Source organism: Eurosta solidaginis, chromosome X (genome assembly GCF_040869045.1).
Source record: "Eurosta solidaginis isolate ZX-2024a chromosome X, ASM4086904v1, whole genome shotgun sequence".
In the NCBI taxonomy this organism is placed as follows: Eukaryota; Metazoa; Arthropoda; class Insecta; order Diptera; family Tephritidae; genus Eurosta; species Eurosta solidaginis.
Genome location: NC_090324.1, coordinates 206,161,528 through 206,233,616, shown reverse-complemented (window position 1 = coordinate 206,233,616; position 72,089 = coordinate 206,161,528). Strand labels below are relative to the sequence as shown.

At 39.5% G+C, this 72,089-nt stretch overlaps 2 pseudogenes; both read right to left on the bottom strand.

Annotated features, from left to right (window-relative positions):
- Positions 1-48,160: 48,160 nt before the first annotated feature.
- LOC137234765 (very-long-chain enoyl-CoA reductase pseudogene) lies at positions 48,161-52,426 on the bottom strand (annotated as a pseudogene).
- Positions 52,427-57,590: 5,164 nt separating this feature from the next.
- LOC137234449 (uncharacterized) lies at positions 57,591-59,513 on the bottom strand (annotated as a pseudogene).
- Positions 59,514-72,089: the final 12,576 nt, after the last annotated feature.

Here is a 72,089-nt window from a genome sequence, read left to right as displayed (position 1 = left end):
AAAAATCTTCTCCTCACTATTAGGAATAAACACCATACAGAGTGTATGTGCGTACATGGTGATCAAAAGGAATATAAACAAAAAGGCAACTCTAAGAGACCAATTGTACAGCGAACAACGGGACATTCATATGGCTTAGCAGCTAAAGGCATCTGCCTTTGCACTGATATGAATGTTGGAGACTCGAGTTCAACGCTCAGCTCCCGAAAAGCTAGCTGATGAAGAAGTGAAATTCAGAAACATGTCCTAGTAACCATCGCCGTTTGTAAACTTACAATTTTTCTCTAATATCAATAACAAAAATCATTGTATAAAGCAATATGAGCAAAGCTCGCTAATTAAATACATATGATCATATTGATATAATAGTAACAACGGAAGTATTAAAAGCAAATACTGTAAAAATCCGAACAAATGTTACTAAACTTTAAAAAGCACGCCTAAAACTCATATCCACACTATTAGGAATAAACTACATACAGAGTGTGTGAACCTACATGGTGATCAAAAGGAATATAAACAAACAGGCAACTCTTAGATACCAATTGTACAGCGAACAACGGGACATTCATATGGCTTAGCAGCTAAAGGCATCTGCGCTGATATGCATGTTGGAGATTCGAGTTCAACGCTCAGCTGCCGAAAAGCTAGCTGATGAAGAAGTGAAATTCAGAAACATGTCCTAGTAACCATCGCCGTTTGTAAACTTACAATTTTTCTCTAATATCAATAACAAAAACCTTTGTATAAAGCAATATGAGAAAAGCTTGCTAATTAAATACATATGATCATATTGATATAATACTAACAGCGTAAGTATTAAAAACAAATACTATAAAAGTCCGAACAAATGTTACTAAGCTTTTAAAAGCGCGCCTAAAAATCATATCCACACTATTAGGAATAAACTACGTACAGAGTGTATGTACCTACATGGTGATCAAAAGGAATATAAACAAAAAGGCAACTCTTAGAGACCAATTGTACAGCAAACAACGGGACATTCATACGGCTTAGAAGCTAAATGCATCTGCCTTTGCACTGATATGAATGTTATACTTGTTACTAAGTTTTCAAAAGCGCACCTAAAAATCATATCCACACTAGTAGGAATAAACTACATACAGAGTGTATGTGCCTACATGGTGAACAAAAGGAATATAAACAAAAAGGCAATTGTACAGCGAACAACGCGACATTCATGTGGCTTAGCAGCTAAAGGCATCTGCGCTGATATGCATGTTGGAGATTCGAGTTCAACGCTCAGCTGCCGAAAAGCTAGCTGATGAAGAAGTGAAATTCAGAAACATGTCCTAGTAACCATCGCCGTTTGTAAACTTACAATTTTTCTCTAATATCAATAACAAAAACCTTTGTATAAAGCAATATGAGAAAAGCTTGCTAATTAAATACATATGATCATATTGATATAATAGTAACAGCGGAAGTATTAAAAGCAAATACTGTAAAAATCCGAACAAATGTTACTAAGCTTTCATAAGCGCGCCTAAAAATCATATCCACACTATTCGGAATAATCTACGTACAGAGTGTATATGCCTAAATGGTGATCAGAAGGAATATAAACAAAAAGGCAACTCTTAGAGACCAATTGTACAGCGAACAACGGGACATTCATATGGCTTAGCAGCTAAAGGCATCTGCCTTTGCAATGATATGAATATTGGAGATTCGAGTTTAACGCTCAGCTACCGAAAAGCTAGCTGATGAAGAAGTGAAATTCAGAAGCATGTCCTAGTAACCATCGCCGTTTGTAAACTTACAATTTTTCTCTAATATCAATTACAAAAACCATTGTATAAAGCAATATGAGAAAAGCTCGCTAATTAAATACATATGATCATATTGATATAATAGTAACAGCGGAAGTACTAACAACAAATACTGTAAAAATCCGAACAAATGTTACTAAGCTTTCAAAAGCGCGCCTAAAAAGCATATCCACACTATTAGGAATAAACTACATACAGATTGTATGTGCCTACATGGTGATCAAAAGGAATACAAACAAAAAGGCAACTCTAAGGGACCAATTGTACAGCGAACAACGGGACATTCATATGGCTTAGCAGTGAAATTCAGAAATATGTCCTAGTAACCATCGCCGTTTGTAAACTTACAATTTTTCTATAATATCAATAACAAAACCCATTGTATAAAGCAATATGAGCAAAGCTCGCTATCTAAATACATTGAACATATTGATATATTAGTAACAGCGGAAGTATTAAAAACAAATACTGTAAAAATCCGAACAAATGTTACTAAGCTTTCTAAAGCGCGCCTAAAAATAATATCCACACCATTAGGAATAAACTACATACAGAGTATATGTGCCTACATGGTGATCAAAAGGAATATAAACAAAAAGGCAACTCTTAGAGACCAATTGTACAGCGAACAACGGGACATTCATATGGCTTAGCAGCTAAAGGCATCTGCCTTTGCACTGATATGAATGTTGGATATTCGAGTTCAACGTTCAGCTCCCGAAAAGCTAGCTGATGAAGAAGTGAAATTCAGAAACATGTCCTAGTAACCATCGCCGTTTGTAAACATACAATTTTTCTCCAATATTAATAACAAAAACCATTGTATAAAGCAATATGAGCAAAGCTCGCTAATTAAATACATATGATCATATTGATATAATAGTAACAACGGAAGTATTAAAAACAAATACTGTAAAATCCGAACAAATGTTACTAAGCTTTCAAAAGCGCGCCCAAAAATCATATCCACACTATTAGGAATAAATTAAATACAGATTGTATGTGCCTACATGGTGATCAAAATGAATATAAACAAAAAGGCAACTCTTAGAGAGCGAACAACGGGACATTCGTATGGCTTAGCAGCTAAAGGCAACTGCCTTTGCACTGACATGAATGTTGGAAATTCGAGTCCAACACTCAGCTCCCGAAAAGCTAGCTGATGAAGAAGTGAAATTCAGAAAGATGTCCTAGTAACCATCGCCGTTTGTAAACTTACAATTTTTCTCTAATATCAATAACTAAAACCATTGTATAAAGCAATATGAGCAAAGCTTGCTAATTAAATACATATGATCATATTGATATAATAGTAACAGTGGAAGTATTAAAAACAAATACTGTAAAAATCCGAACAAATTTTACTACGCTTTCAAAAGAGCGCCTAAAAATCATATCCACACTATTAGGAATAAACTACACACAGAGTGTATGTGCCTACATGGTGATCAAAAGGAATATAAACAAAAAGGCAACTCTTAGAGACCAATTGTACAGCGAACAACGGGACATTCATATGGCTTAGCAGCTAAAGGCATCTGCCTTTGCACTGACATGAATGTTGGAGATTCGAGTTCAACGCTCAGCTCCCGAAAAGCTAGCTGATGAAGAAATGAAATTCAGAAAGATGTACTAGTAACCATCGCCGTTTGTAAACTTAAAATTTTTCTCTAATATCAATTACTAAAACCATTGTATAAAGCAATATGGGCAAAGCTCGCTAATTAAATACATATGATCATATTGATATAATAGTAACAGCGGAAGTATTAAAAACAAATACTGTAAAAATCCGAACAAATGTTACTAAGCTTTTAAAAGCGCGCCTAAAAATCATATGCACACCACTAGGAAAAAACTACATACAGAGTGTATGTGCCTACATGGTGATCAAAAGGAACATAAACAAAAAGGCAACTCTTAGAGACAAATTGTACAGCGAACAACGGGACATTAATATAGCTTAGAAGCTAAAGGCATCTCCTTTTGCACTTATATGAATGTTGGAGATTCGAGTTCAACGCTAAGCGCGCCTAAAAATCATATCCACACTATTAGGAATAAACTACATACAGAGTGTATGTACCTACATGGTGATCAAAAAGAATATAAACAAAAAGGCAACTCTTAGAGACCAATTGTACAGCGAACAATGGGACATTCATATGGCTTAGCAGCTAAAGGCATCTGCCTTTGCACTGATATGAATGTTAGAGATGCGAGTCCAACGTTCAGCTGCTGAAAAGCTAGCTGATGAAGAAGTGAAATTCAGAAACATGTCCTAGTAACCATCGCCGTTTGTAAACTTACAATTTTTCTCTAATATCAATAACAAAAACCATTGTGTAAAGCAATATGAACAAAGATCGCTAATTAAATACATATGATCATATTGATATAATAGTAACAGCGGAAGTATTAAAAACAAATACTGTAAAAATCGGAACAAATGTTACTATGCTTTTAAAAGCGCGTTTAAAAATCATATCCACACTATTGGGAATAAACTACATACAGAGTGTATGTACCTACATGGTGATCAAAACGAATATAAACAAAAAGGCAGCTCTTAGAGACCAATTGTACAGTGAACAATGGGACATTCGTATGGCTTAGCAGCTAAAGGCATCTGCCTTTGCACTGATATGAATGGTGGAGATTCGAGTTCAACGCTCAGCTCCCGAAAAGCTAGCTGATGAATTGAAATTCAGAAACATGTCCTAGTAACCATCACCGTTTGTAAACTTACAATTTTTCTCTAATATCAATATCAAAAACCATTGTATAAAGCAATATGAGCAAAGTTCGCTAATTAAATACTTATGAACATATTGATATAATAGTAACAACGGAAGTATTAAAAACAAATACTGTAAAAATCGGAACAAATGTTACTATGCTTTCAAAAGCGCGTCTAAAAATCATATCCACACTATTGGGAAAAAACTACTGTGCCTACATGGTGATCAAAAGGAATATAAACAAAAAGGCAACTCTTAGAGACCAATTGTACAGCGAACAACGGGATATTCATATGGCTTAGCAGCTAAAGGCATCTGCCTCTGCACTGATATGAATGTTAGAGATTCGAGTCCAACGTTCAGCTGCCGAAAAGCTAGCTGATGAAGAAGTGAAATTCAGAAACATGTCCTAGTAACCATCGCCGTTTGTAAACTTACAATTTTTCTCTAATATCAATGACAAAAACCATTGTGTTAAGCAATATGAACAAAGATCGCTAATTAAATACATATGATCATATTGATATAATAGTAACAGCGGAAGTATTAAAAACAAATACTGCAAAAATCGGAACAAATGTTACTATGCTTTCAAAAGCGCGTTTAAAAATCATATCCACACTATTAGGAATAAACTACATACAGAGAGTATGTACCTACATGGTGATCAAAAGGAATAAAACAAAAAGGCAACTCTTAGAGACCAATTGTACAGCGAACAATGGGACATTCATATGGCTTAGCAGCTAAAGGCATCTGCGTTTGCACTGATATGAATGGTGGAGATTCGAGTTCAGCGCTCAGCTCCCGAAAAGCTAGCTGAAGAAGAAGTGAAATTCAGAAACATGTCCTAGTAACCATCGCCGTTTGTAAACTTACAATATTTCTCTAATATCAATAACAAAAACCATTGTATAAAGCAATATGAGCAAAGTTCGCTAATTAAATACATATGATCATATTGATATAATAGTAACAACGGAAGTATTAAAAACAAATACTGTAAAAATCCGAACAAATGTTACTAAACTTTAAAAAGCGCGCCTAAAACTCATATCCACACTGTTAGGAATAAAACAGGAATATAAACAAAAAGGCAACTCTTAGAGACCAATTGTACAGCGAACAACGGGACATTCATATGGCTTAGCAGCTAAAGGCATCTGCCTTTGCACTGATATGAATGGTGGAGATTCGAGTTCAACGCTCAGCCCCCGAAAAGCTAGCTGATGAAGAATTGAAATTCAGAAACATGTGTTACGTGGCTGACTGTTTGGGTGGTGAGGAGCGGCGTCAAGCAGGTATGCTTGCGGGCCCAGGCTAGCTCGTCGTCTTGGGCGGGGTATTGCACCACCGACCTCACCCGCAGCCACATGAACAAAAAGAGGGTTCATACCTGCATGTGTATAGGAAGGAGAGAAAAAGCTGAAAAAGATAGAAATAAACGTGAGGGGCAGAGTTAAGAGGGGAAAAAGATGGAGGCCTGTCCTGTCAGGTGGAGTCTACCCTCCCTCTGCAGTGCAACTTGCACTGCACCGTGGGTACTGTGCTGACTCCTGTTTACCTTACTGTGCCCCCAAACCTGACACTGGTCTGTCCCCTGCCACTCAGTCATTTTCCCTAAACACTCACCTTCACCTAACCTTTCCGCGCACAAGCGCAGCACCAACACCGACTTAAAACTTTAGCCCTGCATTATGAAAGCATCTAAAATTTTTCATCCAAACATAATTCTTATAATTTATTTACAACGTTTAGGCTTACAAATTACCAACTAACACCCTGCTAATGGTTCAGTAATTCAAAAAAAAATTCTTAAACTCCGAGTTTAATATACAATCTTTTGACAAGGATTTCCAACAATTTACTAGAAGTAACAATAAAAAAATTGTTCAAATTTAATGCTAATTTTTATTACTAATGAATATTAAAAATTCATGAGAGTGCAAGAGGAACTAGATACATTTCAAATTCAATTCAATAAGAAAAATACCTACGACTAATAGACAAAGTTTCTGGCCTAAAAAAAAAAAAATTTAAACTTTTAGGGCCACCCTAATGCGATATTATTAATAGGAGCTAATCCTAAATTCTAAAGATACAAATTCAAATAAAATAAAATAAGAGGGCCAACAAAAAAAATTCAAATACCCTAGTCCCTGACCTACCGCAACCGCTCAAATAAACATAAGATCAATTATGTACACAGCAAAAGTAGGTCAACAAGGAAAAGAATTTATGTGTATATGAAAACAAATGGTATGTATGTAAGTGCAAATGTACGTTTGTGACGTTTTTCATGCATGCACATATGTTCGTTGCAATCTGTTTTTATTTTTCTGCTTTGCTAATTCCTGTTCTATTTTTGCAAGAGCAGGAATCTGTACTAACACATGTACATACAACTAAACAGGTGTATATTGATGAATTTTTATATTTCACTCAAAACACTCACCAAGTTACTCTCCTTATCCAACGGCGCCGCTGCAGTTGAGTAGCTTTGCTGAAAACGCTGAAAAGAGATACTCCTAGCATGCATACAATTCTACAGGCCACGCCCACGTTGGCCACCCGTACTCACTCAGCCAAGATCACTCGCTAGCAATCTTTTAGTAATGAGTGCTTTAGTAGTATCAAATCTACCAGCGTGAACATCAAGTGCGAGATAAAAAAAAATGTGTCTTCTACCCAAAAAAATGCCTTTGGTGCGGAAGGCACGCTAAAATTACTAATCTCGGGTTTCTGAGGCTAAAAGAAGTTATATTGGGAATGATATTGCCAATAACCCTAAAGAGTAAGTGTAAAACAAAAATATCTAAAAAAAATATATATATAAAATGGCAAACATTTTAAAGTTCCAATTTGGTGCTACCAGAGGTAGCAAAAACCATGTGTAAAAGAAAAATGTGTATATGATAGAAGACGGAGACATGAAAATACACGAAAAATTTAAATGTCAAACTGAAGTGGAAAAATTAATGAAATGACGAGACGAAACGAAAAAAAGTTATGGAGGAAAAAGTGCCACCATTAACTCCTGCAATATGGAGTTAAAGTAACAATCAGACGTTATATGCGCGAAAAGGAAATGCTTGACCCCGGAGATATGATGCCCCTTTTGCCCGTTCCCTGTAAAAATTATGACCCTTATACCAATATTTAAATAAACTTAATAATATATCCAAAATATACGAATTTCAAAATACAGCTAGATGTGTTGTCTACAAAGCTCACCCCTCCGCCGGTGTTTGTTGTTGTGTTTTTTTTTCTTTTTTGTGGTGTGTGGTGTAGTGACTGTTGTTGTTGCGGCCCAGTGCCGCCGGTGAAAATTGCGATACTCACAGTTGCCAATTTCTTGTGGTTGTTGTTGAGGTGTGCGCATGCAACAAATTAAATACAATGTAGTGTTTGTGGGTGTTTGTAGTACTTGTTGTTGGGCGGTGTATCGCCAATAAAAAATAGGCAATGGCTGTGGTTGTTGCTGGTGTAGCCCGACCAACAAAAAAATGTTGTCAAAATGGTGTATCGAAGGTGTTGTTGTTGGGTGTTTTGCCGTCGACTGAGAGGCCAAAAGGGTAGTGTTGTTGTAGTTGTTGTTGTGGTGACAATATATTGCCGATACCAAAACGTGTGGCCGCAGGTGGGAGTTGTTATTGCCAGTGGAAAAGGTGACGCAGTTGTTGTTGGCGTTGCGCCGCTGATGACCAAATAAGCGAATAACGATTCGTTGCTGGTGGAAGCAAATGGTGTGCCGTTGAAAAGAAATGCGTGTTGCGTTGTTGAGCGTTATGCCACCAATACAAAGCAAAATTCTGTTGTGGTTGTTGCGGCCGTATATTGCCAATAAAAAAAGGGCTGTAGTGGTTTATGTTGTGGAGTGCGCTACCAATTAAAACATAGTGTAGTGCGTGGTTGTTGTTGTTGCCGAGCGGTATGTAGTTAAAATTGACGTGCCCAGTGGTGCTTTCCAAAAGTGCCCTAGTAATATACAAAAAACGTTATTCTTCAAGAATTCCTAGTGTGCAAAACTGGTGATGTTGAGTCTATATCTTTGTCTGCATTATTAATATACACACTGACACACATATGTCTGTATGTGGGCGTGTATACATGCATGCAAGTTTGCTCTTGGCTTGCTTGGAAAATTGGCTATATAGCAGCCAGCTTCCCAGTGGGCATGCCAAGTTGGAGGAAAACAAAAAAGAAATCCAAGGGCAATTAAATCCATCAGACTTACCTGGTTTTAGCAGTGGCGATAGCCTTTGTGGTCTAATTTATTTTTGCTGCAACGGTCAGGATCGGGAGCTAGCTGGCAAACCCGATTTGCCTGGTTCTAGCGGTCGCGAGACACTTTTCGCCGCGCACTACACAATTAAAAAGAAGCTACTTGGTTACGGCGGCCACCGTGGTGTGATGGTAGCGTGCTCCGCATATCACACCGTATGCCCTGGGTTCAACTCCCGGGCAAAGCAACATCAAAATTTTAGAAATAAGATTTTTCAATTAGAAGAAAATTTTTCTAAGCGGGGTCGCCCCTCGGCAGTGTCTGGCAAGCGCTCCGATTGTATTTCTGCCATGAAAAGCTCTCAGTGAAAACTCATCTGCCTTGCAGATGCCGTTCGGAGTCGGCATAAAACATGTAGGTCCCGTCCGGCCAATTTGTAGGGAAAAATCAAGAGGAGCACGACGCAAATTGGAAGAGAAGCTCGGCCTTAGATCTCTTCGGAGGTTATCGCGCCTTACATTTATTTTTTTTTATTTTACTTGGTTACAAAATTTAGCAAACCGGCTAGTACTTCGTTTTGAGGCGCGCACTAAAAACCTGGATTATTTAAAGATTTTAACAATTTTTTTTTTCTTTGTGTTAACCACTTTCCTTTACACTCACTGGCACCGATAAAATAATACTTTGGCCCGTTGCCTAACGTTGTGCCCTTTTATAACTACCGCCGTGGTAAGGAACGTTACATAGAAACGGAAAATTTTTACCATTACATGTCAACCTTTCTTTTCGGCTTTCCCGTATTTTCCATCTATACAATCATGCACTCATACATTCATACGCTTACCGCTTCACACAACGAACACCTACACAGATACAATTGGTTCGTGCCTTGACCGCTCACACTGATGCATTCACACGCTCATAGCCTTGCACAAATACACCTCCACGTACATAACACAGAACAAAACAAACACATAGGTGTATGGCATTCATCGATGCTGCTAAGTTATTAGCAGCATGGTGACATTTTATTTATTATCCCAGCATGATGCCAAGCGCAACATCTTACTTCCGCTGCAACATTGTGTTCATTATCGGTACAATGTTGTCAATGTTAATGTTATTATGTTAATGTTATGTTGATGGCAACATTGCGGCTAAGGCACGGACCTGGACACAAAACACATAAACACATAGACGCATATACACTCTGCCACTCAGTTAGGCCAGTATGGGGACAGGCTGTCGTTACACATGTCCTAGTAACCATCGCCCTTTGTAAACTTACAATTTTTCTCTAATATCAATAAAAAAAACCATTGTGTAAAGCAATATGAGCAAAGCTCGCTAATTAAATACATATGATCATATTGATATAATAGTAACAGCGGAAGTATTACAAACAAATACTGTAAAAATCCGAACAAATGTTACTAAATTTTCAAAAGCGCGTCTAAAAATCTTATCAACACTATTAGGAATAAAATACATACAGAATGTATGTGCCTACATGGTGGTCAAAAGGAATATAAACAAAAAGGAAACTCTTAGAGACCAATTGTACAGCGAACAACGGGTAATTCATATGGCTTAGAAGCTAAAGGCATCTGCCTTTGCACTGATATGAATGTTATACATGTTACTAAGCTTTCAAAAGCGCGCCTAAAAATCATATCCACACTATTAGGAATAAACTACATACAGAGTGTATGTGCCTACATGGTGATCAAAAGGAATATAAACAAAAAGGCAATTGTACAGCGAACAACGGGACATTCATGTGGCTTAGCAGCTAAAGGCATCTGCGCTGATATGAATGTTGGAGATCCGAGTTCAACGCTCAGCTCCCGAAAAGCTAGCTGATGAAGAAGTGAAATTCAGAAACATGTCCTAGTAACCATCGCCGTTTGTAAACTTACAATTTTTCTATAATATCAATAACAAAAACCATTGTATAAAGCAATAGGAGCAAAGCTCCTTATCTAAATATATTGAACATATTGATATATTAGTAACAGCGGAAGTATTAAAAACAAATACTGTAAAAATCCGAACAAATGTTACTAAGCTTTCAAAAGCGCGCCTAAAAATAATATCCACACCATTAGGAATAAACTACATACAGAGTATATGTGCCTACATGGTGATCAAAAGGAATATAAACAAAAAGGCAACTCTTAGAGACCAATTGTACAGCGAACAACGGGACATTCATATGGCTTAGCAGCTAAAGGCATCTGCCTTTGCACTGATATGAATGTTGGATATTCGAGTTCAACGCTCAGCTCCCGAAAAGCTAGCTGATGAAGAAGTGAAATTCAGAAACATGTCCTAGTAACCATCGCCGTTTGTAAACATACAATTTTTCTCCAATATTAATAACAAAATCCATTGTATAAAGCAATATGAGCAAAGCTCGCTAATTAAATACATATGATCATATTGATATAATAGTAACAACGGAAGTATAAAAAACAAATACTGTAAAAATCCGAACAAATGTTACTAAGCTTTCAAAAGCGCGCCCAAAAATCATATCCACAATATTAGGAATAAACTACATACAGAGTGTATATGCCTAAATGGTGATCAGAAGGAATATAAACAAAAAGGCAACTCTTAGAGACCAATTGTACAGCGAACAACGGGACATTCATATGGCTTAGCAGCTAAAGGCATCTGCCTTTGTACTGATATGAATGTTAGTGATTCGAATCCAACGCTCAGTTCCCGAAAAGCTAGCTGATGAAGAAGTGAAATTCTGAAAGATGTCCTAGTAACCATCGCCATTTGTAAACTTACAATCTTTCTCTAATATCAATAACTAAAACCATTGTATAAAGCAATATGAGCAAAGCTTGCTAATTAAATACATATGATCATATTGATATAATAGTAACAGCGGAAGTATTAAAAACAAATACTGTCCAAATCCGAACAAGTGTTACTAAGCTTTCAAATGCGCGCCCAAAAATCATATCCACACTATTAGGAATATAAACAAAAAGGCAACCCTTAGAGACCAGTTGTACAGCATTCATCGGGCCATTCATATGGCTTAGCAGCTAAAGGCATCTGCCCTTGCACTGATATGAATGTTGGAGATTCGAGTTCAACGCTCAACTCTTAGAGGCCAATTGTACAGCGAACAACGGGACATTCATATGGCTTAGCAGCTAAAGGCATCTGCCTTTGTACTGATATGAATGTTAGAGATTCGAGTCCAACGCTCAGTTCCCGAAAAGCTAGCTGATGAAGAAGTGAAATTCAGAAATATGTCCTAGTAACCATCGCCGTTTGTAAACTTACAATTCTTCTCTAATATCAATAACAAAAACCATTGTATAAAGCAATAGGAGCAAAGCTCGCTAATTAAATACATATGATCATATTGATATAATAGTAACAACACAAGTATTAAAAACAAATACTGTAAAAATCCGAACAAATGTTACTAAGCTTGCAAAAGCGCGCCTAAAAATCATATCCACACTATTAGGACTAAACTACATACAGAGTGTATGTGCCTACATGGTAATCAAAAGGAATATAAACAAAAAGGCAATTGTACAGCGAACAACGCGACATTCATGTGGCTTAGCAGCTAAAGGCATCTGCGCTGATATGAATGTTGGAGATTCGAGTTCAACGCTCAGTTCCCGAAAAGCTAGCTGATGAAGAAGTGAAATTCAGAAATATGTCCTAGTAACCATCGTCGTTTGTAAACTTACAATTTTTTTCTAATATCAATAACAAAAACCTTTGTATAAAGCAATATGAGAAAAGCTCGCTAATTAAATACATATGATCATATTGATATAATACTAACAGCGGAAGTATTAAAAACAAATACTGTAAAAATCCGAACAAATGTTACTAAGCTTTTAAAAGCGCGCCTAAAAATCATATCCACGCTATTAGGAATAAACTACGTACAGAGTGTATGTACCTACATGGTGATCAAAAGGAATATAAACAAAAAGGCAACTCTTAGAGACCAATTGTACAGCAAACAACGGGACATTCATATGGCTTAGAAGCTAAAGGCATCTGCCTTTGCACTGATATGAATGTTATACATGTTACTAAGTTTTCAAAAGCGCGCCTAAAAATCATATCCACACTATTAGGAATAAACTACATACAGAGTGTATGTGCCTACATGGTGATCAAAAGGAATATAAACAAAAAAGCAACTCTTAGAGACCAATTGTACAGCGAACAACGGGACATTCATATGGCTTAGCAGCTAAAGGCATCTGCCTTTGCACTGATATGAATGTTGGAGATTCGAGTTCAACGCTCTGCTCCCGAAAAGCTAGCTGATGAAGAAGTGAAATTCAGAAACATATCCTAGTACCCATCGCCGTTTGTAAACTTACAATTTTTCTCTAATATCAATAACAAAAACCATTGTATAAAGCAATATGAGCAAAAGCTCGCTAATTAAATACATATGATCATATTGATATAATAGTAACAGCGGAAGTATTAAAAGCAAATACTGTAAAAATCCGAACAAATGTTACTAAGCTTTCATAAGCGCGCCTAAAAATCATATCCACACTATTCGGAATAATCTACATACAGAGTGTGTGTGCCTACATGGTGATCAAAAGGAATATAAACAAAAAGGCAACTCTTAGAGACCAATTGTACAGCGAACAACGGGACATTCATATGGCTATGCAGCTAAAGGCATCTGCCTTTGCACTGATATGAATGTTGGAGATTCGAGTTCAACGCTCAGCTCCCGAAAAGCTAGCTGATGAAGAAGTGAAATTCAGAAACATGTCCTAGTAGCCATCGCCGTTTGTAAACTTACAATTTTTCTCTAATATAAATAACAAAAACCATTGTGTAAAGCAATATGAGCAAAGCTGGCTAATTAAGCTGATATAATAGTAACAGCGGAAGTATTAAAAACAAATACTGTAAAAATCCGAACAAATGTTACTAAGTTTTGAAAAGCGCGCTTAAAAATCATATCCACACCATTAGGAATAAATTAAATACAGATTGTATGTGCCTACATGGTGATCAAAATGAATATAAACAAAAAGGCAACTCTTAGAGAGCGAACAACGGGACATTCGTATGGCTTAGCAGCTAAAGGCAACTGCCTTTGCACTGACATGAATGTTGGAAATTCGAGTCCAACACTCAGCTCCCGAAAAGCTAGCTGATGAAGAAGTGAAATTCAGAAAGATGTCCTAGTAACCATCGCCGTTTGTAAACTTACAATTTTTCTCTAATATCAATAACTAAAACCATTGTATAAAGCAATATGAGCAAAGCTTGCTAATTAAATATATATGATCATATTGATATAATAGTAACAGTGGAAGTATTAAAAACAAATACTGTAAAAATCCGAACAAATTTTACTACGCTTTCAAAAGAGCGCCTAAAAATCATATCCACACTATTAGGAATAAACTACACACAGAGTGTATGTGCCTACATGGTGATCAAAAGGAATATAAACAAAATGGCAACTCTTAGAGACCAATTGTACAGCGAACCACGGGACATTCATATGGCTTCGCAGCTAAAGGCATCTGCCTTTGCACTGACATGAATGTTGGAGATTCGAGTTCAACGCTCAGCTTCCGAAAAGCGAGCTGATGAAGAAATGAAATTCAGAAAGATGTCCTAGTAACCATCGCCGTTTGTAAACTTACAATTTTTCTCTAATATCAATTACTAAAACCATTGTATAAAGCAATATGAGCAAAGCTCGCTAATTAAATACATATGATCATATTGATATAATAGTAACAGCGGAAGTATTAAAAACAAATACTGTAAAAATCCGAACAAATGTTACTAAGCTTTTAAAAGCGCGCCTAAAAAAGCGCCTTCAAAAGAACGCCTAAAAATCATATCCACACTATTAGGAATAAACTACACACAGAGTGTATGTGCCTACATGGTGATCAAAAGGAATATAAACAAAAAGGCAACTCTTACAGACCAATTGTACAGCGAACAACGGGACATTCATATGGCTTCGCAGCTAAAGGCTTCTGTCTTTGCACTGACATGAATGTTGGAGATTCGAGTTCAACGCTCAGCTTCCGAAAAGCGAGCTGATGAAGAAATGAAATTCAGAAAGATGACCTAGTAACCATCGCCGTTTGTAAACTTACAATTTTTCTCTAATATCAATTACTAAAACCATTGTACAAAGCAATATGAGCAAAGCTCGCTAATTAAATACATATGATCATATTGATATAATAGTAACAGCGGAAGTATTAAAAACAAATACTTTAAAAATCCGAACAAATGTTACTAAGCTTTTAAAAGCTCGCCTAAAAATCATATCCACACCACTAGGAAAAAACTACATACAGAGTGTATGTGCCTACATGGTGATCAAAAGGAACATAAACAAAAAGGCAACTCTTAGAGACAAATTGTACAGCGAACAACGGGACATTCATATAGCTTAGAAGCTAAAGGCATCTCCTTTTGCACTGATATGAATGTTGGAGATTCGAGTTCAACGCTAAGCGCGCCTAAAAATCATATCCACACTATTAGGAATAAACTACATACAGAGTGTATGTACCTACATGGTGATCAAAAGGAATATAAACAAAAAGGCAACTCTTAGAGACCAATTTTACAGCGAACAATGGGACATTCTTATGGCTTAGCAGCTAAAGGCATCTGCTTTTGCACTGATATGAATGGTGGAGATTCGAGTTCAACGCTCAGCTCCCGAAAAGCTAGCTGATGAAGAAGTGAAATTCAGAAACATGTCCTAGTAACCATCGCCGTTTGTAAACTTACAATATTTCTCTAATATCAATAGCAAAAACAATTCTATAAAGCATTATGAGCAAAGTTCGCTAATTAAATACATATGATCATATTGATATAATAGTAACAACGGAAGTATTAAAAACAAATACTGTAAAAATCCGAACAAATGTTACTAAGCTTTCAAAAGCGCGCCTAAAACTCATATCCACACTATTAGGAATAAACTACATACAGAGTGTATGTGCCTACATGGTGATCAAAAGGAATATAAACAAAAAGGCAACTCTTAGAGACCAATTGTACAGCGAACAACGGGACATTCATATGGCTTAGCAGCTAAAAGGCCTTTGCACTAATATGAATGTTGGAGACTCGAGTTCAACGCTCAGCTGCTGAAAAGCTAGCTGATGAAGAAGTGAAATTCAGAAACATGTCCTAGTAACCATCGCCGTTTGTAAACTTACAATTTTTCTCTAATATCAATAACAAAAATCATTGTGTAAAGCAATATGAACAAAGATCGCTAATTAAATACATATGATCATATTGATATAATAGTAACAGCGGAAGTATTAAAACCAAATACTGTAAAAATCCGAACAAATGTTACTAAACTTTAAAAAGCGCGCCTAAAACTCATATCCACACTATTAGGAATAAACTACATACAGAGTGTATGTGCCTACATGGTGATCAAAAGGAATATAAACAAAAAGGCAACCCTTAGAGACCAATTGTACAGCGAACAACGGGACATTCATATGGCTTAGCAGCTAAAGGCATCTGCCTTTGCACTGATATGAATATTGGAGATTCGAGTTCAACGCTCAGCTCCCGAAAAGCTAGCTGATGAAGAAGTGAAATTCAGAAACATGTCCTAGTAACCATCGCCGTTTGTAAACTTACAATTTTTCTCTAATATCAATAACATAAACCATTGTATAAAGCAATAGGAGCAAAGCTCGCTAATTAAATACATATGATCATATTGATATAATAGTAACAACGGAAGTATTAAAAACAAATACTGTAAAAATCCGAACAAATGTTACTAAGCTTGCAAAAGCGCGCCTAGAAATCATATCCACACTATTAGGACTAAACTACATACAGAGTGTATGTGCCTACATGGTGATCAAAAGGAATATAAACAAAAAGGCAATTGTACAGCGAACAACGCGACATTCATGTGGCTTAGCAGCTAAAGGCATCTGCGCTGATATGAATGTTGGAGATTCGAGTTCAACGCTCAGCTGCCGAAAAGCTAGCTGATGAAGAAGTGAAATTCAGAAACATGTCCTAGTAACCATCGCCGTTTGTAAACTTACAATTTTTTTCTAATATCAATAACAAAAACCTTTGTATAAAGCAATATGAGAAAAGCTCGCTAATTAAATACATATGATCATATTGATATAATACTAACAGCGGAAGTATTAAAAACAAATACTGTAAAAATCCGAACAAATGTTACTAAGCTTTTAAAAGCGCGCCTAAAAATCATATCCACACTATTAGGAATAAACTACGTACAGAGTGTATGTACCTACATGGTGATCAAAAGGAATATAAACAAAAAGGCAACTCTTAGAGACCAATTGTACAGCAAACAACGGGACATTCACATGGCTTAGAAGCTAAAGGCATCTGCCTTTGCACTGATATGAATGTTATACATGTTACTAAGCTTTCAAAAGCGCGCCTAAAAATCATATCCACACTATTAGGAATAAACTACATACAGAGTGTATCTGCCTACATGGTGATCAAAAGGAATATAAACAAAAAGGCAACTCTTAGAGACCAATTGTACAGCGAACAACGGGACATTCATATGGCTTAGCAGCTAAAGGCATCTGCCTTTGCACTGATATGAATGTTGGAGATTCGTGTTCAACGGTCTGTGAAATTCAGAAACATATCCTAGTAACCATCGCCGTTTGTAAACTTACAATTTTTCTCTAATATCAATAACAAAAACCATTGTATAAAGCAATAACAGCGGAAGTATTAAAAGCAAATACTGTAAAAATCCGAACAAATGTTACTAAGCTTTCATAAGCGCGCCTAAAAATCATATCCACACTATTCGGAATAATCTACATACAGAGTGTGTGTGCCTAAATGGTGATCAAAAGGAATATAAACAAAAAGGCAACTCTTAGAGACCAATTGTACAGCGAACAACGGGACATTCATATGGCTATGCAGCTAAAGGCATCTGCCTTTGCACTGATATGAATGGTGGAGATTCGAGTTCAACGCTCAGCTCCCGAAAAGCTAGCTGATGAAGAAGTGAAATTCAGAAACATGTCCTAGTAGTCATCGCCGTTTGTAAACTTACAATTTTTCTCTAATATCAATAACAAAAACCATTGTGTAAAGCAATATGAGCAACGCTGGCTAATTAAGCTGATATAATAGTAACAGCGGAAGTATTAAAAACAAATACTGTAAAAATCCGAACAAATGTTACTAAGTTTTCAAAAGCGCGCTTAAAAATCATATCCACACCATTAGGAATAAATTAAATACAGATTGTATGTGCCTACATGGTGATCAAAATGAATATAAACAAAAAGGCAACTCTTAGAGAGCGAACAACGGGACATTCGTATGGCTTAGCAGCTAAAGGCAACTGCCTTTGCACTGACATGAATGTTGGAAATTCGAGTCCAACACTCAGCTCCCGAAAAGCTAGCTGATGAAGAAGTGAAATTCAGAAAGATGTCCTAGTAACGATCGCCGTTTGTAAACTTACAATTTTTCTCTAATATCAATAACTAAAACCATTGTATAAAGCAATATGAGCAAAGCTTGCTAATTAAATATACATGATCATATTGATATAATAGTAACAGTGGAAGTATTAAAAACAAATACTGTAAAAATCCGAACAAATTTTACTACGCTTTCAAAAGAGCGCCTAAAAATCATATCCACACTATTAGGAATAAATTACACACAGAGTGTATGTGCCTACATGGTGATCAAAAGGAATATAAACAAAAAGGCAACTCTTAGAGACCAATTGTACAGCGAACAACGGGACATTCATATGGCTTAGCAGCTAAAGGCATCTGCCTTTGCACTGACATGAATGTTGGAGATTCGAGTTCAACGCTCAGCTCCCGAAAAGCTAGCTGATGAAGAAATGAAATTCAGAAAGATGTCCTAGTAACCATCGCCGTTTGTAAACTTACAATTTGTCTCTAATATCAATTACTAAAACCATTGTATAAAGCAATATGAGCAAAGCTCGCTAATTAAATACATATGATCATATTGATATAATAGTAACAGCGGAAGTATTAAAAACAAATACTGTAAAAATTCGAACAAATGTTACTAAGCTTTTAAAAGCGCGCCTAAAAATCATATCCACACCACTAGAAAAAACTACATACAGAGTGTATGTGCCTACATGGTGATCAAAAGGAACATAAACAAAAAGGCAACTCTTAGAGACAAATTGTACAGCGTACAACGGGACATTCATATAGCTTAGAAGCTAAAGGCATCTCCTTTTGCACTGATATGAATGTTGGAGATTCGAGTTCAACGCTAAGCGCGCCTAAAAATCATATCCACACTATTAGGAATAAACTACACACAGAGTGTATGTGCCTACATGGTGATCAAAAGGAATATAAACAAAAAGGCAACTCTTAGAGACCAATTGTACAGCGAACAACGGGACATTCATATGGCTATGCAGCTAAAGGCATCTGCCTTTGCACTGATATGAATGTTGGAGATTCGAGTTCAACGCTCAGCTCCCGAAAAGCTAGCTGATGAAGAAATGAAATTCAGAAAGATGTCCTAGTAACCATCGCCGTTTGTAAACTTACAATTTTTCTCTAATATCAATAACAAAAACCATTGTATAAAGCAATATGAGCAAAAGCTCGCTAATTAAATACATATGATCATATTGATATAATAGTAACAGCGGAAGTATTAAAAGCAAATACTGTAAAAATCCGAACAAATGTTACTAAGCTTTCATAAGCGCGCCTAAAAATCATATCCACACTATTCGGAATAATCTACATACAGAGTGTGTGTGCCTACATGGTGATCAAAAGGAATATAAACAAAAAGGCAACTCTTAGAGACCAATTGTACAGCGAACAACGGGACATTCATATGGCTATGCAGCTAAAGGCATCTGCCTTTGCACTGATATGAATGTTGGAGATTCGTGTTCAACGGTCTGCTCCCGAAAAGCTAGCTGATGAAGAAGTGAAATTCAGAAACATGTCCTAGTAACCATCGCCGTTTGTAAACTTACAATTTTTCTCTAATATCAATAACAAAAATCATTGTGTAAAGCAATATGAACAAAGATCGCTAATTAAATACATATGATCATATTGATATAATAGTAACAGCGGAAGTATTAAAACCAAATACTGTAAAAATCCGAACAAATGTTACTAAACTTTAAAAAGCGCGCCTAAAACTCATATCCACACTATTAGGAATAAACTACATACAGAGTGTATGTGCCTACATGGTGATCAAAAGGAATATAAACAAAAAGGCAACCCTTAGAGACCAATTGTACAGCGAACAACGGGACATTCATATGGCTTAGCAGCTAAAGGCATCTGCCTTTGCACTGATATGAATATTGGAGATTCGAGTTCAACGCTCAGCTCCCGAAAAGCTAGCTGATGAAGAAGTGAAATTCAGAAACATGTCCTAGTAACCATCGCCGTTTGTAAACTTACAATTTTTCTCTAATATCAATAACATAAACCATTGTATAAAGCAATAGGAGCAAAGCTCGCTAATTAAATACATATGATCATATTGATATAATAGTAACAACGGAAGTATTAAAAACAAATACTGTAAAAATCCGAACAAATGTTACTAAGCTTGTAAAAGCGCGCCTAGAAATCATATCCACACTATTAGGACTAAACTACATACAGAGTGTATGTGCCTACATGGTGATCAAAAGGAATATAAACAAAAAGGCAATTGTACAGCGAACAACGCGACATTCATGTGGCTTAGCAGCTAAAGGCATCTGCGCTGATATGAATGTTGGAGATTCGAGTTCAACGCTCAGCTGCCGAAAAGCTAGCTGATGAAGAAGTGAAATTCAGAAACATGTCCTAGTAACCATCGCCGTTTGTAAACTTACAATTTTTTTCTAATATCAATAACAAAAACCTTTGTATAAAGCAATATGAGAAAAGCTCGCTAATTAAATACATATGATCATATTGATATAATACTAACAGCGGAAGTATTAAAAACAAATACTGTAAAAATCCGAACAAATGTTACTAAGCTTTTAAAAGCGCGCCTAAAAATCATATCCACACTATTAGGAATAAACTACGTACAGAGTGTATGTACCTACATGGTGATCAAAAGGAATATAAACAAAAAGGCAACTCTTAGAGACCAATTGTACAGCAAACAACGGGACATTCACATGGCTTAGAAGCTAAAGGCATCTGCCTTTGCACTGATATGAATGTTATACATGTTACTAAGCTTTCAAAAGCGCGCCTAAAAATCATATCCACACTATTAGGAATAAACTACATACAGAGTGTATCTGCCTACATGGTGATCAAAAGGAATATAAACAAAAAGGCAACTCTTAGAGACCAATTGTACAGCGAACAACGGGACATTCATATGGCTTAGCAGCTAAAGGCATCTGCCTTTGCACTGATATGAATGTTGGAGATTCGTGTTCAACGGTCTGCTCCCGAAAAGCTAGCTGATGAAGAAGTGAAATTCAGAAACATATCCTAGTAACCATCGCCGTTTGTAAACTTACAATTTTTCTCTAATATCAATAACAAAAACCATTGTATAAAGCAATAACAGCGGAAGTATTAAAAGCAAATACTGTAAAAATCCGAACAAATGTTACTAAGCTTTCATAAGCGCGCCTAAAAATCATATCCACACTATTCGGAATAATCTACATACAGAGTGTGTGTGCCTACATGGTGATCAAAAGGAATATAAACAAAAAGGCAACTCTTAGAGACCAATTGTACAGCGAACAACGGGACATTCATATGGCTATGCAGCTAAAGGCATCTGCCTTTGCACTGATATGAATGGTGGAGATTCGAGTTCAACGCTCAGCTCCCGAAAAGCTAGCTGATGAAGAAGTGAAATTCAGAAACATGTCCTAGTAGCCATCGCCGTTTGTAAACTTACAATTTTTCTCTAATATCAATAACAAAAACCATTGTGTAAAGCAATATGAGCAAAGCTGGCTAATTAAGCTGATATAATAGTAACAGCGGAAGTATTAAAAACAAATACTGTAAAAATCCGAACAAATGTTACTAAGTTTTCAAAAGCGCGCTTAAAAATCATATCCACACCATTAGGAATAAATTAAATACAGATTGTATGTGCCTACATGGTGATCAAAATGAATATAAACAAAAAGGCAACTCTTAGAGAGCGAACAACGGGACATTCGTATGGCTTAGCAGCTAAAGGCAACTGCCTTTGCACTGACATGAATGTTGGAAATTCGAGTCCAACACTCAGCTCCCGAAAAGCTAGCTGATGAAGAAGTGAAATTCAGAAAGATGTCCTAGTAACGATCGCCGTTTGTAAACTTACAATTTTTCTCTAATATCAATAACTAAAACCATTGTATAAAGCAATATGAGCAAAGCTTGCTAATTAAATATACATGATCATATTGATATAATAGTAACAGTGGAAGTATTAAAAACAAATACTGTAAAAATCCGAACAAATTTTACTACGCTTTCAAAAGAGCGCCTAAAAATCATATCCACACTATTAGGAATAAATTACACACAGAGTGTATGTGTCTACATGGTGATCAAAAGGAATATAAACAAAAAGGCAACTCTTAGAGACCAATTGTACAGCGAACAACGGGACATTCATATGGCTTAGCAGCTAAAGGCATCTGCCTTTGCACTGACATGAATGTTGGAGATTCGAGTTCAACGCTCAGCTCCCGAAAAGCTAGCTGATGAAGAAATGAAATTCAGAAAGATGTCCTAGTAACCATCGCCGTTTGTAAACTTACAATTTGTCTCTAATATCAATTACTAAAACCATTGTATAAAGCAATATGAGCAAAGCTCGCTAATTAAATACATATGATCATATTGATATAATAGTAACAGCGGAAGTATTAAAAACAAATACTGTAAAAATTCGAACAAATGTTACTAAGCTTTTAAAAGCGCGCCTAAAAATCATATCCACACCACTAGGAAAAAACTACATACAGAGTGTATGTGCCTACATGGTGATCAAAAGGAACATAAACAAAAAGGCAACTCTTAGAGACAAATTGTACAGCGAACAACGGGACATTCATATAGCTTAGAAGCTAAAGGCATCTCCTTTTGCACTGATATGAATGTTGGAGATTCGAGTTCAACGCTAAGCGCGCCTAAAAATCATATCCACACTATTAGGAATAAACTACACACAGAGTGTATGTGCCTACATGGTGATCAAAAGGAATATAAACAAAAAGGCAACTCTTAGAGACCAATTGTACAGCGAACAAAGGGACATTCATATGGCTTAGCAGCTAAAGGCATCTGCCTTTGCACTGACATGAATGGTGGAGATTCGAGTTCAACGCTCAGCTCCCGAAATACTAGCTGATGAAGAAGTGAAATTCAGAAACATGTCCTAGTAACCATCGCCGTTTGTAAACTTACAATATTTCTCTAATATCAATAGCAAAAACAATTGTATAAAGCATTATGAGCAAAGTTCGCTAATTAAATACATATGATCATATTGATATAATAGTAACAACAGAAGTATTAAAAACAAATACTGTAAAAATCCGAACAAATGTTACTAATCTTTCAAAAGCGCGCCTAAAACTCATATCCACACTATTAGGAATAAACTACATACAGAGTGTATGTGCCTACATGGTGATCAAAAGGAATATAAAGAAAAAGGCAACTCTTAGAGACCAATTGTACAGCGAACAAAGGGACATTCATATGGTTTAGCAGCTAAAGGCATCTGCCTTTGCACTGATATGAATGTTAGAGATGCGAGTCCAACGTTCAGCTGCTGAAAAGCTAGCTGATGAAGAAGTGAAATTCAGAAGCAGGTCCTAGTAACCATCGCCGTTTGTAAACTTACAATTTTTCTCTAATATCAATAACAAAAACCATTGTGTAAAGCGATAGGAACAAAGATCGCTAATTAAATACATATGATCATATTGATATAATAGTAACAGCGGAAGTATTAAAAACAAATACTGTAAAAATCGGAACAAATGTTACTATGCTTTTAAAAGCGCGTTTAAAAATCATATCCACACTATTGGGAATAAACTACATACAGAGTGTATGTACCTACATGGTGATCAAAAGGAATATAAACAAAAAGGCAGCTCTTAGAGACCAATTGTACAGTGAACAATGGGACATTCGTATGGCTTAGCAACTAAAGGCATCTGCCTTTGCACTGATATGAATGGTGGAGATTCGAGTTCAACGCTCAGCTCCCGAAAAGCTAGCTGATGAATTGAAATTCAGAAACATGTCCTAGTAACCATCGCCGTTTATAAACTTACAATTTTTCTCTAATATCAATAACAAAAACCATTGTGTAAAGCAATATGAGCAAAGCTCGCTAATTAAATACATATGATCATATTGATATAATAGTAACAGCGGAAGTATTACAAACAAATACTGTAAAAATCCGAACAAATGTTACTAAGCTTGCAAAAGCGCGCCTAAAAATCATATCCACACTATTAGGACTAAACTACATACAGAGTGTATGTGCCTACATGGTGATCAAAAGGAATATAAACAAAAAGGCAATTGTACAGCGAACAACGGGACATTCATGTGGCTTAGCAGCTAAAGGCATCTGCGCTGATATGAATGTTGGAGATTCGATGTCACCGCTCAGCTCCCGAAAAGCTAGCTGATGAAGAAGTGAAATTCAGAAACATGTCCTAGTAACCATCACCGTTTGTAAACTTACAATTTGTCTCTAATATCAATAACAAAAACCTTTGTATAAAGCAATATGAGAAAAGCTCGCTAATTAAATATATATGATCATATTGATATAATAGTAACAGCGGAAGTATTAAAAACAAATACTGTAAAAATCCGAACAAATGTTACTAAACTTTCAAAAGCGCGCCTAAAACTCATATCCACACTATTAGGAATAAACTACATACAGAGTGTATGTGCCTACATGGTGATCAAAAGGAACATAAACAAAAAGGCAATTGTACAGCGAACAACGGGACATTCATGTGGCTTAGCAGCTAAAGGCATCTGCGCTGATATGAATGTTGGATATTAGAGTCCAACGTTCAGCTCCCGAAAAGTTAGCTGATGAAGAAGTGAAATTCAGAAACATGTCCTAGTAACCATCGCCGTTTGTAAACTTACAATTTTTCTCTAATATCAATAACAAAAACCATTGTGTAAAGCAATATGAACAAAGATCGCTAATTAAATACATATGATCATATTGATATAATAGTAACAGCGGAAGTATTAAAAACAAATACTGTAAAAATCGGAACAAATGTTACTATGCTTTCAAAAGCGCATCTAAAAATCATATCCACACTATTAGGAATAAACTACATACAGAGTGTATGTACCTACATGGTGATCAAAAGGAATATAACCAAAAAGGCAACTCTTAGAGACCAATTGTACAGCGAACAATGGGACATTCATATGGCTTAGCAGCTAAAGGCATCTGCATTTGCACTGATCTGAATGGTGGAGATTCGAGTTCAGCGCTCAGCTCCCGAAAAGCTAGCTGATGAAGAATTGAAATTCAGAAACATGTCCTAGTAACCATCGCCGTTTGTAAACTTACAATTTTCTCTAATATCAATAACAAAAACCATTGTGTAAAGCAATATAAGCAAAGCTCGCTAATTAAATACATATGATCATATTGATATAATAGTAACAGCGGAAGTATTACAAACAAATACTGTAAAAATCCGAACAAATGTTACTAAGCTTTCAAAAGCGCGCCTAAAAATCTTATCCACACTATTAGGAATAAACTACATACAGAGTGTATGTGCCTACATGGTGATCAAAAGGAATATAAACAAAAAGGCAACTCTTAGAGACCAATTGTACAGTGAGCAATGGGACATTCGTATGGCTTAGCACTAAAGGCATCTGCCTTTGCACTGATATGAATGGTGGAGATTCGAGTTCAACGCTCAGCTCCCGAAAAGCTAGCTGATGAAGAATTGAAATTCAGAAACATGTCCTAGTAACCATCGCCGTTTGTAAACTTACAATTTTTCTCTAATATCAATAACAAAAACCATTGTGTAAAGCAATATAAGCAAAGCTCGCTAATTAAATACATATGATCATATTGATATAATAGTAACAGCGGAAGTATTACAAACAAATACTGTAAAAATCCGAACAAATGTTACTAAGCTTTCAAAAGCGCGCCTAAAAATCTTATCCACACTATTAGGAATAAACTACATACAGAGTGTATGTGCCTACATGGTGATCAAAAGGAATATAAACAAAAAGGCAACTCTTAGAGACCAATTGCACAGCGAACAACGGGACATTCATATGGCTTAGCAGCTAACGGCATCTGCCTTTGTACTGATATGAATGTTGGAGATTCGAGTTCAACGCTCAGCTCCCGAAAAGCTAGCTGATGAAGAAGTGAAATTCAGAAACATGTCCTAGTAACCATCGCCGTTTGTAAGCTTAAAATTTTTCTATAATATCAATAACAAAAACCATTGTATAAAGCAATATTAGCAAAGTTCGCTAATTAAATACATATGATCATATTGATATAATAGTAACAACGGAAGTATTAAAAACAAATACTATAAAAATCCGAACAAATGATACTAAGCGTTCAAAAGCGCACCTAAAAATCATATTCACACTATTAGGAATAAACTACATACAGAGTGTATGTGCCTGCATGGTGATCAAAAGGAATATAAACAAAGAGGCAACTCTAAGAGACCAATTGTACAGCGAACAACGGGACATTCATATGGCTTAGCAACTAAAGGATTCTGACTTTGCACTGATATGAATATTGGAGATTCGAGTTTAACGCTCAGCTCCCGAAAAGCTAGCTGATGAAGAAGTGAAATTCAGAAACATGTCCTAGTAACCATCGCCGTTTGTAAACTTACAATTTTTCTCTAATATCAATTAAAAAACCATTGTATAAAGCAATATGAGCAAAGCTCGCTAATTAAATACATATGATCATATTGATATAATAGTAACAGCGGAAGTATTAACAACAAATACTGTAAAAATCCGAACAAATGTTACTAAGCTTTCAAAAGCGCGCCTAAAAATCATATCCACACTATTAGGAATAAACTACATACAGATTGTATGTGCCTACATGGTGATCAAAAGGAATACAAACAAAAAGGCAACTCTAAGGGACCAACTGTACAGCGAACAACGGGACATTCATATGGCTTAGCAGTGAAATTCAGAAATATGTCCTAGTAACCATCGCCGTTTGTAAACTTACAATTTTTCTATAATATCAATAACAAAAACTATTGTATAAAGCAATATGAGCAAAGCTCGCTATCTAAATACATTGAACATATTGATATATTAGTAACAGCGGAAGTATTAAAAACAAATACTGTAAAAATCCGAACAAATGTTACTAAGCTTTCAAAAGCGCGCCTAAAAATAATATACACACCATTAAGAATAATCTACATACACAGTATATGTGCCTACATGGTGATCAAAAGGAATATAAACAAAAATGCAACTCTTAGAGACCAATTGTACAGCGAACAACGGGACATTCATATGGCTTTGCAGCTAAAGGCATCTGCCTTTGTACTGATATGAATGTTAGAGATTCGAGTCCAACGCTCAGTTCCCGAAAAGCTAGCTGATGAAGAAGTGAAATTCTGAAAGATGTCCTAGTAACCATCGCCATTTGTAAACTTACAATCTTTCTCTAATATCAATAACTAAAACCATTGTATAAAGCAATATGAGCAAAGCTTGCTAATTAAATACATATGATCATATTGATATAATAGTACCAGCGGAAGTATTAAAAACAAATACTGTCCAAATCCGAACAAGTGTTACTAAGCTTTCAAAAGCGCGCCCAAAAATCATATCCACACTATTAGGAATAAACTACATACCGAGTGTATGTGCCAACATGGTGATCAAAAGGAATATAAACAAAAAGGCAACCCTTAGAGACCAGTTGTACAGCATTCATCGGGCCATTCATATGGCTTAGCAGCTAAAGGCATCTGCCCTTGCACTGATATGAATGTTGGAGATTCGAGTTCAACGCTCAGCTCCCGAAAAGCTAGCTGATGGAGAAGTGAAATTCAGAAACATGTCCTAGTAACCATCGCCGTTTGTAAACATACAATTTTTCTCCAATATTAATAACAAAAACCATTGTATAAAGCAATATGAGCAAAGCTCGCTAATTAAATACATATGATCATATTGATATAATAGTAACAACGGAAGTATTACAAACAAATACTGTAAAAATCCGAACAAATGTTTCTAAGCTTTCAAAAGCGCGCCTAAAAATCATATCCACACTATTACGAATAAACTACATACAGAGTGTATGTGCCTACATGGTGATCAAAAGGAATATAAACGAAAATGCAATCCTTAGAGACAAATTGTACAGCGAACAACGGCACATTCATATGGCTTAGCAGCTAAAGGCATCTGCCTTTGCACTGATATGAATGTTGGAGACTCGAGTTCAACGCTCAGCTCCCGAAAAGCTAGCTGATGAAGAAGTGAAATTCAGAAACATGTCCTAGTAACCATCGCCGTTTGTAAATTTACAATTTTTCTCTAATATCAATAACAAAAATCATTGTATAAAGCAATATGAGCAAAGCTCGCTAATTAAATACATATTGATAAGAAGTATTAAAAACAAATACTGTAAAAATCCGAACAAGTGTTACTAAGCTTTCAAAAGCGCGACTAAAAATCATATCCACACTATTAGGAATAAACTACATAAAGAGTGTATGTACCTACATGGTGATCTAAAGGAATATAAACAAAAAGGCAACTCTTATAGACCAATTGTACAGCGAACAACGGGACATTCATATGGCTTAGCAGCTAAAGGCATCTGCCTTTGCACTGATATGAATGTTGAAGATTCGAGTTCAACGCTCAGCTCCCGAAAAGCTAGCTGATGGAGAAGTGAAATTCAGAAACATGTCCTAGTAACCATCGCCGTTTGTAAACTTACAATTTTTCTCTAATACCAATAACAAAAACCATTGTATAAAGCAATATGAGCAAAGCTTGCTAATTAAATGCATATGATCATATTGATATAATAGTAACAACGGAAGTATTAAAGACAAATACTGTAAAAATCCGAACAAATTTTACTAAGCGGTCAAAAGCGCGCCTAAAAATCTTATCCACACTATTAGTAATAAACTACATACAGAGTGTATGTGCCTACATGGTGATCAAAAGGAATATAAACAAAAAGGCAACCATAAGAGATCAATTGTACAGCGAACAACGGGACATTCATATGGCTTAGCAGCTAAAGGCATCTGCCTTTGCACTGATATGAATGTTGGAGATTCGAATTCAACGCTCATCTCCCGAAAAGCTAGCTGATGAAGAAGTGAAATTCAGAAACATGTCCTAGTAACCATCGCCGTTTGTAAACTTACAATTTTTCTCTAATAGCAATAACAAAAACCATTGTATAAAGCAATGTGAGCAAAGCTTGCTAATTAAATACATATGATCATATTGATATAATAGTAACAACGGAAGTATTAAAAACAAATACTGTACAATCCGAACAAATGTTACTAAGCGTTCAACAGCGCGCCTAAAAATCATATCCACACTATTAGGAATAAACTACATACAGAGTGTATGTGCCTACATGGTGATCAAAAGGAATATAAACAAAAAGGCAACTCTAAGAGACCAATTGTGCAGCGAACAAAGGGGCATTCATATGGCTTAGCAGTGAAATTCATAAACATATCCTAGTAACCATCGCCGTTTGTAAACTTACAATTTTCCTCTAATATCAATAACAAAAACCATTGTATAAAGCAATATGAGCAAAGCTCGCTAATTAAATACATATGATCATATTGATATAATAGTAACAGCGGAAGTATTAAAAACAAATACTGTAAAAATCGGAACAAATGTTACTAAGCTTTCAAAAGCGCGCCTACAAATCATATACACACTATTAGGAATAAACTACATACAGAGTGTATGTGCCTACATGGTGATCAAAAGGAATATAAACAAAAAGGCAACTCTTAGAGACCAATTGTACAGCGAACAACGGGCCATTCATATGGCTTAGCAGCTAAAGATATCTGCGTTTGCACTGATATGAATGTTGGAGATTCGAGTTCAATGCTCAGCTCCCGAAAAGCTAGCTGATGAAGAAGGGAAATTCAGAAACATGTCTTAGTAACCATCGCCGTTTGTAAACTTACAATTTTAATCTAATATCAATAGCTAAAGTGAAAAATCTAAAACCTGAAAACTACTTCTTCGCCAGATTTTCTTTTAATATCTTCAATGAATTAAATGAACATCATCAAAATCCTTAATTATGATATATTGGGCCAGGTCGGAAAGTTCTCATTATTAAATTATGCAGCTTTTCTGTCGAGTTTTTTTTTAATAAAACAGTCGTTTGTTTTATCTTCTACGCGTTTCGGCAAATATTCGCGTCTTCCTCAGAAAGGCTTTAATAAATATACGAAAAAGAAAACATTTATAATTATCTAATGATACCATACATTGAAAGAAATAAAATATTTTACAATATTACCCTTACTAAGTTGACAATTATTTAACTATCACAACATCTGGGTATAATCAAACATTTTGTGTGATCGCAGTAGCATATGCGCAATTTATGTTGTCAACGTCTTCTTTAAAATTCATCGCTTTGTTAAATTGTTGTTGTATCCGTAACCCTTCTAGCGTTATCCTTCTTCTTGTTCTGTTCTCCACATCCAATATTTTTGTGTTGTTAAAATCATAGAAATAGAAAATAACCAAGCAGCTGATATTAACAACACAAATATATTGGATATGGAGAACAGAATAAGAAAAAGGATGACGCTAGAAGGGTTAAGGATACAACAACAATTTAACAAAGCGATGAATTTTAAAGAAGAAGTTGACAACATAAATTGCGCATATGCTACTGCGATGACACAAAATGTTTGATTATACCCAGAAGTTGGGAGGGTGGGGCCGTGTGTAGAAGTCCACGAAAGTGGGGAAAGCTTCTGACCGCCATTCACCTGGGAATGGCCAGAGCGATTCTTTTGCATGCGGTTCAAGCAACTCACTACTGCCGGTCGCTTCCGGCCAAGTATCCTCTGGTAGCCGCTAAACACCCGTTTAGCGGTGAGCTAAAGTGAGAAGGCGACAACTTGGCTAGGCCACTCTGACATAATCGGTTTAAGGGCTAGCCGGGGGAGATCTCACCGGCAGCGTCTGTACACCTCTAGGTCCGGTGCCAGCGGCTCGCTATATAAACGTGCAAGTAATATTTTCACCCCCGCTGAGCAGGTTATGCGCTGGGCTTGAGACCCGTAAAACCATACTCAAATGAAATATAACAACAAGCCTCGGATAAATACACTCTCTATTGAGGACAACCATGGCAAACGTTTGAAGGACAATAAATTGAGGGCATGCACCTGGAACGTCCGCTATCTGAATGGGATTGGTGCAGATGCCCGTCTGGTTGGTGTCCGCGTCAAAGCAAAATCCGACATCATGACATCACCGCCATCCAAGAAATGGGTTGGAAGAAGTAAGGAAGAAAGAAGATCAAAAATTGTGACATCTATTGGAGTGGCCATACGAATAAGCGCAGTTTCGGCGTCGGGTTCGTGGTGGGAGAGAGAATTTGTCGCCAAGTGCTGGCGTTCACGCCTGCGGACGAGCGTCTCGCCGCTATCCGAATAAAAGCAAATTTTTTTAATATTGCATTCATCTGCGCCCATGCGCCGACAGAGGAGAAAGGCGATGAGGTAAAAGACACTTTTTATGAACAATTAGAACGCACATACGAGCGCTGCCCCCGTCATGATATAAAAGTCGTGCTTGGCGACTTTAACGCCACGGTGGGCAAAGAAGGTGCTTTTGACAACTACACGTACACCCCAGCATTTTTTTGCATGCATAAAGTGCCTTCGAGGCTTTCCTCACTCTCTCCTCCACGTTGAGCATCCACGATAACTTACTGTCTAGGATGGTTCCATGATAATTTGTGCAAGGTTTCTCCTGTATGGTCACCACTGCTATCTTAGGCCTGGTTTCTCCTTGCTACGACTTTTTTTCAACCGTGCTGTTTGAGAGCACTCTATGCAATTTTGATGCTACGATCAACCAGCGCCACAGTCAGTGACTGCTTTGCCATATCACTCATTTTATCCGGAGTCTTAGCGTTATCTCCCTTTGGCTTACCTCCTACTTCCGTGGTTGGTACATCGCCACTTTTAATGTTCTCCCTCTGACTTGCAGCTTTCGAGGTAGTTGCTACCTCGCTTTGAGGGCCATCTTTCCTACAGCTTCAGGACTACTAGTCTGGTCTATGGGTTTCTCGCAGCAATCATCTTGAACTACCTTCGACACCCCAGCGGGTTAGGGGCTTAGAATCGCCTATTGTTAGAGGAGAATAAAATAACAAATTGATTCAAGGTGTTGTGTAGCGTAACCCTCTCAAGGCGTTGGTAGCGCAATATATAGCTTCTCCCAATTGTCAACCTTACCTACCCGTGGCGAATCTTGTTTCATTAATGGCCGAGGCTCTGGCGACCCCGAAATCCTGATGGGAGTAGGGGGTGGGAGGGCGGGATGTCCTAGAAGATTGCGTGTAGCCATACCAAATCGTTCCCGAGATGGTCGGGATAGTACCTTAATGGTGCTTGTTACCGGATCTGCATCCAGCAAAGTACCATCAACATCGATAGCACTCCCCAAGGCCTTCGGGGAGTGTCCTTATCGACCTACTTCTAACACCTCATGAGCCCATTCCAAGCTCTCGATCTAAACTTCTGTTGCTCCCAAGCGTTGGACAAATCTTAGTGCTGCACGGTACTGCGACAGATCTCTCTTACTTGCTCTGCTCCGTACCCTTCTCCACTCTACTTCCCCGTTTTCATTTGTATGCTTTTCTAACACGGAGTTCATTGAATCACCACTACTCTCGCTCCCCGAGTGCGACGCATCGCTTAATGCGTCTTTGTCCTCGCTGGCTTGCGACTTAGTCCTCCCTTTATCATATTCCTTTTTAAAATTAGATATTGAGTCATTCATCTCGGTTGTACGACTAACTGCCCGACAAGACGGGCTCAGCGGCCCATAATTAAATGCGGGGAAAGAACCGTCCGCTACAGCAGCGCACCTTACTGTGATAAGGCCACCAATACTTCCTGAGGTGGACGGTATCAGAAAGGCTCCGTTCGAATACATCTGAATATATCCCCTGGCTGCAAATCGTCCAATAGGCACGGTCCGCATAACACCATGGATTAGGAGGCTGACAGTTCTCGCTCACCGACATCCTGCCGCCCTCCTATAAGGCGAAATGGCGTAGATGTCAGTCCTAAACCGCTCCGCCTCAAATTCGGGTGCAATGGATTTCGACTAAGCTCACACAGACCCTAGGGAAAAAAGTAGAAATAGATAATGAAGTTAAAAGTTTTCCTATTGATCCTTTGAAACCAGCTATTGTGGATAGTACGCAGTTTCCTAACCTAAAAACTAAAAAAGAAAGTAAGCTCTAATTGGATTAACAATCAATCTCTGGAAGGGGGAGTAATGAAGTGTGCTTGTATTAATTAAGTAAAGTTTATTAACTAATTTTTTATTCCAACTGGACTGATATACTACTTTGAGTTTTGTGAATGTATGTAGGTAAATCAATGTTTAATTTTGTACTATCAATAATTTTCATTCAATTGGGGATTTTTCAAAATATATACACACATAGTTTAAGGCGTTATTTTAATTAAATAAAGCCGTTTTTATAAAAATATATAATATAAGTGGTAGTCCACATCCACAGTGACAAACTATTTCTTTCAATAATCTGTAACTTGCACTTGCGTTCCGTTGCGGAGATATTGAATATTTTATCAGCCCATTCCCTCCTGTTAACGTATATAATAATGATAATAATAATTGGGGAGCGTGTCATTATTCTATATTACAAAATTATAGGTGACAAAATTCTGTAAATTGCAAAAAAATTCTGCTTGAACAAAATTCTGCTTTCTTAAAATTCTGCTTTTTAAAATTCTTCTTTCTAAAATTCTGCTCTTTCAATTTCTGCATATTTAATTCTATACCCTTCTTATACTACGCAGAATTACTGTGTATGGCGCACTGTCCAACTTTTTCAAAATAATTACGTGACCTCTTTAACATTGTTAACATTATATTTTAATACAGAATTTTGTAATACAGAATTTTGAAAGCAGAATTTTAGAAAGCTGAATTTTAAAAAAGCAGGATTTTAAAAAGCAGAATTTTGTTTTTAGAATTTTGTACATACAGAATTTCGACACCAACCCTAATAATTGGCTTCTTGTGCTTCTTCTTTTTTAATTTTTCGGTAATTAGCTTAATGTCGACTCCGAATGGCATCTGCAATGCAGATGAATTTTCACTGCTTGTTTGGCAGTATTACGCTCGGAGTGCTTGCCAGACCACTGCCGAGGGACAACCAGCTTAGAAAAACTTTTTCCGTGGTTTCAACCTAGGCCCTTTGGAATGGTAGGCGGAGCACCCTACCACCACATCACGGCGGCAGCCCTGTTAACGTATATAAAGAAAATTTATAAATACACATTTGATGATTGTGTGATTTCATTTTATTTTAGAAACTTTTAAAATAATTTGTATATACTTCACCAAGCCGAAGGAGTGACAAAAAATTCAATACCTCTGGAACGGAACGGAGGTGCTCTTTTTTTACAGATTCACTCCTTTTGGCATTAATTTTATTTATTTTAAGCGTGAAAAAGATAAAAAATATCTTAGTAGTTTATTAATAAACAAAAAATTCGCCTTATACGAATTATCTACTGCTGAATTTCAGCAATTTATCTGTAGCCGTTTTCGAGAAATCAATTTTCCAATTTAAATTTAGACAAAATTTGAATTGCTTACAGAAATGGCGTTATATAGATAGCTTCTATTTCCATATCATTGGGTAGTCTCGTAGTACTATTTCTGAAAATACACTAACGGTTTTTCTGAACGTTATTAGTAACTTTGTTATCGGAGAATAATGTAACCGAAAATCGTTACCAGTTCATAGTCTATGCTATCAAAAACAAAAGATGCGTAGTTAAGAACAACCTGAAAATGTGAACTAAATTATCTGTTAAGAAGCATTAATATTGTTTGGAAATTCTTGCACACTAACATGGAAAACTTTTTTTTTTAACATATGTTTATTTAGCACGTGCAATTTTGCGTGGCAACAAGAAGTAACCACCTATTTTACTGTTAACGTTATGTTCCACAAGCAGAATACGAAGAAGTTGTTTGTCATTTTCGTAACCGGTTTGAAAAATGTTCTTACCAGCTTAGAATAAGAGAGTGCTCGCAAAAATGTGTGATTTGGCGGAAGTTTGGGACACATTTGACGAGGTTTGATTCAATAGTTAAGAAATATCTTACCATCATGCGCAGACGTATACAATTTTTCGCACAGTATAGTCACGCCTCCAAATTCGGTTAGCTTAGCTACGCCTTCCCTGCCGCGGTGTTCCATTAACTCTCGGAGTTGTTTAAGCGAAATCCCATATTGCGCAGGTCTCCCATCAATTGTGGCCATTTGATTAAATGTATCTAATCTGAAACAGAGCAGCCCAATCAATAGAGTTCTGAATGTATGTGGTCGAAATTTTATACTAATGGCATTCCAATATTTACGCAATTATCATGGATGTAAAACAGACAAACGTAACAAAAAAATTTAAGTGGTTTTGAAAAATTCATCTACAAAGCTTACTCGTCATCCCAACAAACACATGTTTAACTCAAATCTTTTATTGGGACATTTCAGATACAATTTTCATTCATAAAAAAAGATGTTTCATATTGAATGCATATATATTGTCCCAGTAGGCGCGAATGGGTTAAACTCTTCATTTCAGTCGTTGTGGAGAAACGACTGCGATACAGTAGTGTCAAAAACCCTTAACAATTAAATATTAGTTTTGCATAAAACCGATAATTTGTGAAACGGAACTCTTTTGACATGGCCTAAACCAAGGTAAGAAATTTTGATTGTTTGTTAAAGCATATTTTGGCACAAGCAATCCTCATATATGTTTTTATTAATTTCAAAGATTACCGAAGTTATTAAAAGTGTTCAAAACAATCCCCATGTTCGAAGCAGCACTAATTTTTTATTTCATTAACATCACTGAATGGGATGGCTGGCGAAAATCCTTGGGCTGAACCCTCCTAGAGGTTGCCGGCTGGTAATAGTCACTACAGAAACCCCGCTAGGGGAGTGCTAGCTAAGTTCAGGAATCAGTGCCATTAGTGCCTCAGCTCCTTAATAGATCTGGCATATGGAAGTGGCTCTTGGAGTGGTCTGAAGGTGGGGGCCGGACCGGTGGTGTTATGCGTTCCGTGCCGATGGTTAGCCTGGCTGGGGGCCCCCTAAAATACCTCAGTCGCTAACAGAGCCCTTTGGGAACCAGGCCACACCCAGTTGTAATCTTGGCCTTACCTCAGGTATAGCGGATCCCTGCCTGGGGTGGACGACCCCGTCCTCCACAAATCGTGGGTTCAAATAATGGACGTTTTTAAAACTAAAAAGAATTAGAACGAGGCCGGAACTCGTAAAACGCCGGAAGGGGTAACACCCATCAATCTGGGAGCTCGTGCGATGCAGGGCCCTTCTACAAGCCGCGACGCGGCTATTGCGAGTGGTGCGCAAAGGCTTCAGGCGGCGCCGGAGCTTCCTTCATCGCCCGCAACTTCTTCTAGGGGAGCTTTGGGGTCGGCGACTGGATCTGCTGCCTCTGTTAGTAACCCTCTCGGTAGGCAGTTTGCTAGCATGGGGGAGCAGTCCGCCCGTTTGCCTCCGGCTACGCCGACGGCGTTTACCCAAAGGAAGGATAGGCTACCTCCCTCACAGGTGCGCAGTAGGCATAGGCAGATGTTTATACGCATCCTGAAAAGGTTGGCGAACGTCCTAACTTGCTCTCCATGGCGTTGCCTGGGGATGCTGAAATTGAGTGGGCGAAAACCATCGTCCCTGGTTTTAAGTCTTCTCCGGTGAAGGAACAGGCCTCCGGTAAGCGCAACCGTTCGATGGATTTTGTGCCGAATGCTGCCAAAACATTTAGAGACAAAGGCCCCTCCTTCGCAGAGGTTGCTAAAAGTAGCATCCTTGTGGGGGTCTTTGAATCTAATCCTGAAAAGGAGCACATGTACAAGGAAAACTGGTACTGGATAAGGACCGAAATGGCCAGTTTTTCAGGCGCCTTGGTAAGAGAGAACCCTAGACTGCCACCTGCTTGCAAAGAGGTGGGTTTGTATCAGAGACAAGTCAAGTTGGTGGCCTGCGACGACCAGAGGTCAGCCGACTTGTACAAAAAGGCGGTGGCTTGGTTGGGTGAGTTCTACCCTGGTGCGATGCTCAGGGCTGTCCGCTTCAAGGACATCCCATCTAGGCCGAGAGCAAAAGTCTGCATTCCATCTAAGCCGGATGATCCAGAGGAAGTCCTTGAGGTCGTAAGGACCTTCAACCTAGAGCTTCCTTGATTTTTGATTGTTTTTTTTTTTCTTTGATTGTTGATTATTATTTATTATCTTTTATGAATTCATATATCATTGGCAATAATAGATAAGTATACATATATAAATAATTTAATAAAATAATAAAGTTGAGTGTCAAAATATAAGAACAGTGATAGCGTCATTTCATTTAATAAATACAATAGGTATGCAAAATTACGCTAGAATGTGTACTAAACATTGGTACATAGGTATTTAGAAATTTTAATAATATCAAAAACTAAATTTATGTAAAGTATAAAAAGCGCATTAAGAACTTAATAAAGGTAGTAAGAAAACAACTTTCGATATTTAAGAAGAAAAACAGATTATGTGATAGGCCTTAACAGAACCTCTATATCATTATGCGTTAAATCAAGAAGCCACAATTTCACTTTCTTTAGAAAAATTGGTAACAATCTGTTACTTTTTATATCATTAGGAAGCTTATTAAAAATCATACAAGATACTATGGTACAAAAGTTGCGGAAAAGGGTGGTTCGAGTTGCAGGAACTGCAACATTTGAGTGTGACTTGCTTCTTAATCTGTGGGTGTTATATATTGGATTTCGCAAATATCCACTCCTCATAAATAAAATTTTTTAAACTTTATAGTAGTACAAGTGCCTCGCAGGAAAAGTATTTATCCTTTTAAAAAGATACACAGTGTGAGCTAGATGGCTAGCGTTACATATTCTTTTTATGAGACACTTCTGCAACGTTAAAAGAGGATGAATTTTAGTAGCATATGCACTTCCCCAGCAAGTTATACCATACTGTAATTTAGACTGTATTAGGCCATAATACACCATTTGCAGTACACTCCTTGAACATATTTTTTTTAGACTATACAATGATCTCACAGTTGATAGCAAATATTTTTTCATAGCAGATATATGCGATGACCAACTCAAGTTTTGATCGACTATAACTCCTAGGTACTTAAAATTAAATTCTACTTCGATATGGAAACATATACTGTCACAATCAATTTCCGATTCATAGTTAGCACGAACCCCTTGTTCAATACACGCATGACTACATAGTATATGCCGCTTACAGTTTCCTGAGTGAAAAATAGTATCACCACATGGTGCTTCTTTCCTGAGTGAAAAATAGTATCACCACATGGTGCTTCTTTACCAGGTGGGTTGAAATGCAATAATTTTGTCTTGCTGCTTACAACGAGTGTTTAGTAAGGATGCCTAACTCTTCCGCATCTGATTGCGATCCCCCTAATAAAACTCTGCGATTCTATACTCGATACTCGACTTTAACTTATAGCCACCCACACCGTCACCGCCACATGCATGTGCATGCATGTACATGCACGTGTATGTGTGCTTTTGTCAGCACTCATGCATATGCATGTCGGGGTTGATGTGTGGGTGCCTTTCCCCTCCAAAACGGAGGATTTTGCGGGTCAACGGTTGTCGTTTTCTATACAACCGGCCTCTTGGATTTTAGCCGCCAACCTGCCGCCAGCGATCTCTGCTGTTTTTCTACAATACAGTCAGGTAATTTTGTAACTTTTGATATTTCTACATTTACCCAATAAAACATATATTATAAGGAGTAATCTCGTCTATTTGCTTATTTCTCGATTCCATACGCATATTCCCATTGAGATCGACCCCGGTGCGACCACCTACCTCCAGGGGCAGACGCACCCCGGCCGAACATTTGGTCCTATCTCCCCGTAACAAGAAACTAGCGCCTATATACAGTCCACATCCGTACAAAACCATTATATACACGCTTGGTGATACACTTTGGTGGTAAAATTATTTTGGTGATACTCAAAAATCAAACACAAGCTGATAAACACGCTTTGTGATACACTATAACTGACTAACAACATCTTGGTAAAACACTGAGCAAAGGACAACCAGCTAAAGCAATTGCAACATCACAAGCCAACTTGCCACATCATCACCAGAACACATCGCCAATAAAAGTAAGTGTCATATTTCTTGCCACATTTTTTTTTTTTGTTACAATAAAATAAAATAAAACTGTCTAAAAATATATTCCGAGTGCCACACGCGTAGTGACTGTGATTAGCCGCGAAAAGTGTGAAAAATTTATTAGTGTCGAAAAGAAAATTAAGTGCAAACGCGGCACATTAACGTTGTCTTAAATTCCTTGTGACTATCTTGTCTGTCCCTCCACCAGCGGCAAGGCTCTCCAGACACAGCACAAGGAAGAGGTGCACATAACCTCACTTCCACAAAATTTCACGCCATTCGATTGCGGCAAAATTCAATTTCTTTTTGCGTCACTATTATTTTCACTAATTTCTCTAATCAATCTTTGTTACACAGTTTTGTCGTTTGTTGCATAAGATTTATTTCACGGTTTCACACTTTTCGTCGAGTTTATATCAACGCGCGCACTTATTTTATAATAAAATTGAACGTTGAAGTGGCAGATGGTCCCCTTTTACTTCATACTGTACACATTGGTGTTGCTCCCCCCTGCTCTCAGTTTTACGGCACAAAATAATCTGCAAATTCAGAAAATTAAACAAATTCAAAGCAATAAATAACAGTTTCTCGTATTTAATTGTTGTTGGTTGGGTGGTTCGCACAGGTTCTTACAAATTTATATTCCTCACTTAATTTGTTCACAAATTTTCATCCATGAACATGGAATCTTACATCAGGTTGGCCGATCGAATAATCGAGTTCGAGGCCGACTTTAATGAAATGAATGCGGCTCTGCACACAATACACACTCTTGCAATACAGCAAAAAGAGTTGCAAGCTAAGTGGGAAAAAGTAGAGACCGCCCTCGATGAGTTACTTGAATCTGACACGCTTGAAGCAAAAAAGATTTCAGCGGCCAAGATCAAGCATAAGGTGGCATATGCCGTATTCCTGAGATGCATGTCGAACATGGCTGAAATTCAAATTAAATTGAAGGAGGAAAAAGATAGGGCAGTTCGACCTAAGGGAGAACGCGCGCGCGAACATAGTATCCGCCTGCCAGCTTGCGATACTGAGGTATTCAAGGGCGACTACCTATCTTGGCCAACGCTTCGTGACCTGTTCACGGCCATCTATAAAAATAACAGTCGCTTAAGCCCGGTAGAAAAGTTGTTCCACCTTAAACAAAAAACTCAAGGTGAGGCAAAGGACATTGTCAAGAAATGTCCTTTAACAAATGAAGGCTTCGAAGCAGCCTGGAAAAACCTATGTGAGAGATACGAGAATAAACGGATTCTCGTAAACTCACAACTACAAATTTTATTTAATCTGGAAAAGATAGATAGTGAGTGCGGCAGCTTAATTAAAACCTTACAGTGCGACATAAATAATTGTTTGGCATCCCTAAAAACCCATCAGATAGATGTTTCAAATTGGGATGCGATTATTACCTATTTATGTTCGACAAAATTACCTGAAAATACGTTGGCTCTATGGGAGCAGAGCACTGACCACAAAACGGACATATCCAAGTGGGAGGATATGGACAAATTCTTGCCAAATCGTTTTCAGACACTTGAAACCGTCTCTGGTTTTAAGGGGAATGCCACTTCTAAAGTGCAAAAATCAAACGCGACGCGACAATCGACATAAACCCCTACGAAAAGACTTGGTGCTTTTCAAACAAAAGTATCCAAGCAAACAACAAAGTCAATGTGTAAAATGTGCAAATCTACGGAGCACAGATTACCCAACTGTTCATGTTTTCGCGATTTAACCCCGGTAGAAAGGATTAAATTCGTTAAATCCACAAATGGCTGCCCGAACTGTTTATCCCCAGGACACACAGTGACGAGGTGCACCAGTTCGTACAACTGTTCCAAATTCCACTCTCGTCACCACACGCTCCTGCATGCGGACACACTTCAGCAACCGGCGGTGCGCAACCCTTTCAAAGATGCGGATAATACCCCATCAACCTCGGCACAGGCACGCAAAAGACAGGAGTCGGGACAACCACCCTCCTCCAAGAGCCAGAATGTCAAATCCTGCCATGCCAATTCCAGCACAGGCGTGCTATTAGGAACTGCTTGCGTACACATTCACCATAATGGTACCGACTTCTCCGCGCGGGCATTAATTGATTCTGGGTCTGAATGTTCTTTTATAACAGAAAGACTGAAACGTAGAATCAATTTGCCAGCGAGGAAAATCCATGCCCAAGTTTCAGGCATCACAAATGCGGTGTCAGCTCAGGTGAAAGGAGCATCCAACATCGAACTACGTTCACCAGTGGATCCCTGCTTCAGCCTAACTACACCCGTTCTAGTTCTGTCCAAACTCACTGGGAATCTACCATCCTTCCATATAAATGCCATGACGATGCAGGCCTTCTCAGACTTGGTTTTGCAGACAAGAGGTTCTACGGCAACAAAGACGTAGACGTCATACTTGGCGGAGACATATATCCCCAAATTATAATGAGCGGTATAAAAAAGAATGTACTAAACACACTCTTGGCCTAAGAGACAGTGTTCGGTTGGATACTAACCGGTCGTACCGAAGCACCGAATCCAACGAAGAGCATCATGTCATTCTATAATGAGGTTTCGTTAGACAACCAACTGAAAGCTTTCTGGGAGGTAGAAAATCTGCCCAAAAACAAAATATTAAACGAAGAGGAAAAGTATTGCGAACAAATATTTAAAGAAAAAACGAAACGTGATGAAGATGGAAGATACACCGTATCACTACCATTCAGGCAGGATTACCCTAATAAAATTAATTTAGGACCGTCCCTGAAACGCGCATGCTCTCAATTATTCCGGAATGAGGGGCGGCTAATAAAAACACCAGATTTAGGTAAAGAATATGGTTGAGTGTTTCCATAATATGAAACGCTCGGACATATGGGAAAATTAAAAAAGAATATCCCATCCGATGATTCGGATCATTACTTACTGCCCCACCACGCCGTTGTAAAAGCAGAAAGTACAACCACCAAGGTACGCGTAGTGTTTAATGCCTCCAGCCCTACGGCGAACGGCACTAGCTTAAACGATATTCTACTCACAGGACCAGTTCTACAAGCCGACTTACCCATATTAATCTTACGATGGAGACTATACCATTTTGTCTTCAATAGCGACATCGAAAAGATCTATCGTCAAATTTGGGTGAACGAAAATTACACCAAATTTCAACGCATTGTGTATCGTACTTCTCCGAATAACCCTATTAGCCTCTACGAATTAAATACGGTTACCTTCGGAGTGAATTGCGCTCCATATCTTGCGATAAGAACGCTCCTACAAGCAAATTCACACCCTACAGCGGCTAGCATACTTAAGAGAGAGTATGTACGTAGATGATGTTTTATCTGGAGGACACACAATAGCGTCAACCATCAAAGCCAGAAACGAGATTCGCGAAGCCTTACACTCAGCTGTCTTTCCATTACGCAAGTGGACTTCAAACTGTGAGGAAATTCTTAAGGACATCCCCAAAACGGATTTGCTAAGCGAGGATTTCTTAGCGTTCGGAGAAGCTAGATCGGCAAAGGCCCTGGAATACGATGGAACGCTCACTCAGATGTATTTTATTTCAAAGCAGGAATCCTAGAGAATGGCGAAAACATCACCAAACGAGCAATCCTATCATCTATAGCCAAACTTTTCGACCCCTTGGGCTGGCTTCCGCCAATGCTCATTGTGGCGAAAATACTCATGCAGAGTAGATGGTTAGAAGGCACCGCTTGGAACGATGGAAAACCTTCACTGAACAATACCGTGAAATCGATAAAATCAGGATACCTAGATGGGTCAACTTTTCACCAGGAACCGACATAGAGATCCATGGATTTTATGACGCATCCGAGAAGGCTTATGCAGCGGCCGTTTACATGCGCGTAAAAATGGATAATGACATCTGGACAAACCTGCTTCTAGCTAAAACCCGAGTAGCCCCAGTGAAAACTCTTTCTCTTCCCCGATTGGAACTTTGCGGAGCCGTACTGTTAGCGGAAATCACCGAATCGATTTTCAGGAACCTCAAATTGGGACCAGTGAGAGTGCACCTTTGGACGAATTCAACTATCGTCCTCGCATGGATAAGGAAACCGCCCTGTTCCTGGTCCACTTTCGTCGCACATCGGATTACCAAGATAATCGACATGATCGGAAATAAGGACTGGTTGCACGTAAATTCAGAATCAAACCCAGCAGATTTAGGTAGCAGAGGATTACCTGCGTCTGAATTGGTCAACAATTCGTTGTGGTGGCAGGGACCTCCTTGGCTGCAAGAAGACACTTCCCAATGGCCAGCACAAGAAAGTGACTACATCAGTGAAAGTGATTAATCTCCCCTGATGAAGTTAAGGCTACTACACGACTTTTAATTAAAATCTATCAGAAACAACATTACAGTTCAGAATATAAAAATTTAAAGGCCGGAAAACCAATTGAAGGGAAAAGTGCAAAACTCTCACTTAATCCCTACATAGACCAACATGGCATCATTCGGGTAGGAGGGCGACTCGGAGCGTCAAAGGACTTAGCTTTTGATGAACGCCACCCAATCCTCCTCCCATACAACAGCAGGTTATCTCGTCTGACAGTCCTAATGTTTCATCAACAAAGTCTGCATGGGGAAAACCAACTCATGTTACGTCTGAAACGCACCCAATACTGGATACCTAACATCAAAACCATGATTAGGGCAATAATTCACAATTGCAAAGTTTGCACTATACACCGAAAGCGTGCCCAGACCCAACTAATGGGTATTCTCCCTCGCGAACGCACAACATTCAGCCGTGCATTCACGAATACTGGAGTCGACTTCGCCGGACCCTTCGACATTAAAAGCTAGCGCGGTAGAGGATGTCGCCTATCCAAAGGCTATGTTTGCCTTTTCGTGTGTTTTTCCACACGAGCAATTCATCTGGAGGCCACTACTGACCTCAGCACACCATCATTTCTCGCGGCTTTTGCCCGTTTTGTAGCTAGGCGCGGATGCCCAAAAAATATCTACTCCGACAACGGTACGAACTTTGTCGGAGCGTCACGATCCTTGAGATCAGAATTCAAGACCTTCATCTCACAAGCGCGAGAGAACGCTGTCTCAAAATACAGCCACCATTCACTCACGTGGCATTTCATCCCTGCGAGCGCTCCCCATATGGGAGGGCTGTGGGAGGCTGGAGTGAAAAGCTTCAAAAGCCACTTCAAAAAGATAGCCTCACCACACAAATTCACCTTCGGGGAATTCCATACACTACTGTGCCGCATCGAGGCATGCCTGAACTCCAGACCACTGAGTTTCTTGTCCAATGAACCTTCCGACCTGGATCCGCTTACTGCAGGCCACTTTCTCGTGGGTGGACATCCTTTAGCTACACCTGAACTCGATTGTAGTGAAAATCCTGCCTCAATCGTAAACCGATGGCAAAAGATGAAAGCCCTTCATCAAACATTCTGCAAAAGATGGAAATCGGAATATCTCACCGAGATCCAGAAACGATACAAGTGGAAACATCCACAATCTAATCTAAAACCCGGAGACCTAGTTGTTATCAAAGAGGACAACTTCCAACCCAACGAGTGGAGAATGGGGAGAATCGTCAACACACACCCAGGTTCTGATAACCGTGTGCGTGTTGTTGACGTGCATACAACCAAGGGACAAATAACTAGACCAATTACGAAATTGGCACTCCTTCCGTCCCACGACAATGAGGATGAAATGTAAGGGGCCAAATTCCGCCCGACAAAACCCAAAATTATATTTCCCCAGGCTACCTAAAACCAGAGGCCCACGGTTAGTGATAGCACTCAAAGCATCCTCAGGAACCCGCATCTTCGTGTCTCTCTATCCCTAAACCTGTGTTTCTCCCGAGCCATATATTATGATCAACCCCCCGGTCTCGTGAGAGTGCGAGTCTATCGGAGGGGGCCCCTAAAACGCACTACGCCATGGCAATGGGGAAAGGGAGCGCAGGACATAAAGACACGTTCAACCACGCGCCGTGATGCCCCGCTATCCCTAAGCTTGTGTCTCCCGACGCCCTAATTATAATCAACCCGCCGGTATCGTGATGGTGCGAGTCTACCGGAGGACGATCCTACATCTTACTACGCGACGGCAATGGGGATGGGGAGAGCGGGACATGAAGACGCATTTCAACTATGCGCCGTGATGCCCCGCTACTCCTGAATGTATTTTCTCCCAAGCCATGTATATCGTGTCTTTTTTTTTCTAATTCTCTACCCCCGGTCTCGTGTCGAGTCTACCGGGGGGAATCCTAAACCTTACTACTGGTGGGCAATGGGGAAAGGGAGCGAGATGCACGAAGATACGGGAGAGCTTGCCAAAAGCTCGCAAAAACAAAAGACAAATTATTTTTTTTAAAAAGACTAACCGGGGGGGGGGGGGGGCTGAACTAAACCACCCCAAATTCACGCGCTCACCCTGAGCGAGGACACCAGAAAAGCCTACGGGAGAAGGGCGAACCGCTCTGCCACAGAAGCTATGGGCTTTCGGCCCTTTATCATTCTTAAATTCCCAGCAAATCAACCCAAGTTCAGCAAATCACAGAACACCTACGCACTCGGCCAAATACCCGAGGCCAACAATAAAATAAAACCTGCAATACGCATCGTCATTCGAATACTGTTGAGCATAGGGTTTATGAAAAGTATCGACGCCAAGTAAACGTGCGCTTTCGTAAACCTATTAACAACCGAAACATAAACCGATTCCAAATTCATCGTTCCACGTCAAAACCCCGACTGGTAAATCGCTTCAAGGAGATACCATAAAGAAATGTACTCATTGACCATGTTAACTGATTTATTCCGTAGGTTCGGAACATTCGTCTCCATTTACGAATCTGGGGAATCGTTTTATATTAGAAAATTAACGATCTACCCGGAACATTTCCATGAATACTTAAACCAACTACGCAAGTCGAAACGTTTCCACGATACACTCGAGGTACTCGGTCCGCCATTTGTGAGTGCGCCTGGCCTCAATGCGCTCCACCACAAACTCCTCCCGCTCGCACTCATCCAGGCTCTCCATCGTCAAACCAACGCCCTGGTTATTCACCCAAATAAATAAAAATAAACTGCCGAGGGGCGACCCCGCTTAGAAAAATTTTCTTCTAATTGAAAAACCTTATTTCTAAAATTTTGATGTTGCTTTGTCCGGGAGCTGAACCCAGGGCATACGGTGTGATAGGCGGAGCACGCTACCATCACACCAGGGTGGCCGCCAGCAGTGTCTGGCAAGCGCTCCGATTGTATTTCTGCCATCAAAAGCTCTCAGTGAAAACTCATCTGCCTTGCAGATGCAGTTCGGAGTCGGCATAAAACATGTAGGTCCCGTCCGGCCAATTTGTAGGGAAAAATCAAGAGGAGCACGACGCAAATTGGAAGAGAAGCTCGGCCTTAGATCTCTTCGGAGGTTATCGCGCCTTACATTTATTGTATTTATTTTTAAATAAAAATAAATAAAACGATGTAGCCATGGCTTCAAAAGGGGGATGAATTCGAGTTGTCCAACATTACCTAGGCAAATAATATTGCGTTGCACTGACACTATCCGGAAAATGGGCATAACCGGGCGCAAAAGCTTTCCCCGCCGAAGGTAGAAATTGAAATGGGAAAGATCCCTAACCTTGAGCAGTATCTGGTACCCCTTACCACTGGTGGGGGGAAGCACCAGACTTACAAAAGGTCGTAGAAATCGGGAGAGTAGATCACAGTGCGTAAGATCACAAGCGAGAGGAGCCACAAGAAGGATGATACACAAAACCGCCAACTAATAGCCACGTTTAATAAAAACAAAGGGTTTAAAAAGCATACTAATAAAACGAGGAGAAAAACATTAAGTCTAAGATTCGTTGTTGGTATGCGATTAATTTTACGTTTTTTTCGGTGCAAATTTAAATTCCTGTTAAAGTTAACTAGAGTCTAACCCTGCCGCACAAAGTGTCCAATTGCACTGAAACCCAAACTTAATGCGTATGTATTTATATAAAGGACTAAACGCATGTTTATACATATGCATCCAGCTTTATAAAGTGAGGAAGTCTGCATAAAAAGGTTAAAAATGTTATTTTGCTTTCGCACTCCATTAAAATTTAGTTTATGTTAGGTGACGAAACCCATGAATCCCATGAGTATGTTCTATTCAGTCTCACTAAATGGCCACTTGCTAGATATTTTCACTTCCCCAAGTTTGTTTAATCTAAAGGCCAAAATTATAAAGCAATCAACGGCATCGTTACACCAGTTATAACACTCGATATTAAATTTACGCTATGATTGTCTAAAATACGTAAACCGCTTATGTGTTGAACACGCCCGTTCGGATACTCGAAAATTTTTTCGTCCTTGTCAATGTCTGAGAATTGAAGCGTTGCACCGAGGAATGAATCTAATAACGAACCAAAGAGTCCCGCTATGCCACCAAATATGACTAGATGCTATTGTGGCGGACTTATTAATCTTGTGTGTGTATCAACCGTATAGCGTACTGTGCAGTAGTAGACGAGTTCAATCAGTAAACCACCCGGCAATACCTTGCAGAGAAACACCTCCACCATGCCACTAAATTTTATTACCAGCACACAAACATATGCCTTAATTATATTTTTATTCCTAACATTAAAACACCAAGTTATGATGAAATTCTAACACCTCTGATAATAACGATTAAAATTGTTCAAATGTTTAGCTTTAAAAAATATGCAGCATTGCAATGGAATAATTTTTTCACCATCCTTCGAAACTTTTTGCCCAGATGATATTTTAATTTTTTACCCCAAAAACGGAAATATGGCATGGCGACATTTGGGATCGTCTTTAAACTCCTTTTTGTAATTGCGGCGTTTGCCTCAAGCCCATATGGTCATTTGATAAGCGCCAGCAATAGCAAAGATCAATGCTGGTAAATATTGTGTCATTAGAGAAAATGCCACCCAGGAGCCAATTTCATATGTATAGTTTGGGCAAGGTACCAAATTGAATAACTTGGTAAAAGGATTATCGTCAGGTACTGGGATATGTCGTACTTTCGCGCCCGGCGGACGTTAGTTGCGTAGCGCCATATGAATGGAAAAGTTCCATTCTCAAGGCAGTCGGTTCTATGTACCGGAGCGACTAGGGATTTTTCCCGACCAAGGACTGTCATTTCAGTGTGACCCCACTTAATTTGTTTCGTCCCTCCCACAAATTGTCATCCTCCCAGCAGCTCTTGCAGCAGGACTGCTCCATACTCTCTTACTCCGGGAAGGCATCGAATCCAATCCGGGTCCGTCTCCTGACCCCGGTCCTGAGAAATGGTTTTGCTACATCGGCCGGAAAAGAATCTTTTTAGGACGGTCATACTCTGTTCAGTGTGTCTCGTGCAAGGGATGGCTGCATCGGACAGGTTGTTCTGGGCTTGATCCCAAAACCCGACGTCCACGTAACTTTTTTAAATCCTTTGTGGCTCCTTGCTCTTCACGCCCAAGGGCGTCCCGTAGTCTACGCCTAAGCGCCCCCACTACCTTCCAGCAGCCCCGGTCAGCAAGCCACAACAAGTACCCGCTGCTGCTCGCGCCCCACGGCGCCAACAACTCAAACAGCTGATACCACTCATAACTACTACCCTCGTAGTAGAGTTGGTAGCAATGCTGAGCATCTGCCTTTGCCCCCGTCTTCCCACCCCCCCCCTCTTTTCCGGCAGAAATCGTGCAGGTCAGGGAAACAGACTCTTAGTCCCTACCTCCGTTTGCACCGTCTGCCAGCACAGAATATAGAGGTTTGCGATATCCGCCCAATGCAGCTCCTGCCTTGGGTGGTGCCACTTTCCTAGATGTTCTGGTCTCCGCGATGGCAACCCCCCGACAGGTTTCATCGCGCCATGTTGCCAGGTCGCAAACCCAAATCATTCGGGTACCCCAATGCTTGCCCAAGGACGCCCAGTCCCAGGGCCACAACAGCAATTGCGTCCTGGCCTTCCACAACCCAGGCGTAGTCACCCGTCACTTACCCCCAGAGTGGCGGCGTCTCCCCTTATGCACTTCAGAATTCTGCAGTTAAACTATAATGGACTAACTGGGAAGATTACGGAGATAGTCGATTTTATGAAGCCGCACAACATCCGCATTGCTGCGATTCAAGAGACTAAACTCACAGCAAGATCTGCGTTGCAGACCTGCTCTGGGTATAATGTCCACAGGAAAGACCGCGAGAGTGGAAATGGAGGGGCTCGCGTTTATCATACACCACTCTGTGCAATATTATATATTTGATCCTGGCATCGATCGCAGGGACAATGTCTTAGAACGTCAAGGCCTATCTGTCCGGTCAGGCGATGCAAACCTAGAAATCAACATCTACATCCCTCCTGCCACCTGTTGCCCCAGTGGATACCGCCCTAATATCAGGGCCTTACTCACTGGCAACAATCGCATTATCTTAGGCGATTTCAATGCCCATCATGATCTATGGCATTCAAACTTGCGGGCGGACAGTAGGGGTGAGATGTTGGAGGATCAAATAGAAGAAACGACGTTCTGCACAATAAACGAAGACGCCCCACACGTATGGTAGGAAGCTGTCACAGCTCGCCAGATATCACAATCGTGAGCGCATAACTCGTAAACTGCGTCAACTGGCAGCCGATGGTAACATTGGCATCCAACCACCTGCCCATACTTATTTCGCTCGAGCGTACCGCCAACTTCATCGCCACCGAAAAACGCACTTTCATAAACTTCAAAAAAGGAAAGTGGGAAGAATATAAATCTTTTACAGACAACCGCTTTGCTGCCCTCCCTATCCCGACTGATGCCCGCCAAGGGGAGCGTGCCTTCCGTAAGGTCATTGAATCCGCCTCGGCACGTTTCATTCCCGCCGGGAGAATTCCCGAAATCCGACCCCACTTCCCGGCGGTGGACGCAAACTTAGCGAGAGAACGTGAACTTATAAGACAGCTTGATCCAGCTACTAAAGCCTGGGAAACCAGCTAACATAAGTGAGTTGTATCGTCCGATATCTCTCCAATCGCCAGTGGCAAAGGCGCTTGAAGCCATTTTGCTCCCTTATTTCCAAGCAAATTTGCAACTAGCCCCTCATCAGCATGGCTTCAGAAAACTCCATAGCACTACCACCGCGCTAAATGCCATTAGCACCCAGATAAATTGCGGTTTAAATCAATACCCCCACCATAGAACAGTACTCGTAGCGCTAGACCTATCAAAATCTTTTTTTACGGTCAACCATGGCTCGTTACTGCAAGACCTGGAAGGGTCTACCCTTCCTCCATGTCTTAAAAGGTGGACCGCAAATTATCTGGATGGTCGGCAGGCATCGGCGCAATTTAGAAACGAAACATCAAAACCAAGGAGAATTAAAAAAGGAGTGCCACAGGGTGGTGTCCTATCCCCACTTTTGTTTAATTTCCACATATCTAAGCTACCTTCACCACCGGAAGGAGTCGCAATCGTTTCCTACGCCGATGACTGCACAATAATGGTCACAGGCCCAGGTCCAAAGATCTATGCGCTATGCAATAAAATAAAAGGCTACCTCCCTGATCTCTCCAGTTTTTTTGCCTAGCGAAACCTGGCATTATCACCGACTAAATCTTCCGCGACCTTATTTACAACATGGACGTCCCAAATGTCGACCATTTTGAACATCCACGTCGATGGCACTACGCTACCGACTGTCCTACACCCCAAAATCTTGGGTGTGACGTTTGATCTGGATCTACATTTTGGTGAGCACGCAGCCGCAATTGTTCCGAGAATTCAGAGCCGTAACAAAATCCTTAAATCCCTCGCTGGCAGTACCTGGGGAAAAGATAAAGAAACGCTCATGACTACATACAAAGCAATTAGCCAGCCGATTGCGTGCTACGCGTCACCCATATGGTCGCCAAGCCTAAAAATTACCCACTGGAATAAACTACAGGCCTGCCAAAATACTGCTCTCAGAATCGCCACGGGCTGTCTTCTTATGTCCCCAGAACACCATCTGCATAATGAGGTGAGAAATGAGATGCTGACCAAACAGTTCCTGTTGAATACCCAGAAACCTGGGCATCCCAACAGACATCTGATTGATGAACCAGCACCGCCTAGGGGCTTAAGAAGTCATCTCCGTAAGCATTTTGAGGAAATACGGCACCTGAGAACCCAGCCGTATGAAGCGAAAAAACACAAGCAGGTCCTTGGTGAACTCCATAAACAGGCATCGGACCTTTATGCCGGGAATTGCCCGGTGAATCCAGTACTTAAAAAAAAGTATCCAAAACTCGCGGAAGAGGAACGCATACTCCCCAGGGAAACGCGTGTCACTCTTGCTCAACTTCGTTCTGGATACTGTAACAGGTTAAACTCTTACCTATCCAGAATCAACCCCGACATACAAAATGTATGCCCCGCTTGCAATGTGTCCCCACATGACACCAACCATCTCTTTAATTGTAATGTGGAACCAACGCCTCTAACACCCCTTCCTTATGGTCCACCCCTGTTGAAACGACAAGTTTCCTTGGACTCCCGTTAGAGGATATTGATGACAATTTGTGATCGGTCGCGGCTATTAGGTGGGGCGAGCATTGCTACAACAACAACAACAACAATGGAAAAGTTCCCTAATTCACAGATCGCAAAGGCCGCCAAGAAACCCCACACTCGAAGTACGCAAGGACTTGTATATAAGGGATGATTTACATGATATGACACATAAGCTGTAAATCCCCAGTAGTAGCTGCAGGTCTTGAAGAGATTTCGTATAGGCATTGTGGCATGTGAGAACCGGTGCACAAAAATGGTCTTTAAAATTCTTTTGGCATAATGTACGGTGTAGCACGCAGCGGCAATATGTACGGTTGGTGACATAGGTTTATCTGCTGCTCCGCAAAAATGATAGCTGGGCGCGTATAGAAGTTAAGATAAACAAACAGCGGGCCGGCGTTTTGCATATTGCTTCTGTATGATATACCGCAAATCAACAACTGTGGTACTAGCGGGAACGTGGCATTTGCCGTATGATCTAGAGCCCGCCGTTGACAATATCTCAATATCCATAATTTATTATCAAAATTAGCAATAGATGTATTGGTTACACTAAACGCTATTATTTTAGAGCACTGTATTGGCTATCACCAGCGTATTTGCTAATGCGCTTTGCACAAATTGTGTTTTATGAGTAACTCAGTACAACACAAGTTAAAGTCTAACTGAGAATGTATTGCCTGCATCGTGTCATCATAACGCCCACCACGATCATTACCACGACCACCTCCACGAAAACAACCTGGTCAACCACGTCGCTGGAACTCCACACACAATCTGTAGCCATCATCATCATAAATATCCAGAACGTTTGCTGAAATAATATATCGCTTGCAATATACTTACGTTAAATCCCCTTCAAGCGTTTAGGTAGCCAGTAAGAATGGGGTGTTTTCTGCAGCCTTTTGGGTTTTCGCGTCCGCAGCAATGTCGACACGCGGTGAAAAATGTAGCTGCTTAACCGACAGAAGAAACAATCAAAATGAAAATGCAAGCGCTACGGTAACTTAACTTGATTGATTATAATTCTATAATTCACAAAGTTATGCTGCCTAAATGAAATAAAGAAAAGATAATGATTAGCAATAGAAACTAATTTCCAAAGTTCAAATACTTACCTTTTTTTTTGTTCTTTTTCTCCGATATGAGTACGCACGCCTCGCGCAGTGATGAAGGAAAGAAAAGGCACCGGCAAAATCGTGATATGTAATCCCGTTATGCCAATTCATAGGAATTTTCCATTCAACACACAGAATTATTACAAGTCTACCATTTATGTATATACGCATGTCTGCCTATTTGGGTATATGCACGTATTAGTGTTACACAAAATGTGCAATCACGTACTGAAAACAGAATATTATCAAAAATCGGTACTAGTACCGGTACTCTCTTCACAAAATTGTCCACTTTTTTTTAACAAAGAAGGTTGTTTTTTTGTTTGTTTTTTGTTTTTGACCTCGTCATATTTCTGGCAGGGGGCAGGACTTGTTGTTTTCAACAACAAACCTCATGAACCCTCCTGAATTAAGGCTTCGGTACAAAAGTCAAGAATCGAACTCTCGCAATGAACAAGTCCCGAAATGAAAACAAATTAAATTTTCTACGGCACTAGTGCGCCAGTTGGTATGACAAAAATACATAATGTATATACATTCGCATGCAGCAAGTTCAGCACATCAGCTCTATCAAAAAAAAGAAACACGCGACAGGGTGGCACATTGGCACGTAACATTTAGCATAATGGTACGTGCAGATAGAACGCGTCGTGAACAGCTTCGCAAGCCTGAAAATTCATGTCAGGGAATGGTAATTAATACAATTCTGCTTGGTGAAATTGTATTTAATATTCAGTTTAAACCATCTAGACTTTTTCAACCAGCACATGCAGTTGGTGGATTTTCGAATTTAAGTCCGATTTTCGCTATTCGTCATGAGCTGTCGCACAAAAGTAAATGCATAACTTCGTCGGCCTCTACGCTCCGCTTAAACTCGCTTTATTCATCTATCTTAACATACGTTTATCACTAAAATAACACCCTTTTTCACACGCAATAATGAAATATCTAATGACTAACTTAAATACGCAATGATTTGGGTGGGTGGCTTGGAATCACGTCCGTTCCAGCCTCCCACGCTTATCACCAAAACAAGTAATTTTGCGCGGGTGGCTTGGAATCACGTCCGTTCCAACCTCCCACACAGCAATCTTACTGGTTTTGTTAAATAGACATAAGCTGCTCGAAATCACGTCCATTCCGACAGCACTAATAATCATCACCCAACCAACCTCACGGCCACTCGCCCTGGCACCTCAATAAGATGCCACACCTCCTACAACAAAAAAAGGCAGTCGCCCGAGAGCGACACGGTACGTTACGACGCTGGAACGGAGACCTCGGCCTCTTCGTCCAGCCCAGGAAAACCTAAACAAAAAACCCTTCGAATCTGGAACGGAGACCTCAGCCTCTTCGTTCAACAAAAAAAAAAAAAAATGCGAATATGGAACGGAGACCTCAGCCTCTCCGTCCATCAAAAAGAAGAAACCAAAATTATGCCAGTCTGGAACGGAGACCTCGGCCTCTTCGTCCAGCACTATTACTTTATGGATTCACACACCCTATAGTGGCTAGCATACTGCGGGAATGCATGTGCGCAAATGGTCATCCAATTCAGAGGACATTCTAAGGGACATCCCCAAAGCAGATTTGCTCAGTGAGGACTTCCTGGCATTCGAAGATACCAGTTCAGTCAAGGCATTCGATGGAACACCCACTCTGATCTCTTCTATTTTAAAGCAGGGACGCTGGACAATCCCGAAAACATTACGAAGAGAGCGATATTATCGGCAGTCGCCAAACTTTTCGATCCATTAGGGTGGCTGGCACCAATGGTCATTGTGGCAAAAAGACTCAAGCAAAGTATTTGGTTAGAAGGCACCGCTTGGGACGAACCTTCACCGACCAATACCATGAGATCGATAAAATAAGGATACCTAGATGGGTCCACTTTTCTCTAGGAACCGACATCGAGATCCATGGATTTTGTGACGCATCCGAGAATGCTTATGCAGCAGCCGTTTACATGCGCGTCAAAACGGATGATGATGTCTGCACAAACCTGCTTCTAGCCAAAACCCGAGTAGCCCCAGTGAAAACTCTTTCTCTTCCACGTTTGGAACTTTCAGGAGCCGTGCTGTTAGCGGAAATCGCCGAATCAATTTTCAGAAATCTCAAATTGGGACCAGTGAATGTCCACCTTTGGACGGATTCAACTACCGTCCTCGCATGGATAAGGAAACCGCCCTGTTCTTGGTCCACTTTCGTCGCACATCGGATCACCAAGATCATCGGCATGGTCGGAAATAAGTACTGGTCGCACGTAAATTCAGAATCAAACCCAGCAGATTTAGGTAGCAGAAGATTACTGCGTCTGAATTGGTCAACAATTCGTTGTGGTGGCAGGGACCTTCTTGGCTACAAGAACATACTTCCCAATGGCCAGCACAGAAAATGACTACATCACCTCCGTAGAGGAAAAGAAGGCGAAGACCTGCGCAACGACAACCGTACATATTACCAATGCTTTTCTAACCTACCAAGAGCTTTACGAGTGCTATCCTATGTTATGAGATTCTACCGAAGAACTCACCCCGAAACAAAAAATGAATTCCATGTCATGTCGCACTTAATCTCCCCTGATGAAGTTAAGGCCACTACACGACTGTAATTAAAATCTATCAGAAACAACATTACAGTTCAGAATATAAAGATTTGAAGGCCGGAAAACCAATTGAAGGGAAAAGTGCAATACTCTCACTTAATCCCTACATAGACCAACATGGCATCATTCGGGTAGGAGGGCGACTCGGAGCATCAAAGGACTTAGCTTTTAATGAACGCCACCCAATCCTCCTCGCATACAACAGCAGGTTATCCCGTCTGACAGTCCTAATGTTTCATCAACAAAGTCTGCATGGGGAAAACCAACTCATGTTACGTCTGATACGCACCCAATACTGGATACCTAACATCAAAACCATGATTAGGGCAACAATTCACAATTGAAAAGTTTGCACTATACACCGAAAGCGGGCTCAGACCCAGCTAATGGGTATTCTCCCTCGCGAACGCACAACATTCAGCCGTGCATTCACAAATACTGGAGTCGACTTCGCCGGACACTTTGACATCAAAAGTTACCGCGGCAGGCGGTGTCGCCTATCCAAAGCCTATGTTTGCCTTTTCGTGTGTTTTTCCACTTGAGCAATTCGTCTGGAGGCCACTACTGACCTCAGTACACCATCATTTTTAGGGGCCTTTGCCCGTTTTATATCTAGACGCGGATGTCCTAAAAACGATCACGATCCCTACGATCATTTCACAAGCCCGAGGCATTGCTATCTCGAAGTACATCCACCAGTCACTCACGTGGCATTTCATTCCTGCGGGCGCGCCCCACATGAGAGGGCTGTGGGAGGTTGGAGTGAAAAGCTTCAAAAGCCACTTCAAAAAGATAGCCTCACCACTCAAGTTCACCTTCGAGGAATTCCACACACTCTTATGCCGGATCGAGACAGCCACTGGTTGTTTCACAAAAAGTTTTATTTTATTTGAATATTATTAATGAATAATAAAGTTAACAAAATTGGTTTAGTTGAATTGCAGTTCAATTAGACTTTAATTGAAAGTACAGTTAATAGTTTTATAAAAGTTTACGAAAGGTCACGGTGCAACTACTATTCAGCTCGGCGTCAGGTTTACAACTAACTTTTCTGCTGTTTTATTTCAAAGTTAGCATTTTGGCAGGGTTTGCTATAACAGAGCGACACGCCTGCAAGGTTGTATTTTATTTGTATAATTTGGCCTGATTTGTATGTTTAGGGTTTGTTTATGTAAATGGCTAATTAATATTCTCGACCACTTCTAGTCTTAAGACCCAATCCCACAATCGGCCGTCCTGACATTCGTTCGTCCCTGAACGATGGGCTCCACATTTTTATGTACTCTGCCACCGTTGTCGTTCGGCTGGGTCCCTCATGTTCACACACTCTTATGCCGGATCGAGGCAGCCACGGGCAGCCACCTACTGGCCCCGCCAGAACTGGATCCTAGTGAGAGCTCTGCCTCGATGATCAATCGTTGGCAGAAACTCAAAGCCCTCCATCACACTTTCTGCAAGCGATGGAAAACCGAATATCTATCCGAACTTCAAAAGCGTGTGAAGTGGAAGCATCCCAAACAAAATATACAAGTGGGAGATCTCGCTGTCCTCAAGGAGGACAACTTATCTCCCAACGAATGGAGGTTAGGTCGAGTCGTCAAATCACACCCCGGTTAAGATAGCCGAGTTCGCGTAGTGGACCTCATAACCGAGAAGGCTCAAGTCAGACGACCTTTGGTCAAACTGATCCTTCTTCCAATGGAGGAGATGGATTGCGAGAAGAACAAGAGGTCCTCATAACAATCCCTCCGTTCCTTTCCCTCTTTTCCAAATTCGACCTTCCTCCCGAATAATATAACAACAATTTAATTTTACTAATTTAAAAAAATATAAATACTTTTCCCAGCCGTTGTGATATTTCTGATTAACACTTCCATTTCTTAAGCCATTCAGCTGACGGTTCAGTTTATCTTCAGCGTTTTATTTTTTCTACAACAATAATTATGACCACACCTTATATACCCGCCAATGGCATCATAAAACTGGACATCTACTTCAGCTCGCTCTTCGGATTCCATCATAAAATACATTTCTAATAACCCAATCAAATCTGTTTTAATCGCCACCTTTGTTGTTTAATGCGATAACCTGCCGAGGTAATCGCGACAATTGAACAACATAATCATATCACTAGTTTTAGCCACCTCAACGAAGGTCTCGATGTTTACCCAATGTCTCAATTTTAAAAATGCGGTTGCCTTTAAGGTTAAACGTATTTCATCTGCTGCTTTACTTAACTCCTGACTAATATTTGCTAGAACAGGTCCACGCCCAAATACGACATTTAAGCTGGACTAAACTCATCAAGATTATAATCGATTACATCTTCCACCCTCGTAGTTTTAATGGAACACTCTTAGTAGATGTCAACTTCATCTTTGGGGCGCAATACCAGCACGAGTGGTGCACCATGTCCTTTGTAGGACATTTTTCAAACTCATGGTATGCCTGCATATAGACACAAACATTCCGAAATAATCTTCAAGTTGAGGCCAAAGCTTATTGTGTCTACCACATGAAATTCTGCAAAACATGACGCGATCATATAGCGATTTACTCGTCTCAGTGGAAGAAGGTCAAACGGTACAAGGAAATTCATAAACCCATATGTTTTTTTTTCTTCTTTTTTTTTACGAGGAGGAAGCATCGAAAGCCTCATAGTCAGTGTGGAACTTTAACCGCACTAAACCTCCTACCGTCTGAGTACTATTTACCCCCCGGTACTACCGTCAAGTATTCCGTCGGGAGGTAGGTTGAGCACTAAGCTCTACGTCTGTTGGGGTCACTTTGCTGTACTTAGATAGTGCCGCGGTATGGTTAACACTGGCACTGCCACGCCCTGCTTACTACCTGAATGTGCTTGACGCATACCACTTCTACGAATATTTCCAAGCCTACCTTAAACACTGTACATATAGTGCTTGTGGCATGCTTGTGCGTTCGACTACTTGTATTGTAGGGTTTTGTTTTTTTTATATGTATACATGTGTAAATTAAATTATATATGTATAAATAGAAATTTTTTTTTTATTTCAATAGGTTTTTCCGTTTTTCATTAAATTAATTTTTTTTTTCCACAATACGTAACGGGGCTTTCCTCGTACTTCCACCGGTTGGAGAGGCCTTCTCTCCAATCCGAGTATAAACTCTGATTACATGTGAGACGTTTACCCTCATACTCGTTGTTTCTACAGTTGGAGAGGCCTTGTCTCCAATCCGTAGGTTTGTCGTTGCGTGTATGTTGACTGCTTTTGGTCGCACGGTTGAAGAGGCCGTGTCTCCAATCCGTGCTTTATTCCTTCACCTGGGGCAGTATTCGAGCGGTTGAAGAGGCCTTGTCTCCAATCCGTCGCCTGGTTTACTATTACATTACCTACATATATTACGGTATTTTCTTATTTTATCATTCTCACGCCGCTAATTGTACGGAGGCCTTGCATCCAATATGTGCTCAGCTCGATCCCCTCCACCTTAGCAATTTGTTATCCACCCACACAACTAGACTGTTCAATGTTCGCTGCTGCGCCGTAGCCTTTCAAGACTTCGTAGACACTTCATTATTTCCGCTATTACATCGCATGCCGCGGACCATTTTACCTTGCTTTGTAGCATGCATCCAACAATTGTTTCAGGAGTGTAATCCTCTCCAAATATTCTGCACAGTTTGCATCTCGAACTATAGAACCTGGGACACTCGAAAAATACATGGTAAACATCTTCTACTGTATCGCCGCCGCAGTGATCGCATATGTTGTTAGGCTCGTGATTGAATTGGTGCAAATATTCCTTAAAGCATCCGTGACCACTCAGAAACTGTGTGAGGTAGAAATCTACCTCGCCGTGCTTTCTAGATATCCATATATTAATATCTGGGATACATCGGTGTGTCCAGCGACCATTTGTTGAGGCATTCCACCTGAGCTGCCAGTTCTTCCTTAAACCCATATATGTGTGTTCATGTATATGCAGTCGCGACAATTATTTGATCACTTAACTATGTGAAACTATTTAAAGAAACTTCCAAGGCGGTACGATCTCATGACAGGCTACAAAAACTGCTTACAAACTCCAGGTGACTTTAAGATCATAGTGGGAATGTACACACAACATATACTCTGTCAAAACAGTCATATGCGTACAAATGCCAAGCCGGCTTAAGAGCACATTAGTAGCACATTGGGGGCACTTAAGGAATTATTTATACATACGCTGCAGTGTATCAAAGAATATAGTTTTACATATCCAGAACTAGACACAGATTTTATGCAATATTTAGTGCCCAAACACGTGTCCACAGTATTTGCCGATGTATCCCGCAACACTGCCGATTTGTAACACTCAAAGGAATGATGAATTCTCCGTTACTTAAAGTTTTACTTGTGCAGTGCAACGAACTAAGGAAGAGCGTCAGACACAGTGCCATCCTATGTTGCCACCATAACGAAGATAATGAAAATGAAGAACTTTTATTAGCGAAACCAATAGCTCCTAGTAATGCGATATGGCGTAAGCGTTCTCGATTCACTGGACTGTACGATTCGTATAACTGACCGTGGATGGGTACACCAGCGCCAACAAAATTAAGCATTGCGCTCGCCGAACTTCTAGTACGTCCACGACATAAAACCAAAACTCACGATTGGATAATATTCCTTCGACGTCAGCACAAATGACATTACAAGGAAATGCTGCTACATCGATCGCCAACTTACATGACGCGCATATTGTGTCAATACCACAAGTTGACTTGAGATTTCAGCACTACCTAAGCGAATTGGCTACTTTCACACATCTTCGCCTCATATCAGGCCCGGCGAGTGAGTACTACACGTGCCTTTGCAAAGTCATAGCCCTTAAAAAGTTTTTCTCGACATGGAACAAAACATTTACTACATTGGTTGGATAAACACCTTCTGAAGAAACAGCTGCTCAATTTGCAAACCCCCACTTAGAAGTTTAAGCGCAAATCCTCTGGTTTAAAGCCCAAGACTTCAAGTGAGAAAATGGAACCAGAATCGTATACTTGAGCAATGACCAAACCATAAGAGAAGGGCGTGGTGTTCAACGTGTTCAGCAATGGTGCTTCGGAGGCACCGATTTTATCACCAGGGTTCAAATTGTTTCCTTAAACTAAGAAATAAAAACTATGGAACTTATCGACGGCCCAAATTTGTTGCATAGGTATTCACCTTGCATGTGTTGTACTGCATATGGCCGCCAACGCAAATACCAATAAGGCAAAAAAAGCCCGGATGAAGTAAAAGATTTCATACTGCTGCCAAATCGAAAGGATTCACCACAACCTGCGAAGATTTATCACTGAGGGGCGCCCCATACGTGGTGTAATCTGAGATAACCTACCACCAGAATAACTGTGAGATTTAGCAGATTTGTGAAATTTCTCTATTACCTTATTGTATACAAATTGTTACACGCAGTTTCATTTGGTGCGCTGATTATTCCACATTTGCAATTAGCTTTCGTTTTACCCAATGCTTTGAGTGATCTGAAGACTCCTCCACTGTTGAGTATGGATGTCGAAACCATAACATATTTTGTTCTTGTACCTCATATTCACGCTGCAACGTTTATATTGCCCGGGTACTGACTGGCCTAATAACTCGCCGCTCGCCACAGAATGTGCCCAGACACAGTTTTCTTAAAGAAATCAATTAAGGTTAACTTCATTTTAGTTGAAAATGGGTTTTGGAAGTAACATTCATGTTTTAACCAATTGTTAACAAAGGCACAGGTCCAGCGGTCAGCTACTATGAACGCGCTGTTCATAAAATCATCATGAATGGAAAATCTGAAAAAGAAAAAAAATTCATTAGGTGCTATGTGCTGTAATAGACATCGCAAAAGTGTGACAACTGCCAGCGCGGCCGACGCCGCAGTTGGAGCACCCCATTGCGATGCCGGTACATACAATAAAATAAAAGCAAAATCATACAAAACCATCTCTTCCGGGATCTCCACGCCAGCAACCTAAAAATAAAAGGAAAATAATTATTAGTGTGAAATAAATAATAATTTAATATATTCTAAACTACCAAGTCTTAAATTTAACTTACCATTTTCCTCCTTAATTAGGCATGCGTCGTACTCCAAGCGCCGTAGTAAAAGAATTGAAGGAACGAAAAAAATCATTAGATTTATTTACCGTTTCTTTCAATTCACTGGAATTTTACATTCTATATACGGGTGTGTATGAATGTTCATTTGTTTTGTCTTTTGTCGTTGGCATTTTGTAACCAACGTATGTACATATGTATGTATGAATGCCTACTTGGCTCGGCATATTATATTAGTGTTGCATCAAAAGAGGCAACCGAGTACCGAAAACCCGCAAAACACAAAATCGGGATCGGCATTTTACTCACGCACAAAAATAAGGGCAAAAACATCATTTAAAAATAATTATTCTCTCATTTACAAAAAAAAAAAAAAACAACAAACAAAAAAATGTTTTTTTTTTGATTTTTTGGTTTTTTTGCCGTCGGTACTGCTTGGTTTTTTTAGCTGGGGGTTTTCAACAACAAACATCACAAACAGTCATGATTAAGGGTTCGATACAAAAACAATCCGAGACCCGAAATTAAAGAGTCGCGAAATGAAAAAGTCCCGAAATGAGATAAAGTCAACTTTTCTACGGCACTAGTGCGCCACCTCGCATGACAAAAATACATAATGTATATATGTACATTCGCATGCTATAAATTCACCACATCAGCTCTATCAAAAAAAAAAAAAAAAAACGAAACACGCGACAGGGTGGCACATTGGTATGTAACATATAGCATAATGGTACTTGCAGATAGAACGCGATGTGAAGAACGCCTCGCTAATCGGGAAAATTCTTGTCATGGAATGGTAAATAATACAATTGGGCTTTGTGAAATTGTATTTAATATCCAGTTTAAACCACCTAGACCTTATCAACCACTTTATATAAGCACATGCAGTTGGTGGATTTTCGAATTTAATTACGATTTTCGCTATTCGTCATGAGCTGTCGCACATAATTAAATTCATAATTTCGTCGACCTCTACGCTCCGCTTAAACTCGATTTATTTATCTATTTTTACATATGTTTGTTAATAAAATAACACTCTTTTGCACACGCAATAATGAAATATCTACTAACTTAAATACAAAATGATTTGGGTGGGTGACTTGGAATCACGTCCGTTCCAACCTCCCACGCTTATCACCAAAACAGGTAATCTTGCGCGGGTGGCTTGGAATCACGTCCAATCCAACCTCCCACACGCTGCAATCTTACTGGTTTTGTTAAATATGCATTAGCTGCTCGAAATCACGTCCATTCCAACAGCACTAATAATCATCACCCATTCAACCTGACGACCACTCGCCCTTGCACCTCAATAAGATGCCACACCTCCTCCAACAAAAAAAAAAGTCGTCCGAGAGCGATACGATACGTTAGACGATGGAACGGAGACCTCGGCCTCTTCGTCCAGCCCAGGAAAACCTAAGCAAAAAAAAACCTGCTACTCTAGAACGGAGTCCTCGGCCTCTTCATCCAACAAAAAAAAAAAAAAAAAATGCGAATCTAGAACGGAGACCTCGGCCTCCGTCCAACAAAAGGAGAAACCAAAATTTTGTCAGTCTGGAACGGAGACCGCGGCCTCTTCGTCCAGCACTATTTCTTTATGGATTTTATATATTTTAAGAATTATGTATGATCAAATGGCAAGAAATATTCACGTCTACTTTATCACAAATGTTCCTTTAATCCTAGCTTAGGTGGCATGCTGCGTAAGTCGGGCAGGACTCCGGGTCACCCGCTACGCTGGCGAAATACAAGATTTAGGTTAAGTTTAGTTTTAATGCAAATGTTTTCTCGCTCTGCTTTTCAGCGGTCGGAGATCTGTGGGGGTAAAAACGATGTTGCGTATCGCAAGGAGGCGGCATGTTTAGGCAAGATGCCTAACTTTCCGCATTTGACTGCGATCCCCCTAATGCAACTCTGCGATTCGATACTCGATATCGACTTTAACTTATAGCCACCCACACCATCACCGCCACATGATTTGCATGCATGTGCATGCACGTGTATGTGTGCTTTTTGTCAGAACTCATGCATATGAATGTCGGGGTTGATGTGTGGGTGCCTTTCCCCTCCAAAACGGAGGATTTTGCGGGTCAACGGTTGTCGCTTTCGATAGAACCGGCCTCTTGGATTCTAGCAGTCAACCTGTTCACATCTGCCGCCAGCAATCTCTACCATGTTCCAACAATACATTCAGGTAATATTGTAAATTTAATATTTCTTAACTCTACACAATAAAACCTACCTATTATAACGAGAAATTCTCGTTATCTCTTGTTTATTTGCAAATACACCCGCTTATTGAGATCGACCCCAGTGCGCCCACCTACCTCCAGGAGCAGACGCACCCCGGCCGAACACATGGTTTTCGATTCACTCCACAGGATACAGCTGTCGATATCAACAGAGTGCTCCTCATGTATGTACTGCATAAGACGCGGGTCTAAAACAGCTGCCTGTATTTCAAATCGTGGCATCGTCAAAGTTTTCATTGCAGCATATTTTGATTTTATGCCACCAAAATTTTACCCGAAGAGTTGCAAGACCGCCAATGGGCGACGACGGCAAAGAGGTTTTCACCAGAGTATGCATCGGCACAATTCAATTGTGTAGTATACGATTTACGGTGCATACTCCAATTTTTTTTTGTGTATTGTATTTGTGCGCGCACAATAATTCATAGAACTCTTAGTGTGCATTGAAATAGACAAAACAAGCAACTTAGTATACATTCACGAATGCACTCACCATTCGTGGATGTACTAAGAAATTTTGTATATCACTTCGTAGGCTGTCAGAGGAAGAATTTTAGTTTAGATGCCTAAGGGTTATTTGTTTAGTAATTCTGTTGACCTTTGTATCAAGGTAGCCTTTTGCTTAGGTTAATGATAGGTTTTTTCCCTTAAGTGGACCAGGGATCGACCTATTCCAAAAACAAATTATTTATTAAGCACTCGCTTGAATTTATGGTATATAAGTAGTTCGCTTAGGTTATAATAAGGAAACTTTTTTTCCGGGAAGTCGACCAGGGACCAATATAATTTATTTATTGATCAGGGGCCAACTGTTTCCATTAACATGTATTTATTAAGCGATGTGTTTGAAATGTGGTACATAGGTAGCTATTCGCCTATTTTTATAGTTTGGCTTCATTGAGATTTTTTGGTGCTAATAAAATTTAATTAGGTAATGCAGTTGTAGACCATACACACAGCTAATGAAGCAATGCAGTTGTAGACCATACATACAGCTAAATGTACACGTACATACGAGTGGCTGCTTCATGTTTTTCTTGTTGCGTGATTATTTATTAACAACTTAGTGATGCTAATATTCGTCACAATACATAGGTATTTTTGTAAAAAACTAAACAGTGTTGCAAAAAATATCTTACTTAAATCTTGTTATTCTCGACCAAGCCCTTAAAAAAATATCATAAATGGCTCAGGTATTTTTTTAGTATTTTATAGTATTATTTATATACATAAATGTACTTTTTCTTTGCTAATATTCATAATAAGGCCGCAATTATTCATGTATTATTTTAAATCAGACTGAAATATGAAAAGAAATATTATTTCGTTGTTATGGTCAAAAATTGTCCACCTGCATGTCCACCATATTTCGCGTCAAATTTAGAGTGGAATAGCAGTCATTATCTACGTCCACGTTCCACAATGTTTGGTCACAGTGACACAATGGAAAGGTTAGTGCCAATGCCTCTCTGCTGCGCACCTCATTCAATGGCGAGCTTTATAATCGTCATTTACCTAACCAAAACAACACAACTACGTTTGCAACTTTTCTGCAATATTTGTTGCAATTTTTTTTTAATTCTTCCGTAGGTTGTGCGGCAATTTGTTGCATACGAGTTGCTCTCTGTTGAAAATTACCCGGTAAAATTTCACGTAAATTTGAGTGATTCCATAGGTATGTACACTGTGTACATTATTCGGATATAATGCTTCTGCTACAATTTGTATGCCCCCAACACAGTGAACGCATCTGGTGCTGAGCGTGCCATATTTGTCGAAATCCTTCGCAGCTACACTTAGCAAACTTGTTTTGTGGTTTATTGTATCACAGCCGTCGGCGGAATTATGTCTTAAGTTTGTTGAACATTTATGTATTACTTTCGATGAAATTTACAATTTTTTACGTAATTTGTAAATGAAGGCATTTAAGATTTCCTTCAGCGGTTGCGAAACAAATGTAAATTTCATCAAAGCAGTCGAAGCTGGCAAATTGTAAGTGCTGCCTCCACCTTGTGCATCTTTCTTTCCAAATCAATATTTTGATTTGACATTTCGTTGCAAGTCAAAAGAAAAGTGCACGAATTCAGTATAAATTTATTTACGAAGGCAAGAACGCGTTCTTAATCAAAGGTGGTATATGTGATTTCTACACACTCTGCGATAGCGTGTTATCCATGTTCTACAATTCAGTATTTAATCTAAAATATTTTATTGTCGTGAAACGAGCCCTATTGGGACATCGAGTACATAAATTTAAATCTGGACGTTTGCTTTCTTTTTCGCCTGCATTTAGTTAAATACTTGTTAGGCGTAATTCATTTTTTCCTTCAGTACTTTAACACAAAAATTTAACTAAACCGGAACTTACTCCTGAAAAGAAAAAAAATTCATTACTATGTGCTGTAATAGACATCGCAAAAGTGTGACAACTGCCGGCGTGGCCGACGCCGCAGTTAGAGCACCCCATTGCGATGCCGGTACATACAACAACAAACAAAACCTTCTCCTCCGGGATCTCCACGCCAGCAACCTAAAAATAAAGGGAAAATAATTATTAGTGTGAAATAAATAATAATTTAATATATTCTAAACTACCAAGTCTTAAAATTAACTTACCATTTTCCTCCTCAATTAGGCATGCGTGGTACTCCAAGCGCCGTAATAAAATAATTGAAAGAACGAAAAAAATTCATTAGATTTTTTTACCGTTTCTTTCAATTCATTGGAATTTTACATTCTATACACGGGTGTGTATGAATGTTCATTTGTTTTGTCTTTTGCCTTTGGCATATTTGTAACCAACGTATGTACATATGTATGTATGTATGCCTACTTGGCTCGGCATATCATATTAATGTTGCATCAAAAGAGGCAACCGGGTACCGAAAACACGCAAAACACAAAATCGGGATCGGCATTTTTTTTAAACCCATATGGGCGCCCGGGCAGTCCCAAAACATACTTACACACAAAAATAACGGCAAAAACCAAATTTAAAAATAATTATGCTCTGTTTACCAAAACAAAAGAACACAAAAAAAAATCTTTTTTGATTTTTTGATTTTTTTTCCGTCGGTACTGCTTGGTTTTTTGGCTGGGGGGCAGGACTTGTTGTTCTCAACAACAAACATCACAAACAATCATGATTAAGGGTTCGGTACAAAAACAACCCGAGTCCCGAAATTGAAGAAATGAAAGTCCCGAAATGAGATAAAATCAACTTTTCTACGGCACTAGTGCGCCAGCTCGCATGACAAAAATACATGATGTATATACACTCGCATGCTATAAATTCACATCATCTGTATTAAAAAAAAAAGAAACACGCGACCGGGTGGCACATTTGTACGTAATATTTAGCATAATGGTACTGCAGATAGAACGCGACGTGGAGAACGCCTCGCAAATCGGGAAAATTCATGTCAGGGAATGATAAATAATACAATTCGGCTTGGTGAAATTGTATTTAATCTTCAGTTTAAACCACCTAGACCTTATCGAATTTAATTACGATTTTCGCTATTCGTCATGAGCTTTGGCACATAATTGAATTCATAATTTCGTCGGCCTCTACGCTCCGCTTAAACTCGGTTTATTTATCTATTTTAACATACGTTTGTTAATAAAATAACACTCTTTTTCACACGTAATAATGAAATATCTACTGACTAACTTAAATACGAAATGATTTGGGTGGGTGACTTGGAATCACGTCCGTTCCAACCTCCCACGCTTATCACCAAAAGAGGTAATTTTGCGCGGGTGGCTTGGAACCACGTCCAATCCAAACTCCCACACACTGCAATCTTACTGGTTTTGTTAAATATGCATTAGCTGCTCGAAATCACGTCCATTCCGACAGCACTAATAATCCTCACCCATTCAACCTGACGACCACTCGCCCTGGCACCTCAATAAGATTCCACACCTCCTCCAACAAAAAAAAATAGTCGCCCGAGAGCGACACGATACGTTAGACGCTGGAACGGAGACCTCGACCTCTTCGTCCAGCCCAGGAAAACCTAAGCAAAAAAAACCTGCTACTCTAGAACGGAGTCCTCGGCCTCTTCGTCCAACAAAAAAAAAAAAAAAAAATGCGAATCTGGAACGGGGACCTCGGCCTCTCCGTCCAACAAAAGGCCTCTTCGTCCAGCACTATTTCTTTATGGATTTTATATATTTTAAGAATTATGTATCATCAAATGGCAAGAAATATTCACGTCTCCTTTAATCCTAGCTTAGGTGGCATGCTGCGCAAGTCGGGCAGGACTCCCGGCCACCCGCGACGCTGGCGAAATACAAGATTTAGGTTAAGTTTAGTTTTAATGCAAATGTTTTTTCGCGCTGCTTTTCAGCGGTCGGAGATCGGAGGGGGTAAAAACGATGTTACGTCTCACAAGGAGGCGGCATGTTTAGGCAAGATGCCTAACTTTTCCGCATTTGACTGCGATCACCCTAATGCAACTCTGCGATTCGATACTCGATACTCGACTTTAACTTATAGCCACCCACACCATCACCGCCATATGCTTTGCATGCACGTGTATGTGTGCTTTTTGTCAGCACTCATGCATATGAATGTCGGGGTTGATGTGTGGGTGCCTTTCCCCTCCAAAACGGAGGATTTTGCGGGTCAACGGTTGTCGCTTTCGATACAACCGGCCTCTTGGATTCTAGCAGTCAACCTGTTCACATCTGCCGCCAGCGATCTCTACCATGTTCCAGCAATATATTCAGGTAATATTGTAAATTTAATATTTCTTAACTGTACACAATAAAACCTACCTATTATAACGAGAAATTCTCGTTATCTCTTGTTTATTTGCAAATACACCCGCTTATTGAGATCGACCCCAGTGCGCCCATCTACCTCCAGGAGCAGACGCACCCCGACCGAACACATGGTTTTCGATTCACTCCACAGGATACAGCTGTCGATATCAACAGAGTGCTCCTCATGAATGTACTGTATAAGACGCGGGTCTAAAACAGCTGCCTGTATTTCAAATCGTGGCATTGTCAAAGTTTTCATTGCAGCATATTTTGATTTTATGCCACCAAAATTTTACCCGAAGAGTTGCAAGACCGCCAATGGGCGACGACGGCAAAGACGTCTTCACCAGAGTATGCATCGGCACAATTCAATTGTGCAGTATACGATTTACGGTGCATACTCCAATATTTTTGTTTATTGTATTTGTGCGCGCACAATAATTCATAGAACTCTTAGTGTGCATTGAAATAAACAAAACAAGCAACTTAGTATACATTCACGAATGCACTCACCATTCGTGGATGTACTAAGAAATTTTGTATATCACTTGGTAGGCTGTCATAGGAAGAATTTTAGGTTAGATGCCGAAGGGTTATTTGTTTAGTAATTCTGTTGACCTTTGTATCAAGGTAGCCTTTTGCTTAGGTTAATGATAGGTTTTTTCCCTTAAGTGGACCAGGGATCGACCTATTCCAAAAACAAATTATTTATTAAGCACTCGCTTGAATTTATGGTATATAAGTAGTTCGCTTAGGTTATAATAAGGAAACTTTTTTTCCGGGAAGTCGACCAGGGACCAATATAATTTATTTATTGATCAGGGGCCAACTGTTTCCATTAACATGTATTTATTAAGCGATTTGTTTGAAATGTGGTACATAGGTAGCTATTCGACTATTTTTATATTTTGGCTTCATTGAGATTTTTTGGTGCTAATAGAATTTAATTAGGTAATGCAGTTGTAGACCATACACACAGCTAATGAAGCAATGTAGTTGTAGACCATACACACAGCTAAATGTACACGTACATACGAGTGGCTGCTACATGTTTTTCTTGTTGCGTGATTATTTATTAACAACTTAGTGATGCTAATATTCGTCACATCCTTCGCAACTTGTTTTGTGGTTTATTGTATCACAGCCGTCGGCGGAATTATGTCTTAAGTTTGTTGAACATTTATGTATTACTTTCGATGAAATTTACAATTTTTTACGTAATTTGTAAATGAAGGCATTTAAAATTTCCTTCAGCGGTTGCGAAACAAATGCAAATTTCATCAAAGCAGTCGAAGCTGGCAAATTGTAAGTGATGCCTCCACCTTGTGCATCTTTCTTTCCAAATCTATATTTTGATTTAACATTTCGTTGCAAGTCAAAAGAAAAGTTCACGAATTCAGTATAAATTTATTTAGGAAGGCAAGAACGCGTTCTTAATCAAAGGTGGTATATGTGATTTCTCCACACTCTGCGATAGCGTGTTATCCATGTTCTACAATTCAGTATTTAATCTAAAATATTTTAGTGTCGTGAAACGAGCCCTATTGAGACATCGAGTACATAAATTTAAGGCTGGACGTTTGCTTTCTTTTTCGCCTGCATTAAGTTAAAATACTTGTTAGGCGTAATTTATTTTTTCCTTCAGTACTTTAACACAAAAATTTAACTAAACCGGAACTTACTCCTGAAAAGAAAAAAAAATTAATTACTATGTGCTGTAATAGACATCACAAAAGTGTGACAACTGCCGGCGCGGCCGACGCCGCAGTTAGAGCACCCCATTGCGATGCCGGTACATACAATACAATAAAACAAAACCTTCTCCTCCGGGATCTCCACGCCAGCAACCTAAAAATAAAAGGAAAATAATTATTATTGTGAAATAAATAATAATTTAATATATTCTAAACTACCAAGTCTTAAAATTAACTTACTATTTTCCTCCTCAATTAGGCATGCGTCGTACTCCAAGCGCCGTAATAAAAGAATTGAAAGAACGAAAAAAATCCTTAGACTTAGGACTTGTTGTTCTCAACAACAAACATCACAAACAATCATGATTAAGGGTTCGGTACAAAAACAACCCGAGTCCCGAAATTGAAGAAATGAAAGTCCCGAAATGAGATAAAATCAACTTTTCTACGGCACTAGTGCGCCAGCTCGCATGACAAAAATACATAATGTATATACACTCGCATGCTATAAATTCACATCAGCTCTATTAAAAAAAAAAGAAACACGCGACCGGGTGGCACATTTGTACGTAATATTTAGCATAATGGTACTGCAGATAGAACGCGACGTGGAGAACGCCTCGCCAATCGGGAAAATTCATGTCAGGGAATGATAAATAATACAATTCGGCTTGGTGAAATTGTATTTAATCTTCAGTTTAAACCACCTAGACCTTATCAACCACTTTATATAAGCACATGCAGTTGGTGGATTTTCGAATTTAATTACGATTTTGGCTATTCGTCATGAGCTGTGGCACATAATTAAATTCATAATTTCGTCGGCCTCTACGCTCCGCTTAAACTCGATTTATTTATCTATTTTAACTTACGTTTGTTAATGAAATAACACTCTTTTTCACACGCAATAATGAAATATCTACTGACTAACTTAAATACGAAATGATTTGGGTGGGTGACTTGGAATCACGTCCGTTCCAACCTCCCACTCTTATCACCAAAACAGGTAATTTTGCGCGGGTGGCTTGGAACCACGTCCAATCCAACCTTCCATACAGTGCAATCTTACTGGTTTTGTTAAATATGCATTAGCTGCTCGAAATCACGTCCATTCCGACAGCACTAATAATCATCACCCATTCAACCTGTCGACCACTCGCCCTGGCACCTCAATAAGATGCCACACCTCCTCCAACAAAAAAAAATAGTCGCCCGAGATCGACACGATATGTTAGACGCTGGAACGGAGACCTCAACCTCTTCGTCCAGCCCAGGAAAACCTAAGCAAAAAAAAACCTGCTACTCTAGAACGGAGTCCTCGGCCTCTTCGTCCAACCAAAAAAAAAAAACAAAATGCGAATCTGGAACGGGGACCTCGGCCTCTCCGTCCAACAAAAGGAGAAACCAAAATTTTGTCAGTCTAGAACGGAGACCTCGGCCTCTTCGTCCAGCACTATTTCTTTATGGATTTTATATATTTTAAGAATTATGTATCATCAAATGGCAAGAAATATTCACGTCTACTTTATCATAAATGTTCCTTTAATCCTAGCTTAGGTGGCATGCTGCGCAAGTCGGGCAGGACTCCCGGCCACCCGCGACGCGGGCGAAATACAAGATTTAGGTTAAGTTTAGTTTTAATGCAAATGTTTTT